Raw genomic sequence first — 55,322 nt, 5'->3', positions numbered from 1 at the left:
GTTTTGCTCACCAAGAGAGCCAGCTTTAAGCTTGTCAACCTTTTGTAAATCTTTGGTGAATTTAAATTCACCTCATCAGAGTTGGTCAGCAACTAAAACTAACTCGACCTTTGGACAATTTTGTCATTATTTGCGGTGAATTCCTACACACCACCCTGTTCGTCTTCTGAGCCACCAGAAGCCCTCCGGCGCAGGAAAGCGACCGGTCCAGGCCACCCCAACGAAGGCCGCGAGACACGTAACTGGGAGAGACCCCATTGGATCCGCTGGCTTTACCTGAGGTTCGGAGTTGACTGAACAGTAAGATCCGCCCTGTTCTTACACTTCGAGAGGTGTCGAGAGAATTCACTGTTAAAATAATAAATTAACCCAAACTGTTAGCCTTTAAATTCAAATAACAAACCAAGACTATTTGAATTATTCTGGTATCCATCCATCCCCTCCCCTTAGTTCTTTTCAATTCACAAGTGTTTCTTATATAATCATCCATATTCAAAGCATTCCTGTTGTCTTAAGGTTCATGTCTTTGGTCATGTAATTTTAATAAATGGTTCATGTATATATATACATATATAAAATCTACCGGTTTGTGTTCTTAACGTACGTGTGAGTCCAACAAAACGAGAATTCATGAGTAGCGACTATATGAGACTGGAATTTATAAATTATTAATTAATAATTGATTATTAATTTAACATACCAGAATCGTAAGATTCTGTCTTTTTCCCTCGATTGAAGGTGGTGCCCAAAAACGAGGTTAAATAAGGCTTATTCATCATATATAATTAAAGGTTTTTGGTGCCTCGTGTGCCGGCTGTATATATTTTTGGCAACACTAGTGCACTTTTAAGTGTAAATAGAGAGCATGTTAGAGGTGTGTGTGGTGTGCACTCTTTTTAAGTGTAAAAGCACTGGCATAGATTTGTGAAGTGCCTGTGTTTTTATTGACTTTATCAGAACAAGCCACAACACCAAGCTGATAGAAGAGACACCCGAGAGCCACCTGCTCCTTCAAATGGTGAACAAATAGGGTAAGCTTGGGACAGACAAAAATAGTCACCTTATGGAAAACATCCATACACACACAATTAGTAATGCAATATAATGTAAAACCCCATTTCCAAAAACGTATGGACGCTGTTTAAAATGTAAATGAAAACAGGACACAATAATTTACAAATCTTACAAATCAATATTTCATTCACAATAGAAGATAGAAAGCATGTCAAATGTTGAAAGTGAGATATTGTACTATTTCTATGAAAAATATTTGCTCGTCTTAAGAAAAACATCTAAAAAAAGTTGGGGCAGATGCATCAAAAGGCTAGAAAAGTAAGTGGTACTACAGAGAAACAGTTGGAGGAACATGTTATAGCTAAAAAGGTAAATTATGAAAAGGCCAGTTATGATTCATGATAAAAAGAGCAAGAGATGGGCAGCGGTTAGGCTGTCTGCAGAAAATCATCTAAAATGAAGAATTTCACAGCAGAAAATAACTTAATATTGAAACTTACAAAGAAAAATATATTTGAGGGAAGTGAACAAGAAATAAGAAATAAATAAGTCCTGACAACAGTGACAGTGTGTGTTATTGCTTGTGTTGAAGGTTAGAAAAGCACTGATTGTCAATCACGAGCAGGTCCTGATCAATCCTGTCTCCATGTCGCATATGGAAAAGCTTTTTATATGAAAAAAAACAAAGAAAAGAAAACTGATTTGCTATGTTCCATTAATGTAAATATGATTACTTGTTTTGACACTGCATGCTGCTAGTGGTAAAATGTGAATAAATAACCCAAATGTTATGTAGCAGTCTACTGCATGGATAAAAAGCTACATATCTTTACTGTACACAAGAAATTGTGCACTCTTTAAGTCAGGAGTGCTGTCCCTAAGTGGCATTCCCCTTCAGGAATGTCAATATAGACGAAAAGCAGATACTAGATACTGGAGAATTCTCACTCAGTTATAATTCAGTTTAATTTAATTAAATTTAATTCAATAAAACTTTTTTTAATCCTCAAAGATAAATTATATTGCTGCAGTATAAATCATTATTACAGATATGTGATTGTTATAGATAGATAACAAAATGAAATAAAAATCAGCTGAAAGTTGAAGTGTAGCAGAGAGGAAGTTCTGGTAGAAATCTGCAGAGGTTGCTATGGGACAGGACAGATTATACATCTTGGCTGGCTTGGGAACAATTCAATGTCCCTTTGGAAGACGTGGCTGGAATAGGGGAGGTCTGAGGTTCTCTACGGAGATAGTTTAGTACATTAATTCTGGTGAGACTGTGCTATTTCAGTTGTAGTTATTTATCTTTTGTTTGTGTAGCTATTTTTGTCTTCAGTAAAATATCAGAATATGATTTATTATTGTTGTGGCTCTCCTGACCTGTAGTAGTTTCCTAAAATGACATTCATATGTCAAAAACAGGGACAAATTTAAAGGTAAACTGCTGCGACACAACAATCCCAAACAAACAGGAGATGTTGCTTTCTTTTATTTTTTTTAAGTGGTTATGCAATGTTTCCTTAAAGCACATGCTGTCATGATGCTGTGGTCTTTTTATCATCTTTTCTAATCTTCCTCTAACAGGGTGTTATGGTGGAAACTTCGATTGCACCTCGACCTCTTTGTCCCCCAAAATGCTAGAGTGACTTTCTGTTGGCCATTTGAACTATTTTGTAGGGATATTGTTTGTTGCAAACCACACACCTGCTGCATAAATGAGTATGGGATGTTTTGTTGATACCAAGTATCTCCTCCTACTAAGTTTAGATATTTTGGCATTAAAAAGACTTAAGCAGAGATGGAGACACTAAGACCAAGAGTGAGATAGGAGAGCAAAAGAGGCCAAGCTAAAGAGAGAGGGAGATAGAAGTAGACTTTGGTGCACAGAGAGAGCTGCTATAATCCTCTGACTATAAACCCGTGCAGCAAAGCGATGCAGCTCTTAATGTGAAGGATGAGAGATGAAACGCTGCCCATGTCCTCCACTTTGATAACAGATGGAACATCCGTGGGTCTGAGCCGCAGCACTCAGCAGGATGGCTGGTCGTCTCAGCTTCTGCTGCCTCCTCCTCTTTGCTCACACTCTTTGCTCAGTGGGTAAGTACAACAACACCTCTATGACTTCTACTCTGTTCAAACCACCTTGAGAGAAAAAGTTTACAAAGCTTTGAAGGCAGTAGATTTTGAAGGGAGTATCTAGAGTTGGATTGGTCTGGAGGTAACACAGTTATTGTTTTTGATGTTTGCTGTCATGATTATCTTTTGGTAGATTTGTCTGCCTAATTGTGGTTACAGAAGACTCTCTATGTTCTTTTTCATCATTAACAGTGAATCAGCAGTACTATGACAAGCTTAATCATGCCCCACTGCTACTCAATTAAATTCTGATTTTAATTCACTTAATGGCGTACAGGGCAAATTTAAAGGGCAGTACCAGTGGTTGTAGCATATTTTGAACAGTGAATGGAATAGAAAAAAAATAGTGAAAAAATCTGCCTGATATGTGCTTGATTTAGAGCAATGAATCATATCTGGTTATACTAAGTGCATATTTACTGCATGGTGTTGTTATGTGACATTGCACTGGAGACTTCCATAGTATGTATAGTACTGCTATAAAGGTGTGACAGTAAAAAGGCACTGAAAATAGTTTCTTCTTTATGAGATGAGGTGGAAGTGGACAGTGTGGAGGTATGGATGGTTGATGAGTAGCATGTCTGGCTGCAGGTGATGAACTTTTATGTTCTATCACTTTGCTCTCACCAGTTGTTAACTCTAATCAAAATCCAGAACATGTTCTTTTAAGAGGAGGCCTGGCCAGCTCTGCTTAGACCGCGGCTGCTATTACTTTGATCCAGAGGAGATGTAGAAAATGGATGTACAAATTCAGAACTTTAGGTCTTAACTGACTTTAATGTACCATAATGTATCATATTTATTTGCCTTAACTTACATATGTGGTTATAACCCCAGTATCTTTCTCTGAACATAACCATACAATTTTATTGTAGGATATAAATAGAACATACAACAAAACAATTTTGAGTGGAGTTTTTTTTTTTTCCAGAATGGTGGGGCAATAAGAAATTCAGCAGCTCGGGCCCATTCTCTTCACTGTGTGTTAACATATTTAAGTGTAACATAGTTATATAAAGATTCAAATGTTTATAGAGCCTGGTGATGTGGCTTCAGAGCAGGAGAACCCTCTTCCAGTATGTTACCTGATTTTCTGTTCTATTCTATTCTATTCTATTCTATTCTATTCTAATGTTGTTTGGTGATTTTCCCTTTGTGATAAAAAAGCCCATTGTCTGACTTTGACCCATATTGCGTATGGTAATCCGTACTTTAAAATGATTAAATGCTTGAGTGTTCAAACAAAAAGTGCATGTATGTTAATCCCCAAGCAAAAATCATAAATTTTCTGTGTATATTCTGGATTATGAATGAATCTCTCCTACACCTTGGAACCGCACAGTTTCTGCAGAACCGTTCCAATTCCAACCCCAAGTTCCTATGACACATAGGATGTATACAAAGGACATATATAAAGTCAGCAGTGCCATTCTCAAGGGAAACATCCTCAGGATACAATCAGCGCAGTTGTTCTAATAACAATTAATTGTCCTTTCAGTTTGACATTTGATCAGTGTAAAATACCAAATATTAAATTTCTCCTGTCTAAAGGTGTTATTTCCAGAACCCACACAGTACAACAAATCTTGGATATGTTATCATGTTTAATATGTACAGAAAGTCGACTCATAGCCATGTGGGACTATGAAGACCAACATGAATTCTAACATCAACGTAAAATAAAGTAGACATCAAGAATTCTAGAAATAAAATGGTATTCCACTCATTTAGAAAAAGCTGATAAAGGCATAAGTTGATAGAATATAAGAAAGTCCTTCAAAAAGTTATATCATATTATATATATTGATAGAAGAGAATAAGAATAATCCAAGCTTTCTTTTCAGCACTGTAGCCAGACTGACGAAGAGTCCGAGCTCTGTTGAGTCATGTATTCCTTTAACTCTCAGTTGTGATGATTTCATGAGCTTCTTTACCAGTAAAATTGAGAGAAAATTAATGGAATCCTTCCCACTACTGTCACTGACATATCATCTGATATATGATATATCATCATCAACAGCAGCTTGAATCTATCTTGACAGGATATGTACCTCAGACTTTTAAGGTTGCTGTAATTAAACCTTTACTTAAAAAACCTACTCTTGATTCCGAAGTGTTGGCTAATTATCGACCTATATCCAATCTCCTTTATATGTCTAAAGTTCTTTAAAATGTAGTTGCAGCTCAACTTTGTAATTTACACAGATATAATATGTTTGAAGAGTTTCAGTCAGGATTCAGAGAGCATCATAGCACAGAAACAGCACTGATGAAAGTTACCAATGAGAGTGGAGTTGTTTCTGAGCTTGTCCTGTTGGATCTCTGCTGCATTTGATACGATCAATAACAGCATTCTATTACTTTCATTAAAGGAACTGCATTAGGCTGGTTTAAGTCATATTTATCTGATAGATCCCAGTTTGTTCTTGTAAATGAAGAATCTTTCTCACACACCAGAGTTCAAAGTAAACACAAGTAACTTGTGCTACAAAAGAAAATGGACCAGATTCAGTGAATAATCCCTATATAGACCAGTGAGCAGTGCTGACCAACATGTCACTGGGGTCATTAGGTGGAAACATCCTTTCATCTCTGGAATGCTCTCCCCGGGTCGGGAATGAGATCCTTCCCCAAGTGTAGGAGTTCAAGTATCTCGGGGTCTTGTTCACGAGTGAGGGACGAATGGAGCGTGAGCTTGACGGGCGGATCGGTGCGGCGTCTGCAGTGTTGAGGGCTCTGCACCGACCCGTCGTTGTGAAGAAGGAGCAGAGCCAGAAGGCGAAGCTCTCTATTTACTGGTCAATCTACGTTCTCATCCTCACGTATGGTCACGAGTTGTGGGTAGTGACCGAAAGAACAAGATCGCGAATACAAGCGGCCGAAATGGGTTTCCTCCACAGGGTGTCTGGGCTCTCCCTTAGAGATAGGGTGAGAAGCTCAGTCATCCGGGAGGGGCTCGGAGTAGAACCGCTGCTCCTCCGCATTGAGAGGAGTCAGATGAGGTGGCTCGGGCATCTGGTTCCGGGCACGTCCCACTGGGAGGAGACTCCGGGGAAGACCCAGGACACGTTGGAGAGACTATATCTCTCGGCTGGCCTGGGAACGCCTCGGGGTCCCCCCGGAAGAGCTGGAGGAAGTGGCCGGGGACAGGGACGTCTGGGTTTCTCTGCTCAAGCTGCTGCCCCCGCGACCCGACCCCCGGATAAGCAGCAGATGATGGATGGATGGATGGATGGACAATTGACCTAATATGAGTATTGAAAGACAGGAGGAAGCCAGGGTTCCAGGACAGAACCCATACATTTTTAACATTAAATCTTTATTTAACTAGGAAAAACGTCCCATTGAGATTAAAAATCCCTTTTTCAAGGGAGTCCTGGCCAAGATAGAACAGCAGCACAAACAAAAAACACGTCAATCAAAACAGACAAGACATTCAGATAATATTACAACAAATAATGGCAAAAAAATGCTAAAAGTACAAAAGTACAATACAAATCATGAAATTAACAACATCAGCTAAAACAAAAGCACCTTGATGATTCCTTTTCTAGATCTTTCAATTTGGATTTAACAGCAAAGACTTCAGATCTTTGACTTTTAAAACTTTCTTTCAAAAATTCCAATCTGATGGTGCTGAGTACCCAAATGTCCTTTTCCTAAGCTCCATACCAACATTTGGTACTAATAAGGTATAAAACACCTAAGAACGAGTATTGACCATCGAGTATTGACCATCACCTTTTAAAGAAATAAAAGAACTGAGGTAAGTTGGGAGCAACCAGAGAATTGCCTTATATATAAAAGTATACCAGTGTGTATATCTACGAGCTTGTAAACATCCCATCCGAGCATAGTCAGGACATTACAATTTGTAATAAACCTGTGTGACGCATGGTAAACTGTGTCAATCAGTTTCAGTGCCTGTGCAGGGCCACGCATGTACGTAAGATCCCCATAGTATAAAACAGGCAAAAATGTTGCAGCAATAAGTCTCTTCCTTACATTAAAAGAAAAACACAACTTGTTTCTAAAATAGAAACTTAGCTTCAGCCTCAGTTTTTTAACCAGGCTTTGGACATGCAGCTTAAAACATGCATGGAGAGGGTGGGTCTTTGGCTCAAGCAGAGGAGTTTAAGTAGCTCAATATCTTGTTTATGGGTGGTGGGATGTTGGTGTGAGAGATGGACAGAGGGGCTTTGTCAGCAGTAATGAAGATACTGCGCTGGTTCATTGCACTCAAAGGGGAGCTGAGTAGAAAGGTCAAGCTTGTGATTTACTGATCCAGTGTCCTAAACTCACATAAGTGGAAGAAAATTGATGGATTTACTCATACCAGAATTTCCACAAATGAAGTCTGATATAAGCTAATCTATATGATAAAGAATTGGTGTAGAATTGGACCAAGAATAAAGGAATCTGAAATCACAACCCCATTTCCCAAAAAGACTCAACCCATGAGTATTAAATGTGATATCAAAATCTCATGAACAAATATTTCATTTACAACAGAACATTTATAATATAGCAAATTTTGAAAGTGAGACATTTTACTTTTATGAAAAATATTAGTATTTTTTTCTTTTATCTTGAGCAACATGTCTCAAAAAAGATTCAGCAGAGAATTGTCACTTCTATGGGTTTAGTGGTGTTTTTGGTTCTTGATTTTTCTGTTGGGACTTTAGTTTCTTTCATGTTTTAGGTTTATATTAACTCATTAGTTTTACCATTGTTTTTCCCCAGTCACTCTTGCCCCATCATTAGGTTCATCCTCATCACCTGTTGTTCTCAGCTGCACTCCATCACCAATCACCTCCCCTCAGTATTTGGTTCCCAGGTTCCCTCGTTTCACTGCGAAATCCTCACCGTCATTAATGCTGCCGTCATTTATGTCTTGTCGGGTTTTGCCTCATGTTTTTTTTTTCCACAGTGATAGTCAGTCATGTCCTCAAACTTCCACCACGCCACGTACATCCACCATACGTGACAAGAATGGAAGAACACTCATTGCCGAAGGTCCAGCAGATGGTCTCCTCAGTTCCCAGACGTTTACAGACTGTTGTTTAATAAAGGGAGGATACCATGGCTCTAAATTAACACCCGCCAACCTGCCAAATGTGGGTGGAAATTAATTCTGGCACGTATTGATAAAAAAACTCACTCGCCGGCTTGCCTGGTGATAAATGAGTCAACTCCCCGCATCACTCTAGGGTTGGAAAAACGATAGCAGCGGTACAAATAAAGATACAAACAAGATGTGCCGATGGTTCGGACAGCCGGCCGTGAAGAGAAAGGATATGCCTACCAAAGAAGTAGGGGAGGGGGAGCATATTGGACCTCGCGAAACAAAAAAAAAAAAGGAAATTTAATTGTAAATGGCTAACTGGTCGTGAGTGGCTCGTTTATGATCACAAAAACAACGTATTGTTATGTTAGGATTGCCGAATATATGCTAAAGAGAAACACAAAACTAATAATTTCGTGGTAGGAACTAATAATTTTAAAGTAGAAGCTGTAAAGGATCATGAGAGTGCCCGAAGTCATCAGGAGAGCCTGAGAACGAAAACCGCCAAGACGTGTCTTATCGAAGAGTCGAGCTGGAAGGAGCCTTAATGAAGACGTCCGAGTTCGAGAAGGTACTACTCGAGAAGAGCTACTTTTTCGCAATGCCCACACCATCGGGAAAAAGGCAGGCCTTTCACCGACTTCGCATGGATGTGTGAGTAAGTGGATTACCTTTATTATTTACATGTTTCCGACACATTACATTGTATTGTATATATATATTGCAGGGGTGAAAGAAGTTTTAAATTCTTGCCGGTACTATTACATTAACTCAAAGGCACAGATCCCCATAGAACCCGCTGTGTTGCGGAAATAGACGCGCATGCGCACTCACGTACTGCTGAGTGAAATCTCCAGTTGTTAGCCCATGAGCAATTTATTTTCTGAGCTGTTCTGTATCGTTGAACAAAATAACACGTTTAACGTAAAGACATTGTTTAAACGCTATCATTACTGTACACGCAAAGGTTTAACAGGAATATATCATGTGGCCCCCACGATTGCCCTAATACAAGCATTTTTGTGTTTTTGGTTATTATTTATTTCAGGGTTGATAGAAAGAAAGTCTTGAAGATAGGAGAGACATACACAAATGACTATCAGGCAAAATAGTTCATTCACTACATCGTTGAGGATGTGAGGAGAAAGATGAGGGCAAGTTGATGTCTGCCATGTCAGAGGATCCCCTGGACAGTGCAGTGATTGAGGAAGAGATGGTCTATGTCAGTGAGGGGAAGATGCTACAAGCATAGCTGAAGCTGTGTGTAATGTAATGGAGAGTGAAGTGAGCACTGATTGGAAGAGCAAGCTGGTGGCCATCACCACAGATGGAGCAGCTGTAATGACAGGAGTCAACAATGGCATAGTTACCAAGCTGCGTGCAGACCGATCGTAAGTGCTGGGAATCCATTGCATGGCCCATAGACTTGAGCTCGCCTTTTCAGATGCAGTGAGGAGAAATGTGATGGCCAAGAAGGTTGAGGACATATTGAGTGGACTCCACACCTTGTATCGCAAGAGTGGAGCAAACAGGGCCAGCCTAAAGCAACACTTCAGGGAGCTCCACATGAAGGCTTTGATGCCAACCAGAGTAGATGGAACCAGGTGGCTGCCACATCTCCTCAAAGCACTAGACCATTTCCTCAGGGGCTGCTGTTGGACGCCATTTACAGGAAAATGTATGATCATTTATAGCCTACTAAAACCAGCAGTGTAGGTGGATAATTTAATATTTGTGCCTTGCTTAATAATGTGGAACCACCTCCTTACACATGTCTGTTAAAACAGGTAGGAGACACAATACCAGGCAACAATTGCATTGGAAAAACAAAATTAATATGAGACTCAAATCATATTTGCATAATAATTTGGAATTCAGTGTAAATGTTCTCTGTGATGTTGTTTTGCTTGTAGTCCCAGGAGGAGACCACTCCTAACAAAGATGTTCAGAGGCAAAAGGCCAAGGGCTTCCTTAACATAGCCAAGGATGGCCGAGTCCCACAGTTTTGCTGTCTTCTCCATGACATCATCTTTCAATTGAGCAACCTTTCCAACTCTGAGGCTCATAGCTGTCTGTCCTCCACTCAGGCTGTCATAGAAAGTCAAGGTATAGAATAGAATACTTTATTGTCATTCTGCCCATGAGACATGAAAAGAACGAAATGCGGAACTCAGGTCTCGGTATAATAATAAATAAAAACTCATTAAAAGCAGCATCTAAAATATGGTGATTATGTATAAGGCATGTATCATATGTCATACAATTCATTATTTGATTTTAGGTTGTGTTTTTTCACAATATGTATGTAAAGATAAAAAATTAATCCATTGATTTGTGCACAACTGTAGATCCAGGCCTAAGCTGAGAGCAGCACTGGAGACGGACATCTATGAGAGACTTCTCCTGAAACCGACTAAGCCTGACCAGCATGACAAGTCCAAGAATGATCTCATAGATGCCCTGTGCCAGATCTGCCCTGTGCCAGTGCATCACTTCTAGGTTTGCCGACGTAAACAGTCGTGTCCTGAAGGCAATGCGACTGATAAATTTCCAGTGCTGGCCAGAGACAGACACAAGTGCAGGTCAGTAATTAAAATGTAATGAACAAATATATGCCCATTTATGTTTTAAGACAACTCCTTAAAGCTGCAGTTGTAGTGTTGAGAAAAAAGTGGACTTAGCCAGAAAATTTGAATGAGTACAGCCTCCAGGTCCCTCCTCCCCTCCCCACAGATATAAATATAACTCAAAAATAGTTACAGACTGCAGCTTTAACTTTGTATCAACGTCTTTCCCCTTTGTTCTCAGATTTTGGTGATGATGACGTAGACCAGGTTATTAGTCACTTCAGACCTCTTCTACTGACAGCTGGAGTGGATATCGACTTGATTCCAGATCAGTGGACCATCCTGAAAACACAACTATACACTGCAGGGTTCAGCCAAGGTACTGTTCAATAAAGTTTAAGAAAATTGAGTTTAAGAATAACATCTGATGTACCTTGTGATGACCTTGAACAATAGGGCTATGGGTCAATTTACAGCAGAATTACTCTTGAGTAGGTCATTTGTTAAAGGTACAATCCAAATGTGATGCCATCTTTTACTAACTAAAGTTGCATTAGAAAATGTGTTTTCCATGTGCTTGAAAGTCATTGAAAGGGCGTTCCGTAACATCTCATTTTGTATTGTTTGTCTGACCCTGCAACAGGGACCTTTGAGCCTACAGTCAACAGAATGCTGCACCATGAGTGTCCTGACAGCCGAGAGCTGTTCGATGCCCTCCTCACCATTCCAACAAGTACAGCTGACTGTGAGACGGGGTTTGGTGTTATGAAGCAGGCAAAGAGTGACTGGTGCTCAAGCCTGAAAGGGGAGACACTCGCTGACCTCTTGAAAACACCAGACATCAAAGACTTCGACCCACGCAAAGCCATAGAAATCTGGCATGGTGACAGTGTGCGCACACGCGGGCTACACTTTGTGAGAAAAGGGAAAAATGGAACTGATGGGGGCTCTGAATCAGAGCCATTATCTGTTGTAAAATATTTCCATTTTTGTATATTAACGGTCACATTAAAATAAATTGGCAAATTTCTAGCTAAAAAGAAAAGTTTTATGTTTTTTATTTTTATGTACAAAACATTGGTCAAATTAGACCCCTGAATAGTATGCAAGGGTTCATGAAATGTTAGGATCATTTTTGTATGTACTTAAGTTTCATTTTACTGTAATTATTTGAATTGGATATACAGTCCCAACTTCACTGTAAGATTAATTTAAAGCTTTTGTTAATAAAATTATCAAATTGATTCAGTGGCTCTCATAATCTGTCTTTTTTTGCACAGGAAAAAATGTGGCTTGTAAAATTTCTGAAGTGATAACGTCAGAAACTTACCAGCCACATTGGCTGGTGATCGAAAAAGTTAATGTAGAGCCCTGGAGGATACTACTTAGTGGGAAATATGGACCTGTCCCAACTGTTTTTAAAGATGAGAGCAATTTCACATACAGGTTCTCTTTCTGTTCGGGTTTAAGCCTCGAGTTTAAGGCAGCTTGTTTATGGTTGCCCTATATATAGCTCTGAGCTCTGTGATGAGAGATTAACATGAAGTGACCCTCCAGTATTTCTTATTTAAAGCAGCTTTTGTTGCACCACACGTCCTACGCTCAAAGCACAGTGTAGCATCACCAATGGGCCTATTTTTGTAGTCTTTTTACTTGTTACTGACATTTTTAAGTGTTGAGTCTTTTATCTGACAGCAGGGCGGACTCGTCCCCCATCAAAATGTACATGAAGGAGAGCAGCCGTATAGGCTGAGCCTGATCTCCCCAGCAATGACAATTTAAGAACTGGAGTATTTAATACTTTACAGTGAACAGTCCGCTTCAGAGGCTAAGCTGTGGACGTGTCCTTTCTGTCTATGTCACCTCAAAGTGGGGCAGAAACAGTCATAGCCCACAGCCAATCCTAAAATGTCCAGGGACAGTAATATCCCAATCCAATATCTATTTTCACTAACCTTAATCTCATTCCAAAATATGCTTTTTTCAGTTAAATGATAGCTTTCTGTTGTTAACAAAGGACATTATAAAGCATTGTTTTTTTTTGTTTTTAACTGATTCAGCTTTATTCAGATGTGTGTTAATCTCTCTTCCACAGTGTTTGTGTGTCTGGAGAGACCAGAGCTGGACAAATGTCTGGCTCTCTGGATGCAAAGCTGCGGGGAGGATTAAGAGAAAAAGCATGGGAGAAAAATAATCTGTAAACAGGGTGATGTCATGCGGTACAGTCCAGTGTTGTAGAGGTAAAGCTGAATGCCATGACAGAAGGCCTTCCAGCATCACCATGCTCCTGGTCTGCAAGGTGCCTTTGCTCTGAATTTCCATGTCAGAGGGCAGCTCCAGATATCAATTCACCTTGGATCAACATTACACACTGTTAAAACTCCACAACAGAAGCCTGTTTTTGTGCCTTATCAAAGAAAGTATATGCATGTATACACTGTTGCATCAAAGCAAATTTTTGCTAATTCAGATGTTTCTGTGTGAAGTCAACATGGCATTTTGCCCTCTGCTATCACTGATGCATCATCAAGTAACTTTACAATCAACTGCAGAGTTTATTAACCCTGAAATGAGGGAAACTCTCAGTTTTCCGTTTCAGAAAGGGAGATAACTCAAACCAGAGAAAGTGGGGTAACTCTTGCCTGTTTCAGAGAGATGGGTAACTTAAGCTCTCGGACAGTTACCGTAGTAACAGACTCTATGAACCTAACCTGGTCGGAACCAGGTTTTTCTTCCTTTTCATTCAGTCAGGCGAGTTTTGGCGTAGCCTAGTTCTTCTAGAAATTCTGGAAGTCCAATATGGACAGGGCATGTCCTTTTGACAATGAGCCCGTGGATGAAGGTGCAGCGCAGAGAATTAAATATTCGTCACGAGATGGTTATCAGACCATCATAGATGTTTTAGCATTTCCAGACAATTATCTTTTTGAGTGGCACCATCAGAATCTGTGACAAAAGGAAAACAAGACAAATATTTGTATGAATAGGCTTTAAAAAGATATCTATAGGCCTATTAGAAGGCACTTGTGTCTTGGGGGGTGGACTCAGAGGATGTGGAGCTCCCTCCAGGGACCCCCTCAGCCTCTGGCCTTCCAATATCCTGCTTTAGGGCCAGCTCCTCTGCCTCCGTTAGAGGTGGCGGTGCAGGGCCACCACCCGTTTTACGAGCATCTACCTTCTTTCTGTTGGCTGAGTATAAGTCTGTGTTAGTTTAAATAGGCTTAAATATTTAACAGAACATAATATAGATGAGAAGACATGTGTATATTTATGTAAAAATAGTCACTTAATATTTACTTTACAGTGTAAAACGTGTTCAAAACGAGGTGCCTCCATGTTGAGGTCTGACCTGTTTGAACAATGTTTTCATCTTAAGCTGCTGCCCAGTGTGCTTCTCCCCTGTGGGATTGCACCTAAATGAAATAAATGAACAGGCTACCATTCAAGCAGTTTTCTCCTGTAATATTATTGTGATTGTAAAGGACTACATTTAAACTTACGCACTGACCCGAGCAGCAACGTTCCCCCACGCCGTCTCCCTCTCTGTTGCAGCTGCAGCGGTGTTGAACTTCTTTCTAAAAACCTGTTGAAACTCGCCTTATGAGCGCATTAAGATTTCCAATTCAAGCTTGGTGAAAAACGTAGCCCTCCTCTTCCCCGTTGCCATGGTGACTCGTCGTTGCGGGGCTCCATTGATGCTGGATTTTTATACTTGTGGCGCACGCGCTTAACTCAACACAGAGTTGACTAAACTAAGCATTTCTGGAACCGAAAACGAAGTTTTCTACCTCAGATTAGATCAATTTAGAGCTTAGGATCAGACTCAGAGTTTGATGAACCTGCTTTGTGAAATGAACCCCGGATCCCTGTTAGTACTGAAACTGTTTCTGTCCTATTGAGCTATCTGGGTGAACAATAGCAATAGCTTCATCCAAACCAGTGCCTCCCAACCTTAAATTCCCCCTCTTCTACCGGGGTGCCCTGAATCACAGGGGGCCTTCACTCCACAGAGGCTGTAAATAACTTTATAACTTTATTTGTCTACAAGGGGCAATTTAAGGCACATCGAGCAGCAGGAAATCACTTTCTACGCTAGTGGGAGACCTGGTACTGGGAGAAGGAGGCTAGCTTCTCGTAGTCAGGAGTGTAGAAGCTGGTTGCGAGGCATAGGCAGGCTGTAAGGTGGTCATCAGTCATTCTGATCTGTACTTGGACTTGATGATTCTCATGTGCGTGTAAGCAGACTCGCACAAATAAGTTGATCCAAAAAGAGCTGTCAGGTTCAAGGCACATCTTCTGAGATTGGGATACTTCTCCTCCACCAGTAGCTTCCAGAACACTATATGCTCTCCAGGTTGAGCGGATGTCAATGTCATTTTGCAATGTCAGAATCTCATCCTCAAGAGTGGAGCTTTCCAGGTCGAAAATTGATTAGACTTTTGGCGGCAATGTCATCAACATCAATTCTTACACCAAATGGATAACACATATAGCTGGCTTAAGGCTTGATGGATGCAAAGTCTGTAAAACAGCTCTCAAACTCTGACGAGATGCTCTGAACATGCTCCTCATAACATGCATTGTCAAGCTGTGTCACACCTTTACCTTGATGTTGTAGTTCTGCTTGCATGTGAGGGAAGTTGCGCAGGTTACCACGCTGCAACCTGCTGGATATCAGCTGCAGCCTGCAGCTGTACATTCAATTCATTGAGCTCGCCAGTGAGATCAGTGGTGGTCCTCTAGCTTTGTATGGTAATCCACATGTTTAGAAAGCTTCAGGAAGTCCTTGATTTCAGGCAACAGCTCCATAAATCTGGCTAAAAAATTACCTCTGCTTAACCAGAAGCTGCAGGTCTGTGTGCTCAGCATCATTCTCCTCCAAGTGAGCACAGAAAAGCCTTCTCTGCAGACTCCTGACCCAAACTGAACACACAATCTTCATCGTAATATCCATCACGCCTTTCATATTTAAAGTCTTTCCACACAACTCTTGCTGGTGAATTATACAATGATAAGATTCACTTTGTTTGCACAGTACAATGAACTCACTGGTGCGGCCCAACATAGCAGGCGCCCCATCAGTTGTGATGGAGATCAGCTTGAAGAGCGGCAGTTTTGTCTCACTAACAAATCCCATGAAGGCATTGAAAATATCTTCATTTCCGGTGTGTCCTTTTAATGGCAAAATGGTGAGTAGCTCTTCCTTGGTGCTCATGTCTTCAAAAACCATCCTGTTGAAAACACAAAATTGTGCTACATCCACCATATCAGTTTACCTGTCAGATTGGAGGGGAAAGCAGTCACGCGTCAATTGAATAAGGGACTGGATAGTGTAGTGGTAAGATTGCCACCTTTCATGTGGGTGATTTGGGTTCAAATCCCCTGTATAGAACATACTACCTCCAGTAGGGGTACTCAGGCAAGACCCCCTTACCATAACTGCCTACCAGTGTAAGTTGCTTGGATAAAAGTATCTCCTAAATGCATAAACATAAACTGTGGCCCTGGAGATTGTGGTGACTGAGAAACAAAGAAAGAGGAGGCACCCTCAGGCTTCACAGTTGACCCTCTCCACCTCCTCTGAGATGTATGACATATGTCAACTGGTTTTTCATTAAAAAAAATCTGCCACGTCAATTTCTGGCCAGATCCTTCTCTGGGGTTTTGTGAGGTTGGGTGTGTGGCAAGGAGAAGTTGGACCCAGATGCAGATATTTTTCAAAGTAAAAACTTGATGCTTGAAAAAACTTTGTGATCATTTACACAGAAATAATCTGTTTGAAGAGTTTCAGTCAGGATTCAGAGTGCATCATAGCACAGAAACAGCACTGGTTAAAGTTACCAATGATCTCCTCTTAGCCTCTGATAGCGGACTTGTTTCTGTGCTTGTCCTGTTGGATCTCAGTGCTGCATTTGATACGATCGATCACAGCGTTCTGTTACAGAGACTTGAATATGTTATTGGGATTAAAGGAACTGCATTAGGCTGGTTTAAGTCATATTTATCTGATAGATTCCAGTTTGTTCTTGTAAATGAAGAATCTTGCTCACACACCAGACTAAGTCATGGAGTTCCTCAGGGTTCTGTGCTTGGACCAATTCTTTTTACTTTATACATGCTTCCATTAGGAAACATTATTAGACAGCAGGTCATAAATTTCCATTGTTATGCTGATGATACTCAGCTGTACTTATCTATGAAACCAGATGAAACCAATAGGTTGGTCAGACTACAAGCCTGTCTTAAAGACATAAAGACCTGGATGACTCAGAACTTTCTGCTTTTAAATTCAGACAAAACTGAAGTTGTTCTCTTTGGACCTGAGCGCTTCAGGGACAAATTGTCTTGTTACAGAAACTGTCTTGATAATTACTCTAGATCAGGGATGTCCAAAGTTGGTCCTCGAGGGTCGATGTCGTGCAGGTTTTAGATGTTTCCATGCTTCAGCACAACTGATTCAGATGAATGGGTCAGGTCTTTAAGCTCTGCAGAAGGCTGGAATGAGCCATTCATTTAAATCAAGTGTGCTGGAGCAAGGAAACATGGAAAACATGCAGGGTGATGTGCCTTGATGGACCAGGATTGGTAAAAACACTACTCTAGATCGTATTTCCTTGGCTTCTCGTACTACAGTGAGGAACCTTGTAGTGATTTTTGACCAGAATTTATCATTTGATGCACATATAAAACAGGTTTCTAGGACTGTCTTCTTTCACCCTCATAATATTGTTAAAATCAGGAACATCCTGTCTCAGACTGATGCAGAAAAACTGCTCCATGCATTTGTTACGGATATGTTCCCAATCCCATATAATGGGCAACACCTCTTTTACCTCTGTTACCTCTTTAATTTTTGATTTTTTAAATCAGTGTACTCATCTGATTATTGTATAAGTGCAGAATATGTATATTTGTGAGCTGCTGGACAATTTGAATTTCCCCCAGAGGGTATGAATAAGGTATTTTATCTATCTATCTACTTCATGCATCTTGTACTGATTTTTCCCTTACTGTGTCACCCATCTGTATGCAGCTTTATAGAACTGAATCATCAAATCAGTAATGTCTCCCAATTTTCTGTTTGGCAGGTTACTTGACCATCTCCATTGATCCTCTTCCTCCTGTCGTCATTGGAGACACAGTCACACTCAAGTGCAACTTCCAAACAGATGGCAACCTCCGAGAGATTGTGTGGTTTCAGGTGAGGATGCAAGTGCTTTTTGAGCTGAATGCAGTTTGCATCAGTGGGAAACAAGCCCACAAAGATCCCACCCCACAACCCACAGCAGTAAAGGATCTCTAGCTAACATGGAGGCACAAGACGCTCCGGGACATTCTCAAATGTTCTTTGTTCAAGTCCTGACTGGTCAGAGGTGGACCTACTCAATATTAGGTCACAATGTTATGGCTGATTAATCCATCCATCCATCCATCATCTGCCGCTTATCCGGGGGTCGGGTCGCGGGGGCAGCAGCTTGAGCAGAGAAACCCAGACGTCTCTGTCCCCGGCCACTTCTTCCAGCTCTTCCGGGGGGACCCCGAGGCGTTCCCAGGCCAGCCGAGAGACATAGTCTCTCCAGCGTGTCCTGGGTCTTCCCCGGGGTCTCCTCCCAGTGGGACGTGCCCGGAACACCTCCCCAGGGAGGCGCCCAGGGGGCATCCTAACCAGATGCCCGAGCCACCTCATCTGACTCCTCTCAATGCGGAGGAGCAGCGGTTCTACTCCGAGCCCCTCCCGGATGGCTGAGCTTCTCACCCTATCTCTAAGGGAGAGCCCAGACACCCTGCGGAGGAAACCCATTTCGGCCGCTTGTATTCGCGATCTTGTTCTTTCGGTCACTACCCACAACTCGTGACCATAGGTGAGGATGGGAACGTAGATTGACCAGTAAGTAGAGAGCTTTGCCTTCTGGCTCAGCTCCCTCTTCACAACGACGGGTCGGTGCAGAGCCCGCAACACTGCAGACGCCGCACCGATCCGCCCATCAATCTCCCGCTCCATTCGTCCCTCACTCGTGAACAAGACCCCGAGATACTTGAACTCCTCCACTTGGGGAAGGATCTCATTCCCGACCCGGAGAGAGCATTCCACCCTTTTCCGGCTGAGAACCATAGTCTCGGATTTGGAGGTGCTGATTCTCATCCCAGCCGCTTCACACTCGGCTGCGAATCGCTCCAGTGAGAGTTGAAGGTCACGGCCTGACGACGCTAACAGAACCACATCATCTGCAAAAAGCAGAGACCCGATTCTGAGGTCGCCAAATCGGACACCCTCAACACCCTGGCTGCGCCTAGAAATTCTGTCCATAAAAGTTAGGAACAGAATCGGTGACAAAGGGCAGCCCTGACGGAGTCCAACTCTCACCGGAAACGTATCCGACTTACTGCCGGCAATGCGGACCAAACTCTGGCACCGGTCATACAGAGACCGAACGGCCCCTATCAAGGGGTCCGGCACTCCATATTCCCGGAGCACCCCCCACAGGACTCCACGAGGGACACGGTCGAATGCTTTCTCCAAGTCCACAAAACACATGTAGACTGGTTGGGCGAACTCCCATGCACCCTCTAGGATCCTGCCGAGGGTATAGAGCTGGTCCACTGTTCCACGGCCAGGACGAAAGCCACACTGCATCTCCTGAATCCGAGGCTCGATTATCCGACGGATCCTCCTCTCCAATACCCCCGAATAGACCTTACCAGGGAGGCTGAGGAGTGTGATACCCCTATAGTTGGAACACACCCTCCGGTCCCCCTTTTTAAAGAGGGGGACCACCACCCCAATCTGCCAGTCCAGAGGCACTGTCCCCGATGTCTACGCGATGCTGCAGAGGCGTGTCAGCCAAGACAGCCCTACAACATCCAGAGCCTTGAGAAACTCAGGACGGACCTCATCCACCCCCGGGGCCTTGCCACCGAGGAGCTTTTTGACCACCTCGGCAACCTCAGCCCCAGAAATGGGAGGCCCCGTCTCCGAGCTCTCCGACTCTGCCTCTTCCGAGCACGTGTTGGTAGGATTGAGGAGTTCCTCGAAGTACTCCCCCCACCGACTCACAACATCCCTGGTTGAGGTCAGCAAAGCCCCGTCCCCACTGTAAACAGTGTTGACTGTGAGCCGCTTCCCCCCCCTGAGACGCCGGATGGTGGACCAGAATCTCTTTGAGGCCGTCCGGAAATCGTTCTCCATGGTCTCACCGAACTCCTCCCAGGCCCGAGTTTTTGCCTCAGCAACCGCCGAAGCCGCAGCCCGTCTGGCCTGTCGGTACCTATCAGCTGCTTCCAGGGTCCCACTGGCCAAAAAGGCCCGATAGGACTCCTTCTTCAGCTTGACGGCTTCCCTCACCACTGGTGTCCACCAGCAGGTTCGAGGGTTGCCGCCACGACAGGCACCGACCACCTTACGGCCACAACTCCGATCAGCAGCCTCGGCAATGGAGTCACGGAACATGGCCCATTCGGACTCAATGTCCCCCACCTCCCCCGGGATATGGTTGAAGCTCTGCCGGAGGTGGGAGTTAAAGCTCCTTCTGACGGGGGATTCTGACAAACGCTCCCAGCAGACCCTCACAATACGTTTGGGCCTGCCAGGTCTGATCGGCATCCTCCCCCACCAGCGGAGCCAACTCACCACCAGGTGGTGATCAGTTGACAGCTCCGCCCCTCTCTTCACCCGAGTGTCCAGGACATACGGCCGCAAGTCCGATGATACAACCACAAAGTCGATCATCGAACTGCGGCCAAGGGTGTCCTGGTGCCAAGTGCACATATGGACACCCTTATGTCTGAACATGGTGTTCGTTATCGACAGTCCATGACCAGCACAGAAGTCCAACAACATAACACCACTCTGGTTCAGATCGGGGGGGCCGTTCCTCCCAATCACACCCCTCCAGGTCTCACTGTCATTGCCCACGTGAGCATTGAAGTCCCCCAGCAGAACGAGGGAGTCTCCGGTAGGAGCATTCTCCAGTGCCTCCCCCAGAGACTCCAAAAAGGGTGGGTACTCTGAACTGCTGTTTGGCGCATAGGCACAAACAACAGTCAGGACTCGTCCCCCCACCCGAAGGCGGAGGGAGGCTACCCTCTCGTTCACTGGGGTAAACCCCAATGTACTGGCACACAGCCGGGGGGCAATAAGTATGCCCACACCTGCTCTGCGCCTCTCACCACGGGCAACTCCAGAGTGGAAGAGAGTCCAACCCCTCTCAAGAGGACTGGTTCCAGAGCCCAAGCCGTGCGTCGAGGTGAGTCCGACTATATCTAGCCGGAACCGCTCACCCTCGCACACCAGCTCCGGCTCCTTCCCCAACAGAGAGGTGACATTCCACGTCCCAAGAGCTAGTTTCAGTAGCCGAGGATCAGACCGCCAAGGCCTCTGCCTTCGGCTGCTACCCAGCTCACATCGCACCCGACCCCCTTGGCCCCTCCCACGGGTGGTGAGCCCGTCGGAAGGGGGACCCACGTAATCATTTCGGGCTATGCCCGACCGAGCCCCATGGGCACAGATCCGGCCACCAGGCGCCCGCTGCCGGGCCCCACCCCCGGGCCTGGCTCCGAGGGGAGGCCCCGGTGTCCCATATCCGGGCAAGGGATCACGAGGTCCAAATTTTTTGTTCATCATAAGGAGTCTTTTGAGCTGTTCTTTGTCTGGTCCCTCATCTAGGATCTGTTTGCCTTGGGTGACCCTACCAGGGGCTTAAAGCCCCGGGCAACATAGCTCCCAGACTCATTGGGGCACGCAAACTCCCCCACCACGATAAGGTGACAGCTCAGGGGGGAGGATTAATGTATATGCTCATTCCAAATTTGATAGAAAGAGCATATGTGAAAGCCTTTCTGTGTGGGGTCTGCATGTTCTCCCCGTGTATGCGTGGGTTCTCTCCGGGTACTCCAGCTTCCTCCCACCGTCCAAAAACATGCATGTTAGGTTAACTGGTGTCTCTAAAATAAATTGTCCCCAGGAGTGAGTGTGAGTGTGTTTGTGGTTGTTTGTCTCGTTTGTCTCTGTGTGGCCCTGTGATGGACTGGCGACCTGTCCAGGGTGTACCCAGCCTCTCACCCGATGACCGCTGGGATAGGGTCCAGCACCCCCGCGACCCGACCGACAGATTAAGCGGGTATAGAAAATGGGTGGATGGATGAGCATATGTGAAAAATATTGGGACAGGAGTATGGTTAACACAGTGTTACATCAGTTTAAGAACTGCGGAAACTAACTGCTGTAGTTTTAAAACTGGAAACTTTCTTGCTGATTTTCTCCAAATCAAGGTGAAATGAATTCAACCAATTTTTTTTCTTTTATAAGAGAAATTTAAAATTTGTTTTATCTGATGTGTCATCTTCATGTTGTTTAAGCCATGTGTCCTCATGTTTCTTGTTCTAGGAGTAGACAATATATTAAGTTCAATATAAAGTTTGTCATTCATTAAAATTTCTAAAATACAGCACAATGTTTGCCAATGTTTGCCAATGTTTACATGTAATGCATGTAAATTTGAACAGAATGATGATATATATATATATATATATATATATATATATATATATATATAACTTTTGTACGAGGAGTTACACAGATACAGAATATTTACAATTGTCTCTTGATACTGCAGCTGCTGTAGTAACCTCAGCAATCCTTGTGTACTGTTGCATTGCAGGCAATTGATGGTGGCAATGCCAAGCAAAAGATTTTCACCTATGATGCCATGTATAACAGTAATTACTCCCACATGGAAGACGCACAGGGACAAGCGGACCTAGTGTACCAATCAACAGTACGGTAGGACATGTATTTCCAAAAGTTTCATATCCATATTAGAAGGAATCAGGAAAAGTTCACACCTAAAAGTCTTGACAGTGGTGGAGGAGGGGGTCAAGCAAACCTTGTTGGATTTTTCCACGAAGAATAAAAAAAGGCAAAAATGGTAAGCTTATTTTTAAAAAAAGACAAAACAATCATCCTTTGGAATGTTTGTAACCGCATGTGAACAGACTTCCTGAGGTCCACATGGAGGACGATGGCTTATATGAGTGCCACGTGGGCATTTACGACAGAAGTTCCGGGGACAAAGTGATTCTAGCCTCGAGCAGCATCATTCTCACCATTATTGGTTTGTATTCCATTTATTGTATTCTCATTCATTTTAATGGTCAAATCAGATGGTTGGTGTTATGAAATCTTGCATACCTGTACTAAATGGCAATTCATCCAACTGCTGTGAGAGTATTTAAATGTAGCTAAATTGCAAATAGTGACTGGTGTAAAGAAAAAGCAGAAGAAGACAAAAGTGAGGATTGATCCTCTGACCAACATTAGTATCCAAATCTGAACTTAAGAGCGGAATAAGCAATGTTGTCCTTGGAGCCACTTTTCATAATGGATATACACAAAATGAGAGCTAAAGATGAGAAGATAACTGAATCAAAAGCACTTTCATGTACGAAAGCCTCAGTCTTCTTTGTATTTTCTCTACAGTACCTCCCAAGTCTATCTCCATGGTGGCAGCCAACAGCCCAGCTCCGTTCAGCCGTTACGAAGCCCAGAACTTTACTCTGGTGTGCATTGTTAAAGGAGCAAAGCCAGCTCCTGTGGTGAGATGGAGCCTTCTTATTAGTTATCTCTCTTGAGGAAATTAGTCCCCATACTCTAATGTGGGTCCATATGTAAAGAGATAAAGCTTCATGATCCATATTTCAATCCATTTAGGATTGAGAAAAAACTGTAAAACAGCTATTAGAAAGCCTGAAAGAGTGAATAAGGGTGCTGGTACTTTCACTGCAGAATCAAAATGGGAGCACAGCTGGATTTTGAATGTTAATGCTCATACACACAGAAACACACATGCATGCGCCCACACACCCACAAATGGCCTGAAGCAGCTTGAAAGTTTAAATGAAAAAGCTATCTGGTGCTTTGGACTGTACCCTGAATGACCTCTTTGAGAAAAGTATTTATTATCAGAGGATTAGAGAACAGCTGCATATGGTGACAGAATGAAATCCAGTGAAAAGTGATTTCACTTCTCCAGAATAAATAATTGACATACTGTAATAATCTTTATATCTTTGAAATCCTGTTTTCCATTTTCTGTTTATTTCATCTGAACTTTTTAACTGCTCCTTGTTAAACCAACAACACCTTTGTATTGTGCACTTAGTTACTGTAAATCTGATCACAAATATATACAAGGTATTCACAGCTGCACCCAACAATAAGCCACGGTCACTGACAGCTCTCATCGCTTCATGAACACCACGTCAAGCATGCTGGTGGGAGCACCATACTGTGGAGTTGTTTTTCAACAGCAGGTTTTGTGAAATAGCTCAGAATTGAAGGAATGATGGATGATGCTAAATACGTGAAAGCTGCCAAGAAAGTAAATGTTTCAGTTTTCCAGATAATTAAGAATAACAGATATATAATAATATCTTAATCTTAACTCAGTGCCCAGACCTCAAACTGATGTTGAATCTGTAGTATGACAAACATCCTGCATATGGATTTCTGCATGCCCTCTGATGTCCTTCTCCATGTTATAGCAGGTAAAGGTGTCTGACCTGTGAGCTGCTTATAGTGTGTTGGTGCTGTTGTTGGCTCTCAAGCTTTATGTTTATGTTTATGTTTCTGCAATTAGCAGACGCTTTTATCCAAAGCCACTCACAAATTAAGATATAACAAGTTATATAAAAAGCTAACAATAAACTACATAGAAGGAAACCACTAGTCCGACTCTGTCAGAGGTGACAGAGTAGAGATAGGGTGCAGGCATAGAGGGAAGTACAGAAAGATAATGTGCTAGGATAGGAGATGCTCTCTGAAGAGCTGGGTTTTCAAGAGTTTCTTGAAGATAGACAGGGACGCCCCTGTTCTGGTAGCGCTCAGTAGGTCATTCCACCATCGTGGGACGACACATGAAAAGAGTTTGGATTGTCTTAGGCGTGGTGTAGGAGCTGCTAGACGACAATCCTGGGACCAACGGAGGGACCCAGTTGTGACGTAAGCCTTTGCCAGAGCATTCAAATAGATGGGAGCCGTTCCATTTAGCACTTTGTAGCTAACATCAGTGACTTGAATTTGATGCGGGCGGCTAAGGGTAGCCAGTGGAGTTCAATGAACAGAGGGGGGACGTGTTCTTTGAGGCTGATTGAAGACCAGACGCACCGCCGTGTTCTGGACCATCTGCAGAGGTTTCACAGCACAGGCTGGGAGACCAGTTAGGAGAGCATTGCAGTAGTCAAGGCGGGAGATGACCATGGCCTGCACCAGGAGTTGGATGGCATGTTGGGTTAGGTATGGTCTGATCTTTCTTATGTTTAGTAATGCAAAGCAGCATGAACGAGCAACCGAGGTAACGTGATCTTTGAAGGTTAGTTGGTCATCAATCATGACACCCAAGTTTCTAGCAACCTTTGATGCAACAAGAGATAGGGATTCAGTTTGGATGCAGATGCTGTGCTGTATGGTTGGTTTGGCTGGGAAGACAAGCAGTTCAGTTTTAGGGAGGTTAAGTTGGAGGTGATGGGCTTTCATCCATGTTGAAGCTTTACTCTGCTGTGGAAAAGACAGAAGTCAAATTCAGTTCAATTCAGTTTTATTTATATAGCGCCAAATTACAACAATTGTCATCTCAAGGCACTTAAATGATATAGTCAAATTCAAGCCAATTGGAATTCATTTAATTGTAATCATAATCCAATTAATTAATTTCAAAATAATCCAATTAATTCATGTAAAGCCAATTCAAAAACAATATCCTAGCTAAAGAAACCAACAGATTGCACCGAAACTTGTCTTCAGTCCAATCTCCCGTCCTGAGCGTGCCTGAGGCGACTGTGGAAAGGAACGACTCCCTTTAACAGGAAGAAACCTCTGGCAGAACCAGACTCAGGAAGGGTGGCCATCCGCCTCGACCAGCTGGGGTTTGAGAAGACAGAAAAGAGGGAAAAGAGGGGGGAAAAAACACCATAACGCCATTCAAAGGATATCTGTTGGAACTGGGAAACAGAAGTTAATGACTACAATAATGTCACATGTACATAATATCATTTGAGAAATTAAACAGGGGGAAAAAGAGAGCAAAGTGAGGAAAGGTGTGACAGATGAGGTCCCCCAGCAGTCTAAGCCTATAGCAGCTTAACTATGGGATGTTTCAGGATTACCTGAGCCATCCCTAACTATAAGCTTTATCAAAAAGGAAAGTTTTTCTGATTGAAACTCTTCAAACAGATTATTTCTATGTAAATGATCACAAAGTTGAGCTGAAACTATTTTTTCAAGAACTTTAGAAAAAAAAGGGAGATTGGATATAGGTCGATAATTAGCCAAAACTTATGAATCAAGAGTAGTTTTTTTAAGTAAAGGTTTAATTACAGCAACCTTAAAAGTCTGAGGGACATATCCTGTCAACAAAGACCGATTGATCAAATCCAATATGGAAGTGTCAATTAAGGGGAAAACCTCCTTGAACAGTCTGGTTGGGATTGGGTGTAAAATACAAGTTGATGGTTTAGAAGAGACTATTGCTGTTGTTAGCTCAGAGAGATCAACTGGGCAGAAGCCGTCTAAATAACCAAAAATTGGATGATAATCACAATGGACATATTTGACTAAACAAATAGGTGGATACTTTTTTTCTTTCAAATTATTGATAATGAACAGGCTTGATTCTTATTAAAAACACAGGTTTTTTATGTCTAAAACAGGGAACGGCACCAGCTGAAAGTGAATTCTCAGGTATATGTGTTACTTACAGCCAGGCCAGCACAGGAACTTGAATGCGATTTGAAACACACATGAATGGTTCCACACTTCCTGTTGACCTCAGCTGCTTCTGTCCCTGCATTTCAGGTGTACTTCAAGCGGGATGGTGAGGTTATTGATGTGTTGCCAACCACCCAGTCTTCCTCCTCAAGTGGATTTCAAAACAAGGGCTCCAGTCCAGACAAGACCTGGGGTAGGAATCAAGCAGGGTTGTGGAGTTCCCAGGTTCTCCCTAAGGGAGATCTTGATGACACCAAACTCCAGAAGTCCCTGACTCTGCTGGAGCAAGAGGGGAAACTGACTCAGCTCAGCCAAAATGGCCCAGATGCCCTCCAACAAGGGAAAAAGGAGGCGTCTATATTAAAGCCCGAACCGACCACGGAGGTGATCCCTGAGACAATAGTGAGCAGGGAGTTTCCCCGCTGGGTCCAGAGCAGTGACCCGCTCTACTACTTCCAGCACTGGCAGCAGGCAGCAGGTGACGGCATCGTGGAGGTGAGGGCCATGCTGACCTGGAGCCTCAACCCCCAGCTGGACAATGAGGCTTTGTTCAGCTGTGAGGTCAAGCATCCAGCTCTGTCCATGCCCATGCAGACCGAGGTCACACTAGGTGAGTCATCCTCCAACACTTGTTAGTTTAGCTGTAGTTGTCTGGTTAGAGGGTGTGCTGCACAGAAAAGGGCTGTCAAATGAAAGACACGCTCCTGGCTGTGAAAATGTTGTGCTTTGTCCGTGTAAGGCCAGGAATATACCTGCTTTTTAACCACACAGACCCAGAAGTATGTAAATAGCAGCCATGATCAGGGCTGTTCAAAATCTCCAAATACTAAAGAAAGGAGTTTCTCACTTCTGTAATTATCTCCTTTAGCAGAGGAAACACTGGACCATCCTTTATGAGAGAAAGAAGATTATCCTGTCCCACAATTCCTTGTAGCTGCAGCTTTCATAGTAACACTCAATAATTTTCATCTAGTCATATCTGTGATTCATTGCTAATTTCTGAGGATGTGCATAAATGAGGCTCTAAACAAATGCAGATTTTGTAAGGCAGCCATGATAAATGCATATCTGTTTTTAATTTTAAAAAGTATTTTAAAAGAAACACTTTTAAAAGAAAAATATTTAAAAGCAACTGTAGGCAGATAACCTGCAGTAAAAGTGCTGACTGCAGCTCACAGCTGTGTGTGTGAGTCGTTCAGTGAGTTAACACAGAACATCACGGATTGGAAAAGAAAACCGACATAAACAATGTTTCATTTGGGTTTTATGATGAGGGGGAGCCACTCTTACACAACGCATTTATATCATATCATAATGTTTTATTTCCTGTAGTTAAATTTCCTGGTAAGTTTAGAAAAAGTAATTTACCTTGTGTTGCTGCTGTGTAGTTGTACTTCCTCTGTGATTGCTTGTTTCCTTCACATGTTACCTGTCCAAGTGTATTCAGCTGGTCTTTCCTCAGAGGTTGTTGGGTGGTGTGTGTTCAGAGCTCCAGTCAAAGTGGGTGCCTCAATCCTGCATCAGTTTTCAGGGTCAGATCCTAGTGTTCTGCATCTGGGTCCACTAAATGCAACAGGAAGACCAAAAATCCTTGTTGCTCTATGGATGACCCATAATCCATACCCAATATTATTATTCAGTACTGGTACACTGATATGCTAGCAGTTGGTGTAGTTTTGTCATTTGGAAGGATTTTAACACTGTTCCTGAAATACTTTTATGTTAAAAAACAAAATTTGCCAGAATTTGATCCAGCACTTTGAAAAAGACATCTTAAGAAAGATATGTAATGAAAAGACACAGGAGATTATCAAAATAAGAGGCAGCAGAGTTTATTCCATCACACCTGACATTAACTCAAGTCTGCCGTGGAACAGGATTAAACCCATCCTGGCATGTTTCTCTACCGTCAAATCCAACTGCGTTATTTCAAAAACTTCATTTCTTGTGCACTAGTATATACGTTCTTCACATAAACAACTTAATGTAATACATTTTCATAAAATGGGTAAATTATTTCAACATAATGTTTCACTTCATTATAGTAAGTATGTAAGTAAATATGGTGTTTTAATCACTAACATGCCCCTGGCAGAGTGGGTGGAGGCGCTAACAAAATTTTACTTATGTGTTCAATAAATTGTTTGCAAATCCTTTAGAATTGCAGTGGTAAAACTTTTCATTTCAATTCAAGTTGGACATTAATACACTGCACTGTGCACGTTTCATGCATGTACACACGTTACATGTGTATATACTGTGCAAGTTTGTAAAAACAGTGTTACAGTATTTTGCTGAAAATATCCAGAAAGCAGACACCCTTTCCACTTTTAAGATTAGGCTTAAAACTTTTCTTTTCGATAAATCTTATAGTTAGGGATGATTCAGGTAATCCTGAAACATCCCATAGTTAAGCTGCTATAGGCTTAGACTGCTGGGGGACCTAATCTGTCACACCTTTCCTCACTTTGCCCTCTTTTTCCCCCTGTTTAATTTCTCAAATGATTCATTGATGAGTCATTAACTTGTGTTTCCCTGTTCCAACAGATATCCTTTGAATGGTGTTATGGTGTTTTTCCCCCCTCTTTTCCCTCTTTTCTGTCTTCTCAAACCCCAGCTGGTCGAGGCGGATGGCCACCCTTCCTGAGTCTGGTTCTGCCAGAGGTTTCTTCCTGTTAAAGGGAGTCGTTCCTTTCCACAGTCGCCTCAGGCTCAGGACGGGAGATTGGACTGAAGACAAGTTTCGGTGCAATCTGTTGGTTTCCTTAGCTAGGATTGTTTTTGAATTGGCTTTACATGAATAAATTAGATTATTTTGAAATTAATTAACTGGATTTCATTGGATTATGATTATAATGAATTGAACTCCAATTGGCTTGAATAGGACTATATTATTTAAGTGTCTTGAGATGACAATTGTTGTAATTTGGCGCTATATAAATAAAATTGAATTGAAGCTACCAAAGCAGTGCCTGTTAGACTCTGTGTCAGAGCACACAGAGGATACATCTAACCATAGCATATATATTTACTGACCCTACATTAGAGTGATTTCATTATTGCACTGTATATTTTCATCATAAAAAAATGAAACAATTACTTTTTATTTAAACCCTTTGGATACTTCTCTCTGGAGAAGAGACTGCAGTTGTTGGGTGTATCAGTGATGGCTGAGTCCAGAAAACTGAACAATCACCTCATCTTCAACACAAACTAAACAAAATAGATGACTGTGGATTTTAGGAGGATCAGGAGTAAGCCAAACACTGTCTCCATCCTAGGAGAAGAGGTGGAGGTGGTCGAGAAATACAGATATGAGAGTTTACCTGGACAGCAGACTGGACTGGAAATGCAAAAATGCAACTGCAAAGTATACTTAGAAAACTGGATAATGCCAGGATTATTAGCTTGGCTACATATAACAGCTGTGTGACTCTTCACATGCAGACTAAAATTCACTCACAGACAACAACATGAAACCAAGAAATCACTCAAAGGCCTCAGTATTTTACTTGCAAGGGGAGAACAACACACAAACCTTCTCTCTGCAGCTTCACAAGAGTTCTCCAGCGAGTGGTTGCCGCCCTTGCTCTTTTATTTGGTGACACACACACACACACACACACATAGAATCTTCTACTTGCTTTCATGTGCTGAGATATATCCCACTCCCTGTTATATCTCCTGAGTCGACTTATTTGGGCAGCGTAAAGATAACGATCAGAGTGGAGACAACGCTCCTCTTTAAAACACAGCTCTCTTTGTCTCCCCTCTTCTCCTTGGGAAGTTTTGATAGATAATGGCCTCTCTGGCCGTGACATTTATATACCGATAATAAGCAAACTTTTCAGACAACTATGTTGTCCAACTGTTGCAGTTGTTAAGTTTGTTAAGTTGTAAGTTTCTTAAGTTTCTTTTTTGTGTGTGTAGCAATAGCTGACATATTACAAGAAATGTTGGTCATCTAAAATGTGTAATATTACTTATAGCAACACGACAAGTTTGTGAAACATTTGCCACAAAAGATGTGTGTATGTGTACATACAGTATAGATGGGGGGGAGACACAGGACATAATTGCTGAAGTCATTACTGTGAAAGCATAACAGTAAGGAAACTGAGGACTACTCATCCACAGACTTTTTAGAGAAATTCCACAAACACAAACACACACACACATCTAAAGACTCCTACATAGACTGTTATAACAGGAAGAAGAAATATGTTGATAATTTGTATGGGAGACAAGTATAATCAGAGATTGGAGGAAGACAAATATAAGATGGTGGCCCTGAGGGTCAAAACACAACAACATTTAAAAAACCAGGAGATTTCAGAAAACACACCAACAAAGCCTTCTGCAAAGGTGCTGCATGTTTTCTGTGGTCACCACATTTAGGTAACATGTACTATTCTTCTTGTTTTCACACTAAACCTGAAAGTTTCAGGTCTGCAAGGTGTTCAAGTTGTCCAACATGGTCTTCTACTTTTCTTTCAGCTGCTCCTAGGGGACCCAAGCTGACCATGACACCCACTAAGGCCAAAGTGGGAGACACAGTGCGGATCACGGTCCAGGGCTTCCAGTTGGGGCCTTCTGCAGTGAGTTTTTGACAAAGACGCTCTTAGAACCAGAAAATCTTTCTGAAGCAGAAAGAAAATTTAGGAAGACTTTAATTTTGAGAGTTTATTTGATCTGCAAGACACAGTGAGAGAGGGGACCTATATCAAACCTTCCAAATGATTAATTAATTTAACAAACACAAACTTCACTTGTATTCTGTAGAAACAAAGAAAAAAACATTTAAATTTAATAAAGTCAATCATACCCAGAGTTCAGTTTTAACAGAAAGGTTGCAATCAACTAAAAACTCACAAATGTTCGGTCCAGTTTTGTGTTGACCCGCAGTTCTTTTTAGTTCTTTCCAAAATACAAATATAAGTGACTCCATATCACACTCTCCTAAGGTATGTTAACCCAGATATGTTATCTCAGAGTTATTTTTCAGAAATAAGAAGGAAGAACAAAGTAAAGAGCTGTTGTCATTAGGCTTTAGGAGTCTCACAATAACTGTGCTGAGTGCTGATTTTACAGGACGCCAGAGAGAACAGAATAGAATAGAATAGAATAGAATAGAAAAATACTACAATAAAAATGATAAAAAAAGATAAATATTTATAATGATTTTATATTTTATATCTGATTTAAGGATTGTGCATTACACACAGATAAAGTGGTAACAGTGGAATCAATGTTCATTACTCCAAAAAATCCAAAAACAAGAACATTCTATTTCGACAATCCGTTAGGACCAGATCACTATATCTACATCACTATATTTTCACGCTGCCATATTTATGTCCACCCACAGCACTGAGGTCACAGGTTACAGCGTTCTCACTTTAACAGAACAAGTGAAGTAGGAGGAAAATCAGCGAGAGACCAAAAATTTACGTTATTTGAAAGATGTCAGGAATATGTTGCGCTGTTGGCTGTGATAGCAGGCGACAAAGAAATCCAGAAATGCAGTTTTATTCCATCCCAAAGGACGTAGAACCACAGACAGTCTAGTTTACATGAAAGTCGCATGATAAAGATGATAAAGCATGGATGTCAGCTGGCAGCGAGCTAAAGTGGGAATGTAAACAAACTTGCGAGTTGTTGGTGAGAGAGCTAACAACTCGCCAACAATCAGGGTAACATAACGGTAAACTAGTACCAAAACGACACGTTTAAAAACTGTTATTGAATTATTGATATGTGCTGTGATGACATGTTGCGAGATGAGTGAAATAATGTCAGTTATAGCACCTGGAGCTTTCACTCATCTAGCAACATCATACTGGTAGGCATCGATGCTCTTAAAAGCCTTCAGGCTGTCTTGGCTGTAGGGGGAGGGATTGTGGATCAAAAAGATATAAATATCCAGAAACGTGAGTTGGGGCAGGCGTTTTGCAGAGGTTAGCAGACAAAATACTGTTGAGGGTAATAAATATGGCTCGCAGCCAATCGTTGTCTCTTCGTCTCGTTCAAGTGTGAGGTGTGCACCGCCATAGCGAAACTGAGGAGAACTGTCAAATTGGACACAAATATGGCGGCGGTCTCGTCGACGTGAAGTCAGTGACGTCAGCTTTATTTCTCAATTTGCTATAATACAATGAACATACACATGCCCCAAATATGAGTGACGGATGAGGAACATCATCTCGGCCTTGTCTGCCAGATACATATTTTTTGTAAAAACAGATGAATTGATGTTAGCATAAAGCTAGTTTTAGTCTGAAGTTAGCAGCCCATTTGCGCCAGAAGTATGTGGAAAACGTATTTATTTATAAGCTTACTATGAAATTTATCACTGGTGTAGCGTTCTAGCTATGATATTAATTCTTAAGACCTCGTTTAGAAATAGGGCACCACCTATCATTTACGCTGGCAGGAGCGTATGAAAATATTTATATTAAGAGTCGTTACTGAAGGTTAGAATTCTCTCCGAATTGACCGGAATTACTTAAGAAACATGAAACATGGATCGATTACATATATATGGTCATTTATTTAACATGGGGGAAAGACAGTACTTATGATAAGGAGGACATAACACCAAAGATTCTATTCAAGACCCAAAGGATAAGAGAGACATGGGACTTAATATTTCTAGAGCGGTCTCTGGCTAATTATAGGGATGAGTTTACTGCGTGAATGAAAACTTGGTTATTTTAACTCGGCCCTATTTATTACCAAACCACAGCCGATGCTCCGTAGCCAAGGTAGACAAGGGTGGACCTTGCTTTACACAGAATCCAGAGAATTTGGCCGCCGCCTTCCCAGGAGTTTGGATCATCGGATAAGCGAGTCTACGTGCGGAAGCAAGTAGATTCTCTTTCTCCGACGGAATTGTGGCCGTTGTTGCAGCTCAGGATCCGTGGTGCGTGCGGTCCAGTCTCTGGTTCTGGTTCGGCTTGAAGGCACTTGATGCGGTATCTCGTCTCCTCTTCTTGCCGACGGGTGCGGACAGGTGGCTGAGTGGCTTTGAGCGGGGTCAAGTCAAAATAACCCCAACAAAAATTGGGTTTTCAAGTAAACTTGGTCAAAAAGGGGGTTTATTGGTTGAGTCTGCCCCGTGGGGTTTGCTTAGGAAATGAGCGTCTCAAAAGGGTAACAAAAATGAGAGAAGGGAAATAATCTAAGTAGAGGTTAAATAAGTGACAAAAAGGGAAAATGAGTCTAGAGTCTGAAAGTGTAAAATAAACGTAAAGACTAAATAAAATAAAAATAAAATAAAACAAGACTGAAAATAAAACAAGACTAGACTAACAAAAAAGGAATAAAATTAGACTGCAAACAAGACTGAAGCTCAAACGGCGGCGCGCTTCGATTTCACTGGCGATGGCGGAGTTTCGTCACTGGTTTACATCCAATGAAGTGTCGGGTTGGCTTTTGGGCGTCACAGAGGGGCTTTGATTCTTAAATGAACTTTTATAAAAGAAAAGTCAATCTCTCTTATCCCGGCATCCCAAATCACATTCAAAGAATACATTAATACCGTACTTATCACACAGGCATTAAATATAAGCAATGTAAACATGAATCAGTAGACATGTTCAACCAAGAGATGACGAAGGATTATAGTGAGTGACCAATAAAACTGAAAATGTATTATTCACACAGTTCATTGACTGCCGATTATTCCGTCGGTTGGACCTCCGGTTCATTGTAACACACACTTTTAATTGGCACTAATGTAGTAGTCACCATATTATAAACAGGAGAATAAAATACAGAATGATTTTAATCCCAAAATTTGCTGTCGCGACCTGTAGATGGCCCTGTGGTTCCGCGGCACAACGGTCGGGTCCTACGGCGTAATATTAACTTTCCTGGTGTTTTACTTACAGCGTCGTGGAAAGTCTTAAAATGATGCTTGAGCTTTTCCTTTTTCGTATTCCACAGTCAGTAGGTAATTATGAGGCCTATTGGTAACAGATTCATTAATCCATCTGAAACCCCACTGACCTATCTGGTACCAAAAGGTGAGTCTGTGTTTATCCAACTCAGTTCTGGCCAGCCGAGCAGATGTCAATCTGACTCCAGAAACATCATGATTACGCTACACTGGCCAATGTAACATTGTATGTACTCGATATGTTAACAGCACTTGTGGCCACATTTGCCACTGTTTCCCATCACAATATACTTTTATTATCTGCTCGGTTATATTCAAAATACACCCACATGTCATCTCTACATTTGCGACCACCAAGCTCTCGTGTTGAAACTGTCGCCATCATGTTGAGCACGTTGCGCTGCATGCCAGGTGGTGGGCGTGACCAAACAAGGAAAGGATACAGCAGCAGCAGATACTATTTAGGTTTTAATTGACAGATTACACGCACAATGAGCAGAAATGTCATGCATTTTAAACGTCTGACAGACCACCCACTAACATCTACATCCATTCTCGTCTCGTCAACAAAAACTCATACAAGTCTCATCATGTTTTAGTCATCAAAGAGCCATGTTTATCTCGTCATTGTCTTGTTATCGACATGAAAAAAAGTGGCGTCAATGAAGTGATTTAGTCATCGACATCGTTGAAAAAAACACTGCATAGAAGGACTCCATAAGGTCCCTGTACTCCTTGTCCTGTCCACCGCGCACACATGCCACAACAGCCATATCATCAGAATACTTCTGTATGTGGCAGGACTCTGAGTTGTACCTGAAGTCTGATGTGTACAGGGTCAAAAGAAAAGGAGCCAAAACAGTACCCTGCAGAGCCCGAGTACTGCATTCCAGTGTTCCACAAACCCATCCTGACATACTGTGGTCTGGCAGTCAAATAGTCTATAATCCATGATGTCAGGGAGGGGGCCACACCCAAACCTAGAACCTTGTCTTTCAGTATGGGAGGCTGTATGGTGCTAAAGGCACTGGAGAAGTCAAAGAACATGATTCTCACATATGAACCAGACACATCCAGATAAGCATATGCCCGGTGCAGCATGTACAGAATCACGTCTTCCACTCCTATGCGTTTCTGGTAGTTAGACTGGAGATCGTCAGCAACCTGCAATCTCATGCGACTAACAAGGAGTCTCTCCAAGGTCTTCATGATATGAGATGTCAAAGCCACCGGTCTGTAGTCATTCAGCTCCACCGGTTGCCCTAATTTGGGCACCGATATGAGACAAGAAGTTATCCACAGCACCGGGACTTTTTCCATCTGAAGGCTCATATTGAAGAGCCTATGAAGAGGGACTGCTATTTGACCAGCACAGTCCCTCAGAAGCCTTGGACAGACTCCATCTGGGCCTGCTGCCCTCCCTGACTGAAGTCTCCTGAGCTCAGTTCCAACCTCCTCTATAGTTAGACAAAGAGGTTGTAGCGGAGTGATGACAACAGGAGGGATGTTGCTATCAATTTTAGAGATGGGGGTGGGGATGCAGCTGGACAGAGGAGGGTAAGTGGTGGGAGTTGCTGCAGAGGTGGAGGTGCAACTGAACTGAGGAGGCCAGGTGGTGGGAGCAGCCACTGATGTGGAGGTGCAGCTGTGCTCAGGAGGCCTGGTGGTGGAAGCTGCCGTGGAGGTGTGGCTGGATTCAGGAGGCCTGGCGGTGGGAGCTGCCACAGAGGTGGCTGTGCAGCTGGGCTCAGAATGCCTGGTGGTGGAAGCTGCTGCAGAGGTGGAGGTAAAGCTGGACAGAAGAAGCCTGTTGGTGAGAGTTGCTGCAGAGGTAGAGGTGCAGTCAGGCAGAGGAGGAGGCTTGGCGATGCGATTGCCATTGAGGTGGAAGTACAGCTGGGTAGTGGAAGCAGTATAGAGGAAGTAGCTGTGGGGGTGGAGGGAGCAGCAGCAGAGGTGGAAAAAGCCACACTATCAAACCTGTTGAAATATTGGTTAAAAGTATTGGCTCTGTCATCATCAACTTCAACAGACAGAGTTTTTCAGTCTGTATCCAGTGATGGTCCTCATGACCCTCCAGACTTCCTTGGTGTTATTGTTCTCCAGCTGTCTTTCTACCTTTTTTTGTACTCCACCTTATGTTGGTGTAGTGTCATTTTAAGCTCCTGTTGTATATTCCTCCGCCTTTTTCCATCCCCATTCTGAAATGCCATCTTTTTCTGGCTCAGGAGGTCTTTGATGTCACTGGTGATCCATGGTCATTTTTGGAATGGGAATACTGCTGCAGTGTTTTTGTGTGAACTAATGTGACTGTTGGATTCTGCATGAATGTTCAGAAGCTTCTGATGTTTCAGCTGTAGATTACAACGACAGCAGAGATGTATCATGCTCATCTAAATAGATTTTTACACACATTTCACATGAATTAATTCAAAATTCTGCACTATAATCTTAATGTATTTTTAAAACTTAATAAAAGGTTAAAGTTGTTTAATCCATAACCAACTGGCTCAAGAGAACCTCAGCACCTTCGTGCTAATGTGCACAGAAAAACAAATATGGTAAATAAAACCATAAACTTGAGATTTTGTCCTGAACCCTTACAATGACAAAGAAGGTAACAATATTTCTATATGTCTCACAATCATGGCCATGTATGTTAACAAAACTATATAAGATCACATTGCTCCACAAGCTCATCCACTTACATTTTCTAATTTTTTTGGCCAAATTTGTGAGTAAGATTTGCATCTGAATAATGTTAAAATGTATAAAGGTTGTTGTGATAATCACAGGTGTGGCAGTTTAATAAAGAAGCCAACAGGACTAATCTGGGGGTGGTTCTATGTCCCTGTACAATTGTTCAGATATGTCCCTCTCTGAGGATTTCCCAGAGTGAAGATAAGGGCAACTAGCCTATAAATGTTTGGACTAGACATTTAAGAAACTGTGATGGCATTAGCTCAGCTACTCTGTATGTATATATACTTAGCTGAGGGAGTCGCGAGGCCACTAAGAGTAAGTACTTACCATGTCATCCTTAAAGTCGTAATGTTTGACAGAGTGCATTTCTGACAGGTGTGATTGTCAGTGAAGTTCACATGGCTGATAAACACTTCATGTTGTCCCACGTCCCCATTGTTCTCTGCTCACAACCACGTTTCTACAGACCGAGGTCTTCCCTGAGCCCATGTTCACATGGACAAGGGTTGGTGGGAGTTTACTGGATGGCAGAGATAAACATGACGGGAGAGAGCTTGTGCTAGACAGAGTTCCTGCTGAGCTAAATGGCTCCATGTTCCGCTGTACAGCACAGAATCCTCTGGGCTCCACAGACACACACACCCGGCTCATAGTGTTTGGTGAGTCTGTGTCTGATTGATCATTCTGCAACAGCCCACCATACACACACTAAATGCTTTTATTCTGTGTAACAGAAAACCCAAGACTGAAGAAAGGGAAACAGCTTTACAAAGGTAAGGTCCATACAGGCTAGAAATATTTTTCAAATGATTACTAAATGGTCAAAGATCAATATTGGTGAAATGGTAAAGCATCATTCAAATTTTCATCAAGTTTATAGAACATAATTTTATATTTCAAAATAAGATGTTTGATTTTATGACAGTGGTTTGCAGTCCCGTGCTCCGTCTTTCACAGGGTTATAAAAAAATCTTCTTTTATTCCCTTAATTTGATAATAGACACGTGGACAAAATTGTTGGTACCCCTCAGTTAAAGAAGGAAAAACCCACAATTCTCACTGAAATCACTTGAAACTTAAAAAAGTAACAATAAATGAAAATTTAATAATCAAAATCAGCCATTACTTTTGAATTGTTGATTAACATAATTATTAAAAAAAAAAAAAACTAAAAAACTAATGAAATAGGGCTGGACAAAAATGATGGTACCCATAACTTAATATTTTGCTGCACAACCTTTTGAGGCAATCACTGCAATTAAACGGTTTCTGTATTTGTCAATGAGCGTTCTGCAGCTGTCAGCAGGTATTTTGGCCCACTCCTCATGAGCAAACTGCTCCAGTTGTCTCAGGTTTGATGGGTGTCTTCTCCAAATGGCATGTTTCAGCTCCTTCCACAGATGTTCAATGGGATTCAGATCTGGGCTCATAGAAGGCCACTTTAGAATAGTCCAACGCTTTTCTCTCAGCCATTCTTGGGTGTTTTTGGCTGTGTGTTTTGGATCGTTGTCCTGTTGGAAGACCCATGACCTGCGACTGAGACCAAGCTTTCTGACACTAGGCAGCACATTTCTCTCCAGAATGCCTTGATAGTCGTCAGATTTCATTTTACCTTGCACACATTCAAGACACCCTGTGCCAGATGCAGCAAAGCAGCCCCAAAACATTGCTGAGCCTCCTCCATGTTTCACCGTAGGGACAGTGTTCTTTTCTTCGTATGCTTGGTTTTTGAGTCTATGAACATAGAGTTGATGTGCCTTACCAAAAAGCTCCAGTTTGGTCTCATCTGTCCAAAGGACATTCTCCCAGAAGCTTTGTGGCTTGTCAACATGCATTTTTGCAAATTCCAGTCTCGCTTTTTTATGATTTTTTTTCAGCAGTGGTGTCCTCCTTGGTCGTCTCCCATGAAGTCCACTTTGGCTCAAACAACGACGAATGGTGCGATCTGACACTGATGTACCTTGGCCTTGGAGTTCACCTTTAATTTCTTTGGAGGTTGTCCTGGGCTCTTTGGATACAATTCGAACGATCTGTCTCTTCAATCTGTCATCAATTTTCCTCTTGCGGCCACGTCCAGGGAGGTTGGCTACTGTCCCGTGGGTCTTGAACTTCTGAATAATATGAGCCACTGTTGTCACAGGAACTTCAAGCTGTTTAGAGATGGTCTTACAGCCTGCACCTTTAAGATTGTCTATAATTTTTTTTCGGATGTCCTCGGACAATTCTCTCCTCCGCTTTCTGTTGTCCATGTTCAGTGTGGTACACACCTTTTCACCAAACAGCAGAGTGACTACTTGTCTACCTTTAACTTGGCAGACTGACTGATTATGAGTTTGGAAACACCTGTGATGTCAATTAAAGGACACACCTGAGTTAATCATGTCACTCTGGTCAAATAGTTTTCAATCTTTTATAGAGGTACCATCATTTTTGTCCAGCCCTATTTCATTAGTTTTTTTTTAAAAATATAATTATGTTAATCAACAATTCAAAAGTAATGACTGATTTTGATTACTTAATTTTCAATGAATTTTTATTTATTGTTACTTTTGTAGGTTTTAAGTGCTTTCAGTGAGAATTGTGGGTTTTTCCTTCTTTAACTGAGGGGTACCAACAATTTTGTCCACGTGTGTAAGGCACATATTGCCCATGTTGGAGTTGATTTATTACTCAACAGCAAAATGATAAACTGAGTTGAATCTCTATAATACCAGAAAATCTTCACCTTACCATGTAAAATGTGCAACTAATTAAGTCAAATGTATTCATTCAAATACATTCAAAACAATTACATTTAATTCAATTTAGATAAATTCTTTTTTTTCTATGGAACACTGTTTTGCCAATAAACATGCAGTTGTTCTCTTATGCGTCAAGACTATCTTTTCAACTTACATATTCCATCTTTAAGGGGACTGACCCCCATGACGCAGCTGACATGGATTTTCTTTAAGATACATCCCTTGAGGTGGCCAATTGCCTGAAGGGATTCTGTGACTAAGTGTAGCCCCTGTGGATAACCTTAACCGCATTCGGATAGAGACGTTCTAAGACCGCAGTTCTAAGGACTGTCCACCTCGAATTTCGTCGTTCTATGAACTGCTCTTCCCCAGGGGAACTGTTTAATTTTGCATTCGCACATGAGTCAGGGACCTTGATAGGGACTGATGTGACGCAACCGTGTGTGACATTGACGTGTTACTTTAGCGTCACACTCAACAACAAAACAAAAACCGCAACAAATAAGAAGAGAATTGACAACTTATTGTCACGAAAATTTTGATATTCTGCTGCAAGCCTTCAAAACCTCTCCGACTTTCCTCTGAGGCGTAGATGGCCAGAAGAGTTTTTACTTCTTCGTCGGCCCATTTATCAGTGGCTCTGTCCATTGTTGTCTTCGTAGCTGCAACTGTAGTTTTTAAAAATGGCCGAGGCCACAAGAAGCAGAAATGAAGAAGCGGAAATCTGACAAGGGGCGTAGCTGGCAATCAACAAACACCTACATCATATGTGTTCCTATGGAACCCAGAAAAGACCCTACTTTGGAGAAGGAGCTAAAAGGAGCTAAAAAAATTCAATGCGTACAACACTGGACAATGTTGCCCCTCTGAAAAGAAGGTAATCAGTCAGAAGAGGTTGGCTCCTTGGTATAATTCACAGCTGCGTGCGTTAAAGCAGACGACAAGAAAGCTAGAGAGACAGTGGCGTTCCTCTAATTTAGAAGAGTCTCAATTAGTCTGGAAAGATAGTTTAATAACGTATAAGAAAGCACTTCGTAAAGCTAGAACTGCTTATTATTCATTATTGATAGAAGAGAATAAGAACAATCCCAGGTTTCTTTTCAGCACTGTTGCCAGGCTGACAAAGAGTCCGAGCTCTGTTGAGCCATGTATTCCTTTAACTCTCAGCAGTGATGATTTCATGAGATTCTTCATCAATAAAATTGTTTCTATCAGAGAGAAGATTAATGGAATCCTTCCCATTATTATCACTGATGTATCATCAAGTAGAGCAGCTTTAGAAGTATCTTTCGAACCTGAATTGTATTTAGACAGCTTCTGTCCAGTTGATCTTTCTGAGCTAACAACAGCAATAGTCTCTTCTAAACCATCAACTTGTATGTTAGACCCAATCCCAACCAGACTGTTCAAGGAGGTTTTCCCCTTAATTGACACTTCCATATTGGATTTGATCAATCGGTCTTTGTTGATAGGATATGTACCTCAGACTTTTAAGGTTGCTGTAATTAAACCTTTACTTAAAAAACCTACTCTTGATTCAGAAGTGTTGGCTAATTATCGACCTATATCCAATCTCCCTTTTTTGTCCAAAGTTCTTGAAAAAATAGTTGCAGTTCAACTTTGTGATCATTTACATAGAAATAATCTGTTTGAAGAGTTTCAGTCAGGATTCAGAGTGCATCATAGCACAGAAACAGCACTGGTGAAAGTTACCAATGATCTCCTGTTAGCTTCTGATAGCGGACTTGTTTCTGTGCTTGTCCTGTTGGATCTCAGTGCTGCATTTGATACGATCGATCACAGCATTCTGTTACAGAGACTTGAACATGTTATTGGGATTAAAGGAACTGCATTAGGCTGGTTTAAGTCATATTTATCTGATAGATTCCAGTTTGTTCTTGTAAATGAAGAATCTTCCTCACACGTTGGAGTAAGTCATGGAGTTCCTCAGGGTTCTGTGCTTGGACCGATTCTTTTTACTTTATACATGCTTCCATTAGGTAACATTATCAGACAGCATGGCATAAATTTCCATTGTTATGCTGATGATACTCAGCTGTACTTATCTATGAAACCAGATGAAACCAATAGGTTGGTCAGATTACAAGCATGTCTCAAAGACATAAAGACCTGGATGACTCAGAACTGTTTGCTTTTAAATTCAGACAAAACTGAAGTTGTTCTCTTTGGACCTGAGCGCTTCAGGGAGAAATTGTCTAGTTATATAGTTACTCTAGATGGTATTTCCTTGGCTTCTAGTTCTACAGTGAGGAACCTTGGAGTTATTTTTGACCAGAATTTATCATTTGACGCACATATAAAACTGATTTCTAGGACTGCCTTCTTTCACCTTCGTAATATTGCTAAAATCAGGAACATCCTGTCTCAGGGTGATGCAGAGAAACTAGTCCATGCATTTGTTACTTCAAGATTGGACTACTGTAATTCCTTATTATTGGGCTGTCCCACATATTCTCTGAAAATCCTCCAGCTGATCCAAAATGCTGCAGCCAGAGTTCTGATGAGAACTAACAGGAGAGATCATGTTTCTCCAGTTTTAGCTTCTCTTCATTGGCTCCCTGTTAAATTCAGAATAGAATTTAAGATTCTTCTTCTCACATATAAAGTTCTTAATGACCGAGCTCCATCATATCTTAAAGATTTAATTGTAAGATATTTTCCTAACAGAGCACTTCGCTCCCAAACTGCAGGTTTACTTGTTGTTCCCAGAGTTTCTAAAAGTAGAATGGGAGGTAGAGCCTTCAGTTATCAGGCCCCTCTCTTGTGGAATAAGCTGCCAGTAAATGTCCGGGAAGCAGACACCCTTTCCACTTTTAAGAGGCTTAAAACTTTTCTTTTCGATAAAGCTTATAGTTAGGGATGGCTCAGGTAATCCCGAAACATCCCATAGTTAAGCTGCTATAGGCTTAGACTGCTGGGGGACCTCATCTGTCACACCTTTCCTCACTTTGCTCTCTTTTTCCCCCTGTTTAATTTCACAATTGATTTTATGTACATGTGACATTATTGTGATTATTAAGCTATGTTTCCCTGTTCCAACAGATACCCTTTGAATGGCGTTATGGTGTTTTTCCCCCCTCTTTTCCCTCTTTTCTGTCTTCTCAAACCCCAGCTGGTCGAGGCGGATGGCCACCCTTCCTGAGTCTGGTTCTGCCAGAGGTTTCTTCCTGTTAAAAGGGAGTCGTTCCTTTCCACAGTCGCCACAGGCACGCTCAGGACGGGAGATTGGACTGAAGACACGTTTCGGTGCAATCTGTTGGTTTCCTTAGCTAGGATATTATTTTTGAATTGGCTCTATATGAATTAATTGTATTATGATTACAATGAATTGAATTCCAATTGGCTTGAATTGGACTATATTACTTAAGTGCCTTGAGATGACAATTGCTGTAATCTGGCGGTATATAAATAAAATTGAATTGAATTGAATTGAAATGGTTATAGGAACTGAGGGGCTGTGGTCCCTAGTTCCTGTATGTCCGAATGCGGGAAAAAACAGCCCTATTCCTGAAAAGGTTATAGGAACTGCAAAATCTGGGTAACAATATAACTAGCTGTTCTTTGTGTGTGCGTGCGTGCGTGTGTGTGTGCGCGCTGACGGTTTTGTCAACTGTATTATTGTTCAAGAGTGCAGTCTACTCTCAAATGACTGATTATAGCTGGACTGGAACCAGCAACCCCTTGCAGATATTTTAGAAAGTGTGCTGCTTGAGAGGATATTATTCATACTTCTGAGAAATTTTAACATCTGTTATAATTAGTTATATTATGAGTTGGTTACAGATATGATCAGCTAATTGAACTTTCCAAATGTCAACTGATGGCCTGAAAAAGACCTCAAATCCCATATGAGTTGAAGATCTTCATGAATGTCAAGGAGGAACAAGACAGAGAAAGAGGTGGAGCAAGTTTAAACAAAGTCTTCCCTCGATCCTCACAGGGAATGCGAGATCGCTAGAAAATAAAATGGACACACTTGGAGTGCTCAGGAGGACACAGAAAGAACATTAAGAGCGTAGACCTATATGTCTAGTGTATAGGTGCATATAGTGTACTCCATCATTTCACAACCCAGCTTTAAGATGGTATAGGTCGACAGAGACATTAGGAGCAATGACAAAAGCAAAGGTGGAGGTATCACAGTGCTTGTTAACAACAGATGGTGTAATCCTGGACATACCACTGTGAATGAGAGGATCTTTACCAGAGACACTGAACTGTTGGCTGTGAGTTTACATTGATATTATTTACCTAGAGAGATTACCTGTGTTATTCTAATAGCAGTGTATATGTTACCTGGTATCACTGCTGACACTTTTTGTGATGTCATAAACTCAGTTGTTGCTGGACAACCAACAGCTTGTCAAATACTCCACCAGAGAAAAAAAAATGGATATATTTTATTCAAATTTAAAAGATGCAAAAAGTTTCTCTGCCATGCCTCTAGAAGGAAAACCAGACCAACATCTGGTTCTCCTCACCTCCAATTATGTACTCATTGTTCAGCAACAACCTGTGAACATACAGACTTTGAAGAAGTGGTCTCAGGAGGCTCAAGATGATCAGAGAGGATGCTTGGAGTTCACCAATAGAGTGTGACAGATTACATTAAGGTTTGTGTAGAGTATTAGTCCCATCAGGACCGTGAGGTGCTTCCCCAGTAACAACTCTACAGTGACCTGAAAATCAAAAAGAAAGCCTTCAGGAAGGGAGACGGGAAGTTATTGAGGACTGTTGACAAACAGCTGAAAAAGGAGATAACAGAGAGCAAGGAGGTGTATAGAATATGCTGCATACCACAAGTGTGCATGCACCAACGTACTTCCAGCCTGTTGCAGTCGCTCCTGTTCACAAGATCAACTAGTGTACCTGAAGAGGACACACAGAGGATGCAGAGGGGGAACAAATAGGAGGAGACGACGGAGGATTATGGAAAGGAGGAGATATAAGTCGTATCTCCCCTCTCTCATCATGGGTAAAGTGAGGGCACTGGTAAGCCTCGACCGATAAGCTAACAGCGTTAGCCAGGAGTCAGAGGGAGTACCGAGAATGTAGTCTGATGTGCTTTACGCAAACAGGGCATTCAAGATGACCACATCTCCATCACTGGCTTCCAGATGGTTCAGGCCGACCAGGACTTCACCAAGAATGGTAAAAGCAAAGGAGGGGGACTTTGTTAGTTAACAACCGTTGGTGCAATCTTGGTCAAATTACCATCAAAGAAAGTATCTGTTGCCCGGACACTGAACTGCTAGCCATTGCCCTCAGGCCTTATTATCTGCCGAGGGAGTTCTCTCATGTTATCATGGTGGCTGTATACGTTCCCCTCCTCTGCCAATCCGACGGCAGCGTGTGACGTCATTCAATCCGCCATTGCCCGTCTCTAGACTCAACACCCGAGTGCATTCATAGACATCTCGGGCCACTTCAGTCACATCATTATGAACAAATTACTCCCCAACTTCAAACAGTATGTGGACTGTCCTACCAGAGAAAATAGAACACTGGACTTACTGTATGCTAATGTCAAAGAGGCATACAGCTGCTCCCCCCTCTGGGTAGGTCAGACCACAACCTGGTGCTCCTCTGCCCCTGTTATCTACCTCTCATGAAGAGTCAGCCTGTGACCAAGAAGGCAGTGAGGAGGCTGCTTTGAGGTGACAGACTGGCAAGCACTCTGTGAGCCGCATGGAGAGAACATTGATGGGCTCACAGAGTGCATAACAGACTACATCTCCTTCTGTATGGACTCCTCTGTCCCAACCAGGACTGTTTATTGTTACCCAAACAACAAACTTTGGGTGACAAAGGACATCAAAGCCACCCTCAAGGACAAGAAAAGGGCCTTCAAAGCTGAGGAGGTGAGAACAATTCAAGGGACACTGAAGGTGAAAGTCAGTGAGGATTACAAGAAGAAGCTGGAGTGGAAATTCCAGCAGAACAACATGAGGGAGGTCTGGAGTGGAATGAGGACAATCACGGGCTTCAAGAGCAACAACAACGGAGGAGTAGAAGGCAGTGTGGACAGAGCCAATGAGATTAATGTGTTTTTTAACAGATTCAACGCTGCTATTTCTGCCTCCCTGGCTCCTCGGCAGCCTGTTTTCAACAACCCTCTCCACTTACTTAGACCCATAATCAAGCCATTTCTGGACCCCCTCCAGTTCGCCTATCAACTCAGACGGGGGGTTGAGGACACTATCATCTATCTGCTCAACCGGATATATGTTCATCTGGATAAGTTGGCGAGTACTGTGAGGGTCATGTTCTTTGACTTCTCCAGTGCATTTAACACCATCCGTCCAGCTCTTCTGAGTGGCAAGCTGACTGCGAGGCAGATAGATGCCCCCCTCATGTCCTGGATTGTGGACTACCTGACTGGCAGACCACAGTACATGTGCCTGCATCACTGTGTCAGACAGAGTGGTCAGCAACACCGGCGACACACAGGGAACTATTTTCTCTTCCTTCCTCTTCAATCTGTATACCACAGACTTCAGCTATTGCACCTGAGAAGTGTCATCTTCAGAAGTTCAGAAGCTCTGTATCTTTTTTTTTGTTTGTGTAACATTTTTTATTGATTTTCTTGAAGAATCAATACAGTTACACATTAGAGATACAATACTCAAAGTACCAACCAGAACTCCCTAACCCACCCAAGCCTATCCCATAAATGTAGCAGAAAATAATATATAATATATATAATAATAAATGTCTTGCCCCTCCCCCCCAAAAAAATGTTTTGGAAGTCTAGAAAGCACATTTTAATATAACCACAAAATGAATATATTACAAGTTGACTAAAGTAATAAAGTAACTGCAGTAGCAAAGAGATCTGCCGAAATAGGGACAAGATACAGCATTGGCTCCCTCTCATCTCCCTGTCCCTCCAGCAGTTTGTATCACACACTCAGGCCGGAGTGGCTAATCGGGAGAACCAGGGACAATTCCTGGTGAGTCGGTCTGATGTTGGGGGCGTTGTGACACATAACGTAACATTATATCATTTAAATAATAGTATGATGTGGCGCCACACAACTGGGAAACTTTATGTTGTAGCCCCTCAGAGTCAGAAGATACAACACCAAGCATCAGCCATGAGCCCACAAGTCCAGAGTGAGCAGGTAGGATTACTCATTGAGTGAATATTGTTAGAATTAATATAATGAAAAGTGCCCTGAAATGCTAGATGATTCAGCACTACATTAATGAAACTGACCTAAATTGTTCAGAAGGCTTTGTAAAAAGGGGAGATTTGTGCTGAGAGTTATGAGCATTTTTAAAATGTCATTTAGTGTCAGAAGCAGAGCCAGTAGCGATGATGGGACGGCTTCTGTCAGTATGGAAGGAACAGGTGAGCTGTTGTAACAGAGTGTGTGAACAAGCAATCATCCGTTCCAATATAACCACTTTCTATACCCAAACGATAGTAGAGACCTGTTATATTTTTATCATTAAAAGTAAGATAGTAAATACACAAAGCCCACAATTGAAAGGGAATAGGATGAAAGTAATATTAAATAAACCTGCATATTTTGCCATTGAAAATATCTTAATTGGTTAAGTCAAAATGTGTTTTTTATATCAAATGTAAGGTCATAATTACATGATTTTAATAATAGGTCGTGATCTGATGTGGGCCAGTGTGAGGCAGGGCTCCAAGGCTGAAAATGAGACCCACTCTGGCCCTGCACCCCACCCATATAGTCAGTATTTACTGACTATAGTGACTATAGTGTGTGAAGTCTTATTCTAGGTCCCTTTATTTTTTAAGAATTAGGCCATCCAGTAGAGGTGTGTGTGTACAATTCCCTCTGTTAGCTCTCCTACAGCTGCAAGTAGTCACATGACAGTAGCTATGTACTAACAGAGCAATAGTACGCGTTCGTTTGTTCGTTCATTCATTATTCTTAAAGTATTGGTGAAATAAAGACAGATAATGCCTTATTTAGAGGCTGCATTGTCTTTGCCCTATTCACTCTGTTATATGGATCGCGAGTTATCTAAATAGCTTCTGAAGGACGCCAACTTTCGCCAAACTGTTCTCAGTGAGTAGATAAACGTATGTCATGCCAGAAATAAGGTCTAGGTTTGAAAATACCGGAGTTCCCCTTTAAGATAAAGGTTATACTGCCCTCTAAGGAAGGCTTTAAGCGTCTCCCATATTGTTGAACGTGAGACCCCTGGGATAGTGTTAGTATCAATGAAAACAGTTATCTGGGATTAGATGATCTTTACAAAATCTTCATCTGCTCATAAAAGTGGATTAAGCCTCCAATTGGAATGAGGGTCTGAAGGAATTGAGTAAACACAGTTGAAAGGACAGTGCCCCATGGTCAGAGACATATATGGTGTGATATTGGCAAGAATCTGCACTCCCTGCTAACCTGTTATTTATTAGAAAATAATCAATACGGGTATAAATCTGATGGACCCTGGAAAAGAAAGACAAGCTATGCTCAGGATCTTTTATGAGTCTGTGGTAGCTAGTGTGATCCTCTTTGCTGTTGCATGCTGGGGCAGCAGGCTGAGGGTAGTGGATGTCGACAGACTCAAGAAACTGATCTGCAAGGCCAGTGACATGGTGGGAGTGGAACTGGACTCTCTGATGGCAGTGTCAGAGAGGAGGATGGCGTCAAAGCTGCACAACATCTTGGACAATGTCTTCCACCCACTCCACAACACACTGGTTAAACTTAGGAGCACATTTAGTAGAAGACTGATTCCATCAAAATGTACTACAGAGCGCCACAGGAAGTAATTCCTTCCTGTGGCACTTGGACTCCACAAGTCCTTCCTTAATGTTTGACACTTTCTGTGGTGGATCTGTGCAATTCTTTTTAAATGATCTGTGTTTTTTTTTATTATCTGTGGATAATCGACATATGTGCGATAACATCTGGAGTTTACCTGGACAGCAGACTGGACTGGACATGCAACATTGAGGCCGTCTATGAGAAGAGACATAACAGATTTACATCAGTCTGTAGTGGAGAGTACAATTTGCTTGTCAAGATCAAAAACTGGAGGCTTTCACGGAACATGGTGGACAGGGAGATCAAGTTCACGGGGGAGGATGAAAAAAGATCACAAGCTGCCCTTTTTGGACTGTGCTGTGTACACTGAAAAGGATGGAAGTCATAACACTGAGGTTTGCAGGAAACCCACACATGCTGACCTGTACCTGCTTTTTGACTCACATCATCCACTAGAACACAAACTGGCTGTCATCAGAACTCTACACCACCGGGGGGAGAGTGTACCTACCAAGAATGAGGGAAAACAAAAGGAACATCAGTACTCCAAGAGAGCTCTTCAAACCTGTGGATAACCAAATTAGGCTTTTGTCAAATCAGCAAATACAAATGGACCAAACCACACTGGTAAAGAAGCTAAGAGGAACAGATACAAACATACTGTAATTCCATATGTGGCAGGAGTCTCAGAGAAACTTCTCCAAACATGACACTCTAGTGCACTTCAGACCCAAGAACACCCTCAGACAGTAGCCGCATTTGGACAGAGACGTTCCAAGAACGCAGTTCTAAGAACTGTCCACCTCGAATTACGTTCCAAGAACTGTCCTTCCCCTGGGGAACTGTTTCGTTTTGCATTCGCACATGAGTCAGGGACCTTGACAGGGACTGATGTGACGCAACTGTCTGCGACAGACGTGTTACTTTAGCGCCACACTCAACAACAAAACCCGCGAAAAGTAAGGATAGAATAAAACAACACCACCAAGAAGCTAATATGGAGAGCGAGGATACCACCGTGTTCATGGTCTGATATTAATCATGGACCACTTCAAGCGTCTAAAATCGAGGCTGGAAGAGCACACAACGAGAGTCAGGAGACAAAGAATCGAGCAGCGGGCGATACAGAGCGCCACAGACAAAGGAGACGACGTGTAAGTTTAACTTATTAAACATGCGCCGGTTGTGTCCGTGTCATATGAGTAAACGTTTCAGACAAGGGGCGGAGCTACCAACCACCAAACACCTATATCATATGTGTTTCTATGGAACCCAGAAAAGACCCTGCCTCGGAGGAGCTAAAATGTTTGTAGGAACTGAGGGCCGTGGTCCCTAGTTCCTGTATGTCCAAATGTGCGAAAAAACGGCCCTATTCCTGAAAAGGTTATAGGAACTGCAAAAGGTTCCTACAGTGAGAATGCACCTAGAGACTACTTCACCCAAAGGGAAAAAAAAACACCCAAACAAAAATGAGGGGTATCGTGTATGCAGTGCAGTGCAGCGAAGAGTGTGCGTCTGTATATCGAAGAGGCCAAACAACAGCTCCACAAGCTAATGACACAACATAGGACAGCCACCTCTTCAGGTCCAGACCCAGCAGAGCACCTACATCTGAAGGAAAAGGGACACTTTGAGGACAGTAATGTCCACATTCTGGACAGAGAAGACAGGAGGTTTGAGAGCGGAATCAAGGAAACCATCTATGTTAAACTGGAAAAAACATCTCTGAACAGAGGTGGTGGCCTCAGGTATCACCTTCCCAGCACCTACAATGCAGCATTGTCTCTCTTCCCAGGCAGTTTCACAATCATTAACACCTTGGATCCTGTGGCCAAAACTATTTCCATCAGACAGATAGACAATTCAGAGATGATAATGACTCGAACAACATGTACATTGGTCAAGGGTTTCACTGACACATGACTGTAACGACCCTCTCTGCTTATAAGTTGACACTCCCCACCATCTAGTTCAGAACTGAACAAACCTTTCAGATAACAACTGAAACGTCTTCAAGATCCAAGAAGTTCAGCTGCCCTTATTCATGATCCTAACTAATATTAAAGATATGCTATTATTATAAATAGATAACAAAATATGATATAAATCATCTGGTAAACATTTAGAAAGTAGCAAAGAGGAAGGTGAGGTAGAAATCTTTAGAGACTGCCATCAATGGTTTGGCGTGTTTTTTTTGGGGGGGATCACTTACCATGATGATTGAGGGAATAAATACTTTCAAATTCCTCTTCCTTTCTCTACATTTTGTCCCTGCTTTGTATCAATCAGTGGGTTTACATGAGTGCCATCGGATCGGATTAATGGCTAAATTACAATAAGACTCAGTTCATGTAGACACCTTAATCTGGCAAAAAAAACATCAGATCGGTTCGGATTATGCACGATCGGATTAAGACCCCAAGATAACTCGATCCAAATGTACACTAAATGTGCATGTAGGCGGCAGATGCAGATGGTGGATTGGATTGAGTGTTCTGTGAATGCTCAAGATTTTTTCCCAGGATCGTCACCCGGAAGTCGGAGACGATATTACTGTTGTTGTCGCCGCCGCCGTCGGAACGAAATAAACAATGCAATGGAGAATGCGCCATTGTGCATCACGTTTGTGCCATAACCATGCTCATCACAAACTAAATGTAGAGAGACGTAGTGCCATAATTCCAAGGATAATTACCCTTGCTCGAATAAGGAGCATAACCCAACTATAGCTATAATCAAATTAATCTCATGTTTTGAATTTCCCCCACTGGGGGATGAATAAAGTATTTTTCTATTCTCTCTATGTAACCCTACTGATTGAGATCTCTTCAGTTCACCTGGATTTGTGGTCTTATTCCAGGCACAACGTTCCAGTTGCCATGGTTATGCACCCTAACAGGTGTAAAAAAAGAAAGTGCCAAAGTTACCAACACAGTAGCACATCCAAATCAGCACAGAATTTTTTTATTTTTTTATTTTTTTAAATCTGTGTTTTCACAGAAAGAAAATCTCAATATACAAAGAAAGGCACAACAGAGCTGCTGCTGCAGGCTGTGCCCCTTATTATGAAAAGGATCCATAATACAATTTGATTTTTAAAAGGTGCAACAATAATAAGGTTCATGAATTTTTCAAAGGTGTTTGTAGCAAATAAAAGAAGAGAAAAACAGTAGGAAATATTATATTTCTTGGGGGCTATTTTCTGCACCTGATTAATACACATTTGGTGCTTAATGTGTAGCAGCACCTCGGACTGAGTTGGACACAGTGAAAATAAACTTACAAGTGTTTGTTCACAGTGATGAGGAAACTTGATGTGAACTTGTGAGACAGCAGTGGCAGAAGGGAATGAGGTAGCTTTAACATTTGACAGTAAAAATGTGAAATCCTTTGATGGGAAGTTGAAAGAGTTGCATGCTGTCCTTTTTGTGTGCAGCCATCAGCGCAGTTGCCGGTCGGTGCTCCCCCATGTTGAACTCCGTGTTGCTGCTGCTGATATTCATCTGTGAGCTGACGTGACCCAAGACTCTGCTGCTCCCAACACACCACTGGCCTCATCTGCCTGATGCACCAGTTCATTAATGATCTTCTGCTAGTAGCTGAACCTCCACCAGACTTCAACCTCAGGAGAGGAACCTCATTCTGACGCAGCATCTGACGCAGATTCTGCAGCCTACACATGATGGATGCTGTTGGAGAATTCTGCTCCTGCTTGCCTTTGTGTCAAGTCCGTATAACAAGATCTCTTTGTAGTGTCGACAACAGGTGATCCTGTTGTCGACACTACAAAGTGTTGTCTGACAGAATGACTGTCATCATTGCCCACTCTCCACTGAGACTCTGAAGACTATGACAAGGCTGTCTCCTCCTCAACTCAAGGAGCAACTCAAGACTGATAAAAAAAAAAGGTGACAGAGCTTGCTACTTTGTATGTTATTTTTCTGATTTAGTTCATATTATATTTTAAAGTATAGTGTTCTTTAACCCTTGTGGAACCTTAGGGCCCAAACGTGTACATTTTGCATTTTTTGTTTTTGATCCTCAATATCTCGGTCGGTTTTAAGGCTAACTTCATGAAACTTCCATAGGATGTCTATTTTATGATGATTTCTAATATTCCAGATCCCCACTATTGTAAAGTCTACAGAATAGGAGATACACATTTTACATACATGTGTTTCCCAATTTGGGAACATTGACTCCCATTAAAACCACTTATTTTTTATATACTGTAATCCTGACATATAATATTTTCCCACAATAACCCAATAAATCTAAGCCACTGCCTTCAAAATAAATGAAAAACAGGTTTTAAGTCAGATGACCCCCCTAAACCACCAGAGAACCAGACCTGCATTTAAACCAAATTTTCAATTAAGGTCTAGTTCTCTTTTCTTGCAAAATACACTGCAATAAAAAAACTGAAAACCATGAAAATGGTCTGAGTGTGTTGGGAACAATGTAAAGTAGTGGTGTGTGCGTGTGTGTGCGTGTGTGTGCGTGTGTGTGCGTGTGTGTGCGTGTGTGTGCGTGTTTGCATGTGTGTGTGAAAATCAAGTCATCAAAGGGCTTTGTTTGAACATTTTCTCAATCAAGAGAAACCCTTCTCTCTCCTCCTGGCTGCGTGTTAAAGAGTGTTTATACAGGTGCATCTGTGGTCCAGTCAGTGACAATTAGTAGAACAGTTTGCGGTCTTGGCTGGTCATTTCTACACCACAGACATGAAGAAAAGATGGACAACAGAAGAGGTTCTTGCTGCAATTTTGCAGCGTGAGGAGACAGAGGAGGACGCTTCCGAGGAGGATGAGAGTAAGGAAGCTGTTTCCACTGACAACCAGGAGAAATCAGATGAGGAAGAGGAGGAGGGGGAGCAGCAGGAGGAGGAGGAGGAAGAAGAAGAAGAAGAAAACGAAGTGGATTTGGAGGGGGAATCATGGAGGTCAAGAAATGGGGAATTCCTGTGGTTTTCCACACAAGACAACCGCGCCATTCTATCCATGTCCAGTGTTGACCCCAGGGCCCACTCATTTTGCAAATGCCAGGATAATCAGCCCTGAGACAGCATTCAACCTCTTTTTTTCATGAGGAAATTCTGCATTTTACGAACCTGCAAGGAAAGAAGTTTGTGCATGAGTGGAGAGTTGTGCATAAGCAGGAGCTGCAGGGATACTGGGGCTTCTGATCCTAGCAGGCATGTTCAAATCGCAGCATGAGTCCACAAAGAGCCTGTAGGGCAGAGAATCAGGGCGGCCATTGTTTGCAGGCACCATCTCACAAAAAAAGATTCCTCCAAAAAATCTGGCCGTACGGTTTGATGACAAACTGTCACGGCCACACTGCCACAGGAGGGACAAGCTGGCCCCGATCAGGGACCTGTGGAGCCTATGGAGCACCCGCCTGCTAAAGATGTTCAACCGAGGGAGGGACATATGTGTGGATGAACAGTTAGTCTCTTTTAGAGGTCGCTGTTCTTTCAGGAAATATATGCTCTCAAAACCGGGGAAATATGGTTTGAAGATCTGGGCTGTTTGCGACGTGAAGACCTCGTACGCTTTGAGGCTTCAAGTGTACTCTGGGAAGTCTGCCACAAGCCAAGCCAAGCCAATTACTCTAATAATAATAATGATGTGTTGAAATCAATGTTGTTATTAATTATCGACATATTCAAGACAATAATAACCTTATCCAAAGTATTCTACTTTGCACTTCATATTAATTTTTTTTCTCATTTAAAAAAAAATTATTAAAAAAAATAAATAAATAAAAAAATGCATAAAAACATAATAAACATGAAAAATAATAATAAACTTTATATTTATGGTTAGTTCTGAAGTTGCTGAACAGATCTGATGTGGTGAAAGCAAAAAAAAAAATTCATGATATTTTTATTGCACTTTTATGAGAGGGCCTAAACGTGTAACTTTTCTGAATAAATGCTAATGCCTTCGACACGCATGGCTGCAGCACACCTCACTCACTCCAGTAAGAACGTCCATCTTACTCAAAGCTGTCGTTCACATTATCAAAATTTGATAAATATCTTGCCACGTTGCACAAAACTAGCAGTAGCAAACTCTGTGTGAAGTTAGCCGACTGTCACAGAGCAATGAGTAAATAAATTGTGCTGCAGGGGGGCGTGTGGATGAAGTGGTCCCAGTAGAGTGCCTGTGTAGAAATCCCTCCGTTAGCTCTCCTATAAGCTGCAAGTAGCCATATAACAGCAGCTATGTGCTAACAGAGCTATAGTACGCGTTCATTCAGTCATTTGTCTTAAAGTATTGCTGAAATAAAGACAGATAATGCCTTATTTAGAGGCTGCATCATCTTTTCCCCGTTCACTCCTTTATATGGATCGCGAGTTATCTAAATATCTTCGAAAGGATGCCGACTTTCAGCCAAACTGTTCTCGGTGAGTAGATAAACGTATTTCATGCCAGAAATAAGGTCTAGGTTTAAAAGTACTGGAGTTCCCCTTTAACTGTAAGTGCTACAAATGAATAACTACAGCTGTGCATAGTGGTCATGCATGAGGGTGGCTACTCTGGTGAAGGCCATTGTTAATTAGAATTTAAGGAAGGAACAAATATCTAGGTATCATTCAGATATTTTTGTACAAGATGATAGTTGGCTCATGTACTGGTCACATGTCAGGTCAC

General features: G+C 42.1%; 2 protein-coding genes and 1 pseudogene across 3 annotated transcripts; all 3 read left to right on the top strand.

Moving 5' to 3' along the window:
* The first annotated feature begins 2,728 nt into the window (after window positions 1-2,728).
* LOC140271942 (immunoglobulin superfamily member 21-like) lies at window positions 2,729-54,239 on the top strand. The gene is made up of 10 exons (XM_072367236.1): window positions 2,729-3,114; window positions 17,874-17,986; window positions 22,443-22,564; window positions 22,777-22,895; window positions 23,261-23,376; window positions 26,633-27,155; window positions 31,043-31,143; window positions 37,615-37,807; window positions 37,883-37,921; window positions 52,103-54,239. The coding sequence occupies exons 1-10, from the start codon at window positions 3,054-3,056 to the stop codon at window positions 52,183-52,185; spliced, it is 1,470 nt and encodes a 489-aa protein (XP_072223337.1). The 5' UTR covers window positions 2,729-3,053; the 3' UTR covers window positions 52,186-54,239.
* Window positions 8,100-11,921, top strand: LOC140271944 (zinc finger protein 862-like). 2 transcript variants are annotated; one of them, XM_072367238.1, is made up of 5 exons: window positions 8,100-8,876; window positions 10,132-10,324; window positions 10,567-10,800; window positions 11,027-11,164; window positions 11,429-11,921. In XM_072367238.1, exons 3-5 carry the CDS (start codon window positions 10,674-10,676, stop codon window positions 11,800-11,802), a joined length of 639 nt encoding a protein of 212 aa, XP_072223339.1. In that variant the 5' UTR covers window positions 8,100-8,876; window positions 10,132-10,324; window positions 10,567-10,673; the 3' UTR covers window positions 11,803-11,921. The 2 variants fall into 2 exon arrangements, with proteins under 2 accessions (XP_072223339.1, XP_072223338.1); XM_072367237.1 differs by having other exon boundaries at window positions 8,100-10,324.
* On the top strand, window positions 43,403-46,439 carry LOC140271943 (uncharacterized; annotated as a pseudogene).
* Window positions 54,240-55,322: the final 1,083 nt, after the last annotated feature.

The sequence above is a fragment of the Leuresthes tenuis genome, unplaced genomic scaffold, assembly GCF_036924035.1.
Source record: "Leuresthes tenuis unplaced genomic scaffold, fLeuTen1.0.hap1 SCAF_16, whole genome shotgun sequence".
Classification (NCBI taxonomy): domain Eukaryota; kingdom Metazoa; phylum Chordata; class Actinopteri; order Atheriniformes; family Atherinopsidae; genus Leuresthes; species Leuresthes tenuis.
Note: the sequence above shows the minus strand (reverse complement) of the source record. Positions and strands in the feature narration are given on the sequence as shown.

Coding starts and splice junctions, on each gene's coding strand:
- LOC140271942 (XM_072367236.1), top strand. CDS start 3,054: ATGGCTGGTCGTCTCAGCTTCTGCTGCCTCCTCCTCTTTGCTCACACT. Junction 17,987..22,442: donor GAGAGATTGTGTGGTTTCAG/GTGAGGATGCAA, acceptor GTTGCATTGCAG/GCAATTGATGGTGGCAATGC. Junction 22,896..23,260: donor CATCATTCTCACCATTATTG/GTTTGTATTCCA, acceptor TTTTCTCTACAG/TACCTCCCAAGTCTATCTCC.
- LOC140271944 (XM_072367238.1), top strand. CDS start 10,674: ATGCCCTGTGCCAGATCTGCCCTGTGCCAGTGCATCACTTCTAGGTTT. Junction 10,801..11,026: donor AGAGACAGACACAAGTGCAG/GTCAGTAATTAA, acceptor CTTTGTTCTCAG/ATTTTGGTGATGATGACGTA. Junction 11,165..11,428: donor CACTGCAGGGTTCAGCCAAG/GTACTGTTCAAT, acceptor ACCCTGCAACAG/GGACCTTTGAGCCTACAGTC.